General features: G+C 54.8%; 2 protein-coding genes and 1 long non-coding RNA gene across 5 annotated transcripts in view; 1 reads left to right on the top strand and 2 right to left on the bottom strand.

Annotated features, from left to right (window-relative positions):
* Positions 1-18,900: 18,900 nt before the first annotated feature.
* USP31 (ubiquitin specific peptidase 31) lies at positions 18,901-45,624 on the bottom strand. 2 transcript variants are annotated; one of them, XM_027468908.3, is made up of 16 exons: positions 44,845-45,624; positions 36,754-36,891; positions 36,208-36,296; positions 35,000-35,092; positions 33,752-33,887; positions 33,077-33,221; positions 32,110-32,293; positions 31,844-31,955; positions 31,293-31,387; positions 30,902-30,979; positions 30,338-30,467; positions 28,933-29,052; positions 28,549-28,774; positions 27,538-27,696; positions 26,656-26,808; positions 18,901-26,092 (listed from the first exon to the last, which is right to left on the bottom strand). In XM_027468908.3, exons 1-16 carry the CDS (start codon positions 45,442-45,444, stop codon positions 24,549-24,551), a joined length of 4,002 nt encoding a protein of 1,333 aa, XP_027324709.2. In that variant the 5' UTR covers positions 45,445-45,624; the 3' UTR covers positions 18,901-24,548. The 2 variants fall into 2 exon arrangements, with proteins under 2 accessions (XP_027324709.2, XP_071880234.1); XM_072024133.1 differs by lacking the exon at positions 44,845-45,624 and adding an exon at positions 38,826-39,266.
* Positions 45,625-45,892: 268 nt separating this feature from the next.
* On the top strand, positions 45,893-57,893 carry SCNN1G (sodium channel epithelial 1 subunit gamma). The gene is made up of 13 exons (XM_027468909.3): positions 45,893-46,050; positions 46,390-46,714; positions 47,595-47,889; positions 48,321-48,514; positions 49,522-49,625; positions 50,084-50,247; positions 52,844-52,942; positions 54,115-54,232; positions 54,670-54,748; positions 54,827-54,884; positions 55,149-55,207; positions 55,408-55,483; positions 55,835-57,893. Exons 1-13 carry the CDS (start codon positions 46,020-46,022, stop codon positions 56,219-56,221), a joined length of 1,989 nt encoding a protein of 662 aa, XP_027324710.2. The 5' UTR covers positions 45,893-46,019; the 3' UTR covers positions 56,222-57,893.
* Positions 57,894-65,682: 7,789 nt separating this feature from the next.
* Positions 65,683-69,235, bottom strand: part of LOC139998777 (uncharacterized) — an 8,977-nt gene continuing 5,424 nt past the window's right edge. Inside the window, exons 2-3 of one of the 2 annotated variants that reach the window (XR_011803698.1) lie at positions 68,465-69,235; positions 65,683-67,414 (exon numbers count right to left, since the gene is read on the bottom strand). The exon at positions 68,465-69,235 is cut by the window's right edge and continues 3,533 nt beyond it. This is a non-coding gene — a long non-coding RNA (uncharacterized lncRNA). The remainder of the gene's footprint in view (positions 67,415-68,464) is intronic. The other variant, XR_011803699.1, reaches the window with a different exon arrangement.

The following is a 69,235-nucleotide window of genomic DNA, read 5'->3' as shown; positions in this document are numbered from 1 at the left end:
TGTTGTGAGAGCAATACGGTCATTAAGCTCTAATTTCTAAAACAAAGATAAAATTACGTGATTAAGATCTAATTAAACTCTAACTACCAGCACTATGAATCACTTCAGCACACAGTTTAATGGATGTCTTTTGAAGCCATCATGCATTTTGTTTCCTTCTGTGGCCGATGATTTCCCTAAAGGGATTGGGTTTGCTCAGTCTGATGTTTGCTTTCGCTGTTCCTGCTTTATCTGGGGACCACTAAAAATGTTTACATGTGAGCAAGAAGCTCAAAAATCCATTTCTAACCAGACAGAAAATTTCACTTGACAAGCTCGTTCAAATGTGTATCTCTGTAGAAATAATCGGAGCACAGAGGGTTCTTAATGCCAGGGCCGTCCCCCAGCCCCCAGCCTGCTAATGTAATTTCGGAGCTGCCATGTACCGTGGTGTAATTAGCATGAGCTGCCTGCATGGCAGATAGCTCGGTGCTAGGTGCCTTGTGGCCAGAGCTGCGCTAAGTGGCATTAAAACGCCTTGTAAGAAAAAAAAATAAAAATAAAAATTAAAAAAAAAAAAAAGGAAGAAAACCTCCCTTACAGCTCTGGGCTGTTGACTAAGGAACAATGCTACAATTACTTTGATAGGGACTATTCTCATCTTCCTTTTCCCCAGCAAAATATCACCTTGCTGTCCCAGAGCTGCCTCTGCCAGAGCAGCAGGGGTGTTTCCAGGCCGTCACTGCAGTGCTGCAGCCCGTGTGGTGCCCGCGGTGCAGCCCGTGCCCACGCTGCCCGCAGCTCCCCGGCACATTCACATTAATAACGTGCCGCACACCTTGCTGCAGCCGGGGGCACGGCCGTGAAGCACTCAGTGGCTTGCATCCCTCCTGCTGAGCCCTGCAAAGCCCACGGCCAGGAGGTGACAGCTGTCACGGAGGCCAAGAGCCCAGCTCTCCGACAGCGTGATGGCCTCGCTCCTCTGCCCGGGCAGCGCTGCAGCAGCCGCTCCTCTCCCCTTCCACCGGCACGGCTCAGAGCCGAGCCGCGGCTGTGAAGGGGCAGGGGCAGGGGGCAGGGGCAGGGGGCAGGGTGCAGGCCCTCCCTCCTCCAGCACAGCAGTGGAGCCGCCCCAGCGGTTTGAGCCCTGGGTTCAAGCCGAGCTCAGGCCAAGCCCGGCACTGAGCGGTGAGCGGCTGCAGCGTGTCGGGGTGCAGACATTGCAGGGTCGGGGCCAGGCTTGTTGGGTATCACTGTGCCCTTTTCGTTTTGTAGGTGCTGGAAACAACCGCTGCAGAGACACCTACGGTACCCCAAAGCCAAGGCTGAGGCTGCCGTACGAGCTGCAGCGTTCACAGCACGGCCCAGACAACAGCGAGTGCCAAACGGGTTAATTGGCGGCAGGGGGATGTTTGAGGGGAAGGTAGCCTGGAACTGCCTTGGGGAGAGCACGCAGTGCAATGACTTCTTACCCGTTGCTCACACATTGGAATGGATGGAAAAGGGTGTTGGAGAGAAATAACACTGAGAAAAGTTATGGCCCCATTTAGGTTTGCTTTGTTGCCTTTTTTAGCAGAAGAATGCCTTGTTTTCCCTGAGACGACACATTAAGTGAACACACGTCCTCCTGGGGATAGCTGCAGCTGCAACAGGTACCTAACAAACTGCTAAATGGGAAAGAAAATTTCCATCATTAATCAGGCACTGTGAAATGAGGTAGTTCTCAAAATTGCCCCCCCATATAATTGTTAGTGGATCCAAACAACCAGCAGTAAGTCAGGGTAATGTTCCCCAGATGACTCAGACAGCCAGAAGAGATAAAGGAATCAGAGAGGAAATAAAGGAATTGAACATCGTGAGTGCTTGTGTTTTACATTGTCATAGGGACAGCCTTCCCTAAGATGCTCATTAGACCAGGAGCAGGGCTCACAACCAGCTCCTTCATTTCATGAACTGACAACAGCAACACAAAGCGCTGCCTGCCCCTGGCCAGGCGGGTGCCTCAAACACTCTGTGTCTCTGTGCAGTGCCCGGGGCTGCCCCTCGCCTCCTGCTGCAGGAGCCCGGGGCCAGGAGGCAGCGGCAGGGCACAGCCACGGGGAGGGAATCGTCCGTGCCACTTGGGAAAGCCCCGCACGATGCAGCCCCACAGCTGCGCCAACTGCAGCTGCCCAGAGCCTTCCTTGCTCCCTGCAGGCTTCCAGTCCCCTTCTGCAGCTTGCAGAGGACACAGAGATGAGCTGCGTGGGGCGATGCTGGCGGAGCATCCTGCAGGACGCTGCGTCCTGCAGCACCGGCAGAGCCCCGCGGGCTGCAGGTAGCGGCTGCAGCGCCTGGGGAAGCGCAGCCCATCGGGGGCTCCTTGCGGCTGGGTCGCTCTGGGGCCAGGCACCCAAGAGCATTTCCAGCCATCACAGCTCAGATGCTTAGAGAAACCGAGAGCAGAATGTCTCGCATGATAATTATTGTTATTTATAATGAGGCAGTGACAACAAGTGAGCAGAGTTCGGTTATTCCCCAGCCAGCTGGCACAGCGTGCCCATGTTTCAAGAGCCATTTAGCAGCTACGAGTTCTCAGCTTTGAGCACTTTCCAAGGGACCTCATTTCAGAGAGCTCTCTGCAGAGAGGCAGAGTTTAGGAAGCCCGAGCGGAGCCCCGAGGAGGCCGGGGCAGGCATCACCGGATGGTCTGGGCGAGCAGTGCAGGACAGGACCACACAGGTAGGGCCCCCCAGGGGCCTGAGGTGCTGGCAGAACAATACGGTTCTTTGCAAGGGCCCCGCAGCACCTGAGCGCTCTCTCTTGTGAGTAAACCAGGATGGAAGCAGTGGGAACACCCCTGCTCTGCCGCCTGCTGCTCAGCGCTGCCCCAGCCTCGCCACCGTCTGCAACCACTCGGCACCGAGCCACAACGGGCGCCTCGCAGCCGCTCATTCAGCAGAGTTAGTCCAACCAGCAGTTAGAGCAACATGAGCTGCACGCGGAGAAATAAGAGGGGACAGCTTGCCAATGCTCGCATCGCGCTACTGAGCCTGTGATTAAGGCATCTCACAGCTCCGCACCACACGGGTGCGTGCACAGCGCCCTGCAGCTGGGGCACAGAAGCACGAACAGTGCCGGTGCTGCTGCAGCTCTCGGTGCCTGCACACACCCAGCACACGCTGCAGGGCAGCCCCAGCCCATCGGGGAACAAGAGCTCCCCAGTGCACGGAAAAGAGAGAGGGGAGGACGCCCTGCCTGGAGCTGTGCCCACCTCTGCCGGCACCTTGGTCGGGATTTCCCTTCTGCACCTGGAGCCAGCCAGCAGCTGCCTCTGGGCAGGCTGGGGCTGATCCGTACCCAGATGCCTGCTTGTGAGCACGGCTTGGGAGACAGCCTTGGCAGCCTGATTTGAGCCAATATTGTCCCCTACCTGCACGGCCTCTTGCCCTGTCACAGGCAGAAATTAGATTGAAGTGATGCAGTTTGTTCCTGACAAATCCTTTTCTCATTTCTTTTTTTCCTTCAAGGTGCCCACGAGCCGGTCGGTTTGCTAAGTTATTAACCATTCCTGGAAAGCCACTGCAGCCAGCAGCAGGCCGCTCTGTCAGGCTGCAGCTCCTGCTCTCGCCACTTGTTAGCAGGGAGGGCTCCCCTGTCCCCCCCGCTGGGAAGCGAGGTCTCAGACACAGCCACTGACGAGCTCCAGGCGGCTCCAGCCGGGGCTCCCAGCAGTTTGTCCATGAAAACAGGCAGTTTTCAGCACAGCCGGCTCTGGCTGCAGGAGGCTGTGCTGGCAGGACAGGGAACACACGGGGATTTACACCTGGGTGAGCCGGGAGGAGCGGCACCCGCAGGGGATCGGGCAGAAGAAGGGGAGGGAAGGGACCCGACGGCACCCGGCGCTGAGGGGCAGCGAGGGACACGTGGCCCGGTGCAGCAGGACCAGGGCTGCCGGGAGCAGACTTCAAAAGGGGGAGAAAACGCTGCTCCTCCGAGTTAATATTCCCTTGCGGATCTTCTGCTCCTCATTATTCTGGTCGTTACTTAAGCAACAGCCGCTCGTCACTTGTGGCTCAGCAGCTAAGGAAGGGCTGAGTGCAATAGGCTAATTTATTTTCTTTTAGTGCTTCTCAGACATGGCAGCCCCTGGCTGCTCCTCACCGCTGGTAACCAACTGGAGGCATTTCAGATATTTCTAATGTATGAAAGCAACTGGGAAACAGAAATTACCCTCTCTGAAATAATTCCTGAGACAGATTTCTTTTGGCACTTTGCAATAGATACGCAGAGGAGGTGCATGCTGCAAGTACTAGCTTGCTTTTCCTGAGCAATTTATTAGCCCTGCCATCTGGTTAAGACTTCATTTCTTTCCCCCAGTTAAACGTACCTCATTGACAGAAACGGCATCTGCAGGAAACGTGAAAAAGTGGGAGAGAGACAGCCAGGGCCCAGCCTGGCCCCGCACGTGGCCCGGCTGATCCTCTGCAGGCGAAGCAGAGGCGCTGCACGGAGCCAGGGGAGATGTCTCACTGCTGGGGGCTTTGTGGGGTCCCCATCACACTGCCCTGTGCCACGGACATCATCCCTGTGCCACGGACATCATCCCTGTGCCGGGCCTCCACCGAGAGCCGGGCGGGTGACAAACGATCTGCTTGGGATGTGCCACCTCCGCCTCCGCCTCTCCTGCGCAGCCCAAATGAAATTAAAATATTGACAGAAGCAATTTCCAGGGGGAAATCAGAAGAGTTGGTGGCAGTGCTGGAGCCAGCAGGCTCCTGCCGGGCAGGCAGCCCCCAGCCCAGTGCCCACCACCTCCAAGGTTGGGCAGCCCCAGCTGGCACAGGCAGCGCAGGGCAGGAGGGCTCGCGGCTCCCTGAGCCCTGCCGAGCCGCTGGCAGAACAGGAGGTGCATTTCTGTGCGGCTGTGCCCACGCGTGCTGATGGGCACACGGACACCTTGTCCACCCGGCCAGGCTGCCAGGAGGGGAGGGCAGGATCCCAGGTTAAGGGGGGGCTGCACCCTGTGCAGCAGGCACTGCGCTGTGCCAGCAGCCCGCCCGTGTGCTGAGAGTGAATTCACTGCAAGCCTGATGCGGTGCTTCAGGAAAAGAGCCTGTCCTTAGTGGGGGGCACAGAAACAACGGGAAGGGAGAAAGTGACCTCATTACCAGGCCAAGTGAAGACAAAGGGAGAAAAATATCCCCTGTCCCTGCCGCCCCCAGCACCCAGCCCTGCCCAGCAGCAGCTCCCCAGCCCCGACGGATGGGGCTGGGTGCCCCAGGCAGCACCAGGCACTGCGGGGCTGGGGCAGCCCCTGCTTCAGTCAGGGCTGGGCCAGGAAGACTTCACGCCTCACTTAACCACCTCCTCTACATAGATAACGTTGGTACACTGCATTACATGTTCTTTATCTTCACATCTTAATACTGCCTGGATGGAGTTAGTAAAAGGCACACTCTGTGCTGCTTCATTGCACTTTATTTAAGCCATCCCAGGGAAAGAGCAATCGGGCCATTATTCACCGCATGCCTGAGCACCGCGCCGGGCTCCCTGCACCATCCTGTGCTGACATGGGAGCCCTGTGGGCATCACTGCCCCAGGCCACTGCACAGGACCTGACCACAGCCCCATGGCATGCATCGCCCCCCTGCCACGCTGCCCCGTGTGGCCCCAAGCCAGCAGAGAGCATCCTGCAGCAGCGTGCACACCGTCTGCTCTGCTCTGCTCAGCTGCAGCCTCCCAAAAGCACAGGAGCGATCACCGGGGGATCCGTTGTCTCCAGATGTAGGAGGCCAGGACAGTGCAAGGGAACTGAGTGTGCATCCGGCATCAAAAGACTGAAAAACAGAAAGAAACTGGGCTCAAACATCCCCACAAGTGAGGCAGAGAGCCTGTGCCCCACCACTCAGCAGCAGCTCAGTCTTGTGGCAGCTTGCGTGGGCTCCGGGTGGACTCCGACCTGCTCTGAAACAACAGGCCGGCAGGAGATCAAGTCAGCTGCAATAAAATTTTCATTACTTGTGTGTTTGAAAAGCTGTTGTACTATTTTAGAGAAGAAAGGTAATCTGTCATGGTTTATTAATGCGCTGTAATGGGGCTCTTTGCAGGCAAAGGACACGTGGGCTCTGTAACGTGTTCTGTGGGCAGAGCAGCACCCGGCAGTGGCACACGCAGGATGGGGCGGCAGCGATGCAGCTCTGCGCTCCCCTCCCAGCCCGTGCCCTAACACAGCAGCACCAGGCACAGCACCACAGGACGGCGGCTGTGGGAGCCCCCGACCGCACATGAGCCCCCCGGGTACCAGCCCGCAGAGGAGCAGCAAAGCCTGGGGCAGGACCTTGTACCCGCTGGATTCTCAGAGTGAGCCCCCCACGGGGAGCCCCCCCACGGGCAGCCCCCACGCTGTGCGCCCTGGTGAGCACATCCATGCTGGGGGGCGCAGGGAGGGGGCTCTGAGCGCAGCACACGCAGGTATCCCCACTGCTTCCGCGGGCTTGGCTGCTCCAGCTCCCCTCGGGAGCTTTAGTGCAGGATGTAATTTGTACCTGTCTACAATTACGGCTACAACGGCTGTGCAATTGTTGTATTTTAAGAAAAAAATAGTATTTAAAAGGCAGCAATAAAAGCCTTTAGCAGGTAGTCTGTTCTCACAGGCAGAGAGCTGCCAGGGCCATAGCGCCTGTTCAGGGGCTGCAGGGCAGGGGAGTGCCGTGCTGTGGCCACTTGCACAAATCCCATTAATTCCTGAAAGCTGCTGGGTGAAGAGCTGAGTCTGGAGATCAGAAGCCGTGAGTGGGGCAGGAGGGAGCTGCCTTCCCACTGCTCTGAGTGCAGGTGAGCCCCGCAGTGCCCGCTCCTTGGCACCACCAGCGGCTCAGGGCTCTGCAGCTGGGTGGGCGAGCTGCCCGTGCCCTGTGCGGGAAGGGGCTGTGGGCACGGGGCCGTGTCCGGGGCTGAGGGGTCTCATCTGCCTCAGCCGCCGTGCCCAGAGGATGCCCTGAGGGGAGCGGCACCCTGCACGTACGCCTGAGACAAAGGCAGTCGGGCAGGGCATGATTGGAGCTGGATGCTCAATTAACTGGGGACCTCTTCTTTCACCTTGAAATACGCACTGAAGTGTTGAGGAGGGATGAGACAAGAGCTGCATAAATCTGTCAATTGCTGGAACCCTGATAAAAGGGAATATCTTGGTTAATTAAATCCATTCATAATCAGATGGATTTTGGCCTTTCTTTGGGCACAGTTTCTGCTGCTTTAGCTACACTCAGAATCATCTTCACATAAAGGTTCAGGAAAATAAAGCAAACTTGACATTTTCAGAAAACGCACGTTTTCCCCGGAGAGCCTGTGCGTAATTTCATGGCAGGCAGCACGCAGGCACCGGAGAGAACCCGGCAATTTGCTTTCCAGGCGCAGCTCGAGGATCCCTCATTGCTCTCCCCGCTCACGCTGCTCTGCAAAGCGCTCCAGCCACCGGCAGCTCCTGGCCCCAGGCGCCTCCCTCCGCCCCTGCGCAGGGCCGGGGCCGTGCCGCAGCGCCCAGCTGCTGCCCCCAGCCCCTGGCCATCCCCGTGCCACCGAGCCCCCTGGCATGCGCCCCCTGCCCACATCTCTGCACCGTGCTGCACCGAGCTGCTGAACGAGAGCATCAGCGCCGGGCGAAACGCTGCCCAAAGCCTGTTATTTCTGTGCCACTGCCTTCACCAGCCAAACTTGTAATCGCATCGGAGAATGAAATCAGGTTTGTTTGACAAGACCTACTTCTTTTCAACCATGTTGACAGGCATGAATTTATATTCTCGGGCTCTAATTCTCCCATTAATTGACTCTTGCAGTAGTTTTTCCACTGATTTGCCCAGGACTGATGTCAAGCTAATTGGCTGTAGTCATCCCAGCCATTTCACTCACTTGTGTGTCTCAGCACAGCACCTTCTGCTCCCACCCAGCACCATTTCCCTGCTCTGACTCTAATTTAAGCCGTCCCATCCTCACAGACCCTGGGGCAGGGCTGAGGGCCAGGCTGCTGCAGGACCTGCCAGCACCGTGCTGTGTGCCTGCTCCCCACCGACCCCACCTCTGCTGCTCACCTGGGCCTCGGCACACCGGCTGGCCGATTCCCTTCCATTTGCATCATCTGATTTACAGGGTTTGAGCTTTTGGAGGCCTCATTTACCCATTTCTCTCTGCAATCACAAGGAATGAGGATTCTTGTCTTTTAATGAGAACGGGCATTTCCCTATTTTGTTCAGATTTGAGAAGGAGGAGGTGACGCTGCTTCCTGACCGAAGTCAGTCCCTGTTCCCCATTTCCGATAAGAGGCAGCGGCACCTGCTCGGCCCGGAGCTGCAGGAGGGCACCGATGACCATGAAGTGTCTGCCAGGCGCTCAGCTGCGGTGCTGGGCGCTCCCCGGAGCTGGGGCTGGCACTGGGAAGGAGCTGGGCTGTGCTGGGAGCAGTGTGGGCTGCGTGGTGCCCACAGCAGGGACCCCCCAGCGTGACCAGCAGGCAGGGGACAGCCCAGCCCACCACCCCGACACACCGCAGCCCCGGAGGCCTTGCAGAGCCAGTGCTGTGCTTGTGCCTTTTCCCCTCTTACAGTCTTTTTCTTGAGTGTTTAATAGGTAATTTGCATGTTGCAGGTTCGTTTTTAAAAACAGTTTTAATGAAGGTGTGGCTGTGTGCGTATCTGCGTGTGTCATCTGTCCAGGCTCACACCATATAAATCACCACTACTTTTGGGAAAGCTAATTAAAGGTAATCATGAAAACCTCATTAGTTCTCATTTACATAAGATACACAGAAAAATTTCCTAACCTTTAATCCTTGCAGTCACAATCCATTTAGATACCTCCTGTATGCTCAATTCAAAGGCAGAAGCACAAACCCCATTCCCTCGGCGCATGCTTCTCCCAGAGCCCCACTCTCAGCCACGGGGAGCCCAGAAGATGGTGCCAGCTGCTCCCTTGTCTCCTCAAACAATGCTGAAACAGGTCTGGGGCAGCACACGGCTGCCTGTGGGGTGAGGAAGGTGCAGCCACATCACGAGATCGTGAGCACATCCAGCACCACAGGTGAGCACAAGCACGTCCTGCACCCCAGGCCCTGCAGCACAGGGCTCTGCCCCTGCAGCAAGGCTCTCACCACGGAGCAGCAGGAGCAGCAACACCTGGGAGAGGTGGGGGTGGAATTAATCCCTGGGGGAAACAGAAAGTCCCAGTGTGCACAGATCTGCAATCTCCAGCAAGAAGCCTCGCCATCACTGTGATGATTGTTTCAGTATCGAGCATTCCCGGCAGCAGCAGGCTCTGCACAGCAGCTGGTGAAGGTGACGGTCACACAGCAGAGGTCCCTGCAGGCCACCAAGTGCCATGTCAGCATCTACCCCTCCCCGGGTGGTACGGAAATGGCCTCGTGCCTTCTGCCCTCCTGATACAGAAATGCAGCTCAATTAGAGCCCCTCGTGCTGTAAAAACATCGGAACATTAAATGTATTAGATAAAACTGCTTCTGCTATTAAAGCAGATCACGTCCTGGAAACCTACGCAGTAAGCTGTGCAATTTCACCCTGCGATATGACTGGATTAAGTAGTCCCCACAAAAGCCTCTTATTGTACGAAAAAGACCATTAGCAACCTATGCAATCAATAGCAAACACGGTCCTCTTGCTGTAAAACAACAGAATTAGCCACAGAGCCGGCAGTAGCAGCAGCGAGGCTCGGGCCCCGTTTCACAGACTCACAGGGGAAGGGCTCGGCTGACAGCAGAGGGGTTGCTGCAGCCCCTCCACTGCTTGCCGTGGGGCACAGGAACACGCCACAGCCCCACGGGGTCCACGTGCACCCACATCATGCCAGGGCAGGGCAGGGCAGGACGAGCAGGAGCCCCAGCAGCGATCCCTCATCGCCCCGCTCCCAGTAACAGCTCAGCTTTCTTTGCTGCAGGCTGGGCTGGGAGCTCTTGCACCCAACTGTGAGGTGATTGGGATTAAAATTATTGGTAATTGGGATTAAAAGACAAAGTAAGAAAAGAAATGGAACTGGAAATGGGCTTTCTGTAGCGAGGAGCGCTGCTCTTGCTGCTGTCCGAGGGCCGGCTGGGGCCTGGGGCTCTGATGCCCACACTCAGCTCCATCCCTGGCAGGGGGGTACAGGACGGGGAGAGCCCCAGCTGACTGTGTGCAGAGCCCCAGATGCTGTTAACAAGTATTTAAGTATTAAAAAACACCTTAAAGAAAACCTGAGGCCAAGAGCTGAATCGTCACAGAAAATAATGTGCTGTGAAGGGAATGAAAGGACAGCGGGGAGAGTCGCTCGTCACAGGAGCTGTGGCTGGGAGCAGTGATCGCAGAACTCCCATTCTCTAGAAAGCACAAACCCACTGGGCTCCACCAGTGTTTGCACAGCAGTAATTTAATAGAAATCAATCATGCAAAACAGACACAGTATGAGTTTGGAGATTCATTTCCATACATTACACTGTACTCCCGTCCTTACTCTGAATGTCAGGGCAGCTGCAGCCAGCGCGGGGCTGGCAGAGCCCTGGCAGGCAGGGGAGGTGCCACAGAGCCCAGAGCCTCAGAGGAGAGGGGAAAATCCCCCTGCAGCCACCCCGCATCCCCGGCCCTGCTGCCACATAAAGGCTGTGCGCCGGTTCACCCCGTCCTGGTTGCATTTACTTCCCCGTGTCCCTCTTGGCCCCTCTCAGCCCCCTCCTCTGGCAGCAGCCGCTCCCCCAGGGCCAGGCACAGCCAGGATCCGTGCCTGGTGCTGCACCGTGCGGCTGCAGAGGGCAGCCGGTGCCAGCACAGAGCACGCCGAGCTGTGCAAACCACCCGGCAGCTGGCTCCGGGTGTCCCTCACCCTGGTGTCAGGCCCGGGCAGTGGCACCTCGCCTTGCAGCGGGACCCTGCCGAACCCACACGCAGGGGACGGGCAGTTGGGCCACAAGCTGGCAGCTCCCGTCGCTCACAAAACGCTCAGCAGCCGACGGCAGCAGCAGGGAGGTTTTGTCACTTGCAAGCAGCCGGCGGCAGCCCCGCACAGCCTCTGGTGATTGCCCTTCATGCTCCCTAACAGCGGGCACCCCCGGCCCCATGGCACCCCCGGCCCCATGGCACCCCCAGCCCAGCCCTGGGGTGCCGCAGTCCCCAGAGCCCTGGCAGCTCCCCCTGCTCCCCTGCCTCTGCTCGCACAGTGCCTGAAAGCCGGGCAGAGCCTCGGCTGAGAATTTACGGCTCCTCCAGGGACCCCGTTATATTACAGAGACAGACGGTGCAGTTAGGGAGGCTTCTCCCAGGAGTGCCCTGCGCTTTATGGAAACATGATTCAAAAATACTATCACTTCAGGGAAAAGGGAGATATATCTGGAAGAAACTTTATGGGACAAATTTCTAACAGGTTTAACATTTACCCAGTTTCATATTTTCTTTAGCCCTATTGGGAGAGCTTAATTTCCTGTGAAATTCAGGTTGCAAATGAGTTTGGCTGTTCAGCCAACCAGGAAAGTGGCTCAAATAAGTGATTTCATTCCAATTGATCAAGAATGCCAGCCTGCTAGGAACATCAAGCACTGAGGCCCTGATGGTCTGGTAAATGCTTGGGTTAATTCTGATTAAAATATTAAAAGCCTTGCAGAGTACACAAGTATCCGCACAAAACCAGCGTGGAAAGGAAAACATTTACGAGCTGCTCAGGACAGGAGGTGTTTGCTTTGCTGACAGCTCCCCTGATTTAATTATCATCCTTTCAGCAAGTTCTTATCGCCATTCCCCAGGAGGTAAGCTTCTTTGGAAGATGTTTGTAGGGGCTCTGTTTTAGGTGCCTCCAATTTCATTCTGATTCGCTGCCACTTGAATGCAGGACGGGGGAGCTGCCCCGCTGGCTGGGAACACGAGCAGGGGTCAGCCCCTCGCGGCCACGTCTCCTCTGCGGTGCCAGGGCTGGGCTGCCAACCTCTGGGGGGCTGCCAACCCTTGGGGGGCTGCCAACCTGGGGGCAGACCCGCAGTGCTCGGGGCAGTGAGGGGCTCCAGGTAGGGCTGCAGGGGGATGCGCAGCACGGGGCTGCCGTGCAGTGACACAGCACAGCCCCACGCTGGGCTTGCCCCCATAGCCAGCACCCAGCGCTGGGGCAATGCCTGCGGGTGCCTCCTGCCCGCCCCGCGCTGCCTCTTGCAGGCCAGCTTGTGGCGCAGTGGGCAGGGCACTGCCTGCTAATTGCACCTGCCAACAGCAATTCACGGCCCCGCAGCAAACACATGCAAATTCATGAGCGAGAAGAAAAAGTCCCCTGGATTTTTAAAGCATTCGCTAACAGCAAGTGAGGGCAATACATTATTTAAAGGCTTCTAAGGAAGGAAAATAATTTCAGCTTAGTTAGCTTTTTAGGGCAGTGTGAGGAGGGAGCAGGGAGCAGAGCTGTGAGCAGCGGGGAGCTCACCCTGGGCACCGGGGGCTGCGGGGCGAGGGCAAGGCTCTGGGGCTGCTGTGGCCCCCGGGCAGCGCAGGGTGCCCAGCACAGGCTGCAGCCACTCTGGACACAGCCAGCAGAGGACGAGGGGACACGGCACAGGGCGCATGGCATCCCCGGGGCCGCCTCCCCCAGGAGTGCCGGGAGCGCTGCCACGTGGCTGTGCCGGGTGTAAGAGCCGCCGTGATGGACGATGCCGAGGCTTAATGGGCACTGCGGTACAGGAGTGCGCTGACAGATGAGGTGTCACCGGCTTTAATCCAGAGTCATTAGCCATGCTGAAGACTTGCATATCATTTGTTAAACTAATGGATTGCTGGAGGTCATTTAGTAATAAGAAAGGAAGAGAAGGGTTATTAGTTTCTATCAGACATTAATTGGCTAGAATCGATTAGTTATTTGGCATTTGCAGTGTATTAGGGGTGCTTCCCCCCCAGGAGCCCCGGCAGGCAGAGCAGGGCAGTCGGCACTGCCAGGACCAGCACCTGCACAGCAGCTCCCACAGCAGCTCTCCTGTCCCGGGCTGTGGGGCTGCCCTGTCCATGCTGCCGTGCCTCTGCAGGATCCGGGGAGCCCCCGGCACGGCAGGAGCCCACCAAGCCCAGTGGCCCAGCGGCCCAGCGAGGTGTCCTGGTTTCAGGGCATGAGGGCACCGCCGCCACGGGGAGCAGGCTGGCTGGGAGAGGCTGGGGGCTGCGGGTGCTGGCTGTCCCCCAGCGCAGAGCACGGCCCCAGGGCAGTGTGTGGCGCCTCTCCCCCATCCCCTGGCCGTGCTCCATCGGGCAGGGAATGGCAGAAATGCTTCTGGAGCGGCTCAGGTGATGCCACATTTATCTAACAAGCTTCCAAATGAAAACTAGCATTTGGACTTATTGCATTCTGGCTTAAAATTTGATTACATTTTTCTACAGCTGTAAATCTGCCTTCCTTTCTGCAACATTATTATTAAAGCCAGTATTGAATTGGTGGTGTGATACGTAAAATTTCAATCCTGGCTTTGACATTCCAGGAAGTTAAAAACCAATTACAGTGTGTGCTTTGCCTCGGGACAGAATGAATCATTGAACACAGCCACTTCACCAAGAGAAATTAAAGGTTGAGGCAGCAACACAGGGAAGGTATTAAGCTAAAAATCAAAGGTCAATTAAAGTAAAACTGAGACTATTTTATTTTTAATATTTTGCTTACATTTTCATTCCTTTCTGATGAACAAGGAGGCAAAATAAACCTGCACTTTTATTTATTTGCTGGGTGATAAATCTGCACCGAAGTCGGTCTCAGGAGCTAAGGGGAAGCACTCAGGGATAAAACTCCCAGCCAGTAACCAGCACTAAGCTCGCCCTAACAAAGCCCCAGAACAATGTGAGCCCCCATCCCACCCGTGTGAGTGTCGGCGCTGGGCTGCAAGGGCCCTGCCTGGGGACTCGGCACCGCTGCTCGGTGGGCAGGGGCTGCAGGGCGAGGGGCATGTTTGGGGCTGTGCAGCACGGGGACATCCCGCTGCCACCGTCACCCCGAGCCCACCAGGCCCCTCTCGCCTGGCCTGTCCCGGTGCTCAGAGCCCCCCCGGAGCAGCACCAGAGCCTTGGGACACGCTGTGCCTGCCACGGGAGGCCAGGCTGGGGGTGTCGCAGTTTCAGGAGTGTGGGAGAGAGCACAACATCCCGTGCCGGGCTGTGCAAAGAGCTGCGCGCCCTGCACCAGGCGTGCTGTGGAGCCGGGGGGGTGCAGCATGTCTGAGCAGAGCCAGGCAGCGCGGCACCGGCACCGTGGGCTGCTGCAGCTCTCAGGACCATGGGGACACCCACGGGCTGTGACAAGCTGCTGGGAGCCCAGCCTGGGTGTGGGGCCGATGTGCAACAGGAAGCATCAGCCGCTTGCTCTCAGCTCGGCTTTTAACTGGGCATCAAAAGTGAATTTCCAGCCCAGAAGCCCCTGCCCGCTGTTTTCCAAAGAGAGGCGGCAGCAACGCCAGCTCCTCAGCCATGGCCCTGCCAAGGGGTGCGAGCAGGGGGGACACGAGGTGCTGGGGGGGGACACGAGGTGCTGGGGGGTGGGACACGAGGTGCTGGGGGGGGGACACGAGGTGTTGGGGGGGGGACACGAGGTGCTGGGGGGGACACGAGGTGCTGGGGGGGGGGACACGAAGTGCTGGGGGGGGGACACGAGGTGTTGGGGGGGACACGAGGTGCTGCCAGCACTGCTGAGATGTGGAAACCACCGCTCGCCCACCAGCTCTTCGTGGGGCACAGTCAGTGGGCGGCAGCAGCAGCATGGGCCCCGTGCTGCCCTCGGGAGCAGGGTGCCTCAGCCTGGGGACCCCCAGCGCCTGCCCACCGCCACCCCCCGGCCAGGCATCCCCCCCCCAGGGCTTACTGGCACCCAGCCGCTCCGGCAGCCCCCGCAGCGCAAACAGCCCCGTTGTATGAATTGCTTCATAAATAAATAAGCAAGCAGACTTCTCCCAAACTACTTGGAGCACAAACAGCCCTGGAGAGATGATATCAGAGACCATAAACTAATCTAGCAGCAGCCAGTGAATCAGCACCGCCCTCAGCTCTTAACCAGGCACTAAATAAGCTCCGGCTCGATGTGCCGGTGCCTCCAAAGGCAGCACGAGGAGAAGGGGCAGGATCGGTGCCGGCCCGACACAATGCCCAAACACGGGAGATATTTACCGACGTCATTACAGGAGAGAATGAAAATGCAGGTTATCTCCTGAACTGTGGCAGAAGCTGTTGACCCCTCCCGTTAAACAACAGATAAGTTGTACTTTCCATTTTCTGTTAGCAATATGTCATCGGCAGATGCCTTTTACGTGTGGACTTTAATAGATAATCCATACCCTTGAAGTGGAGTATATCATCTGCTCATTACCAATGATAAATCAGTTGCAAAATATTAAAATGCTTAAAGACTGTCATATGGTCTTCATGAATTGCTTTGCAACACACACACTTCTGCCTATTAAAGGGGAAAATGTATTCATCGTGGATCCAGGCAGAGCTATCAAATTCTGCTTTATTTACAGTCTGGAGTACAAAGCTATCAGAGACTCACAGCAGTGGAGACAGAACCACCTTCCTGCCCTGCCATTACCAGCCTTTCTAGATAATCTGACCTCAGCTATGGAAACTCATTAAGGTCGTTAGGAAACACACCAGTTCTCCAGGGAGCCGGCTTCTTGTAGATTAAAAAAGGGAGCGAAAGAGCATGCGAGTGCTGCTAACTGTGCACTTTATTCACGTCTATACAAGTGTGCTAACCTCAGGGAAAGAGTAATCTAATATATTCTCAGACAATTTAGACTCATTTCAATAAAAAAAGAATTAGATTGAAGCAAATGGCAGGGAGAGCAGATGTTACGGTATTTGTGACACCCAGAAGAACAAGCTGATAGCGCTGTATTACACGGGGACGGCGCTTTCAGCCCGCAGACGTGGCTGGGAGGGAAGGAACGGGAAGGGCTGGGATGAGGGGACGTGGGTGGGATGAGGGGACGGGATGTGCTGGGCAGAGCTGGCCAGGAGCCGGGCGGGCAGCACAGAGGCATGAGCACACCGTGGGCAGTGGGACCGGGCTCCAGGCAGGGCACAGCAGGAACCTGGGTCCCATGGGGCTGGGGCTGGGACTGCCCCACCGGGGCCACCCATGGGAATGTGCACAGGAGACACGCACCAGGGGTTCCTGCAAACGCACCGGCTTGTTTGGTAAATACCAGTGTTGTTATAAATATTCTATAAGCCCAAGAACTGCAGTGCATTAAAAAATGATAAGGTCCCTGCTTCTCCAGCAGCCACTGCTCCATGCTGGTGCCCTGGAAGAGGTATTTAAAATAGGATGTCAGCTGGGGCTGACAGAGGCATTTGTCGTGGGGCTGATGAATAGTTTGAGAAATATTCAATACCTTTAGGAAGGATCAATTCATCACAGTTTGGCTCAGGCTGAGTGGAAACACACAGCCATCCACATTGCATTCGTTTATTAAGAAATTCATGTCATTATGTTAGACGTGCGGTTTCTTATTTATTTTTTTTTTCACTGGATGAATCTAACGTGGAAAAGGGACCGTGCGGTGAGGCGATAAATTGCTCCGGCAGCCAGCGACGTGTTCCAGGCCCATTTAAACGTCTCCAGGACATCGAGGCAGGGCCAGGTTCAGTGCGGCTGGGTGGGCTGCGGCAGCCTCCAGTTAGCACACACACCCCGATAACGATGGAAGGATTTGCCCCGTGGCAGCGCCCGTCGCCGCTCTCCAAAGCTCCCAGCCCAGAGCCGGCAGGCCCAAGACCCCTGCAGGCTGCGGGGCGCTGTGAGGAGACGCGGTGGGCGGCCTTGGGCTCCAGCAGCGTGGCTGTGCCCAGCATGGGGCAGGACGCCAGCAGCCGGTGGCTGTGGGGATGTGGCGCAGTTGGGACGAGTCCCCGGTCACTGGTGCCAGGCTCCCGGCCAGCCTCATGCCAAGGCTGCTGCAGGGCCCAGCAGCAGGGGCCTCATGCACAGGCAGCGGGACGGGGCCACCGCTCGGCTCCCAGAGGTGCAGCAGGGCCCGGAGCCACGGCCCGACACCGGCCAGGAGCACGGCACGGCCCCACACCGCGGGCACAGGCGAGCAGGAGGGCACTGCAGCTCCCGAACCTTATCGGTCCCATCTCTGCGTACGACAAAAACCTGCGTATGGACTTCTCCCTGGCAGAAGAAGGAATGATTTGGTCAGCAGCGCAGTTCTACGAGCCCTACGGGTGCCCCAGTTAACCATCAATAACAAGCCACGAGCATCCAGGAGCCAGCCAAGGTCTCAGCAGCTCTCTCGATGCTTCCTATCAGCCTCCCAGCTTTCAATTAGGTACATGTGTATTTATGAAATATTATGACAATTGAAAGCCTTTTAAGTGTTACAGTAAAAATCCCTATGTGCAAAACAGCCGGGGTATCAGCACGGCCTTAACTGCTAAATCCATGCGGTAATCAGGTTAGGCTGCCAGCGAGGGGCTGGTGTCAGCGGTTTTTATTAAAAGCTGTGTTTTTGCTGTAAGAGGCACCGGGTTTATGTTACCATAAATTGTCAACAGTTGGTCAGATCCCCACAGAGAAAGGATCGATACCCAGCAGAGGGGAAAAAGTGCTGAGAAAGGAAAAGCGATACTCCAATTAGAACAAAATTTAGGAGTCCAGAGGTACTGATGACAGTGCCTAATATGTTATAATTTATTGACGGCCTCCAAAGATCAGGTTTTGTTCTGGCCCTCAGCGGCAGCTGGGTGTTAACAAACACGGCAAACCCCAGGCCCCCATCCCACAGCAGGGGCAGCCGCCTGCCCACCCTGCGCCGTGCCCCAGTGCCCCACAGCCGAGGCACAGCCCAGCACGGCACGGCCATCAGGGGCTCCGCACCCAGTGAGTGTTTTTCGGCCCCTGTGGTTTGCACAGGGACAGCAGGGAGGGCTGCAGGCAGAGCTGAGAGCTTTGTGGGATGGGCACCAAGCCCCGGGCACCCCCGGGCACAGCCGTAACCCCAGCCGAGGAGCCGAACATCTGGGGGCCCGCGCCCCGCACCAGGACTGAGCCTCCCCTGCTGACCTGGATTTAATAACCGCCCGAGTCCTAACCTGCCCTCGCTTCATCTCAGTGCACAAAGCACCTGCCATCGGATGCCTCATAAACAAGGAGGCAATAAAATTTAATCATTCGAAGATCAAAGTTCTCAAGTGTTTTCCAATTGTCCTCTCACCACCCTCCCAGCTAGATTAAGGGAACCGCAGTGGGCTCGCTATTTAATAAGTGGCCATAAAAACCCATCTGGATTGGAGAAATATTGGCAAATATAATAAACAAAAATATATTAACTCTAATTCTGCAGAGCCTTTGGCTATATTAATCTCTCTTTAATGTAATCACCTATAAATAAGTGATGACCCTATGATTTAATATGACATCTGTCATCCCCATTTCCATACGAGATACGAAGCAATTATGCTCTCCAATAAGTAATAAAAGCCCAGGTCTCCTCGTGCCCTGTGACTGCCCAGCGTAAGGCGAGGATCCTCCACGCGACACCTGCAGGGGCCACAGGGCTGCAGCCGGCTCGTGGTGACGGTTCTGTGATCAGGGCTGGGACCCTGCTGGGGCACAAGGGAGAGCTCAGGGGTGACCCACGCCAGCCGAGGCTGCAGCCGGAGCACGTTTCACCCACCTACAGCAAAGACGCCAGTGACAGCACCCTGCCCGCCGTCCCCTCCTGCTGCCCATGGGGGGCTGGTGGCACCCCGGGACCCCACAGCCCCAGGACCCCCCGGACAGGGCCCTGCGGCTGGCTCTAGCTATAGGAACCCCGCAACCACTGGCAGCAGCTCTGCAGTGTGGGCAGCCCGGTGCAGGCAGGAGGAAGGCAGAGGAGGCCCTCGCACCCATCTGTCACTGCAGGGAGCTGGGCGGCGATGCTGACCTGAAAGAAGGCTCACGCAGCCGGGATGCCTAGTAATAAATTTATTGTATTTTATTACATATTCCCCTTTTTCCACTGAATCCCAATTCCTCATATTCAAACTCTTCTTTCTGAAAGAAAATGATTTTTAACATAAAAATATAAATTCTGCGTATTAAAAGTGCATACACCTTGAATAATAAAACATACAAATAAATAATAAAAGGCATTGACACAGTCTCATGCACTTGTCCTCAAATAATTTAAAATTTATGGTACAATGTTCAACCCCAAGTAAAGACAGCCTGCTCTCCAGATTACTGTACAGTTCAAAAACATTAAAATACAGAAGAGAATATCAAAGGTGTGGGCAAGCCCCACGTCCCAGTATCGGCGTACAGTGATGTGACATGCAGTTTTCAGAACTGTAGATATTCCAGTGTAAAATCTGACATTGTGTCCAGAAGAGAAACTACATTTGTAACAGGACTTAAAATTCAATTTTAACCAATGGTGAGGCACAGTTGGTGAGCAAATCTGTACAAATTAATACTTGGAAGGCCACAAGAAAATAATGTAGCCACTTGTAGCCTGTATTCCCTTGTGTCACCCTACCCAAGGCAATGTAGCACCTAAAAATGTTTTCTTATTGCACTGCACAAATGCCATACAAACCTAACGCTAACTTTCTTGCAGCGCGTTTGTGCTGCAGGGCCTAGAGCAAAACAATTTGTGTTTACACTTAGTTTTAATCTGTGTCTTTTAAAAAACACTATTTGCAGATAAATTGAGTGCTATCGCCTTTAAAAAAAATAGAAGACTTCCTAAACCTTTAAACCTAATATAGATAACATACAAGTCTTCACATACCCTTATTTTTACAAAATAAAGCTCCTAATAGGAAATGCTTCATGGTGCTTTTATTAAGGAAACCGCATAGAACTTTCATCTCACCACAGATTAAAACTAAATTTCAGTTCCCTCCACAGATAACATCAGATGCCGCCAAATTATTTTGGATCAGAAGGCAATGACGAAGATAGAAAGAAAGATGACAGCAAAACCACCCGGAATGTCGCTCCCCACCCTCCCCAGGCAGCGGAGCCCCGGGCACGGCTCAGGGCAGCCCCCAGCCGTGGCACTGGGACTGGCCCGGGGGGCGGCTGCTGGGGGCTGTCCCCCGAGCACCACCACGGGCACAGCCTCTTCCCACAGCGCAGAGTGTGTCAGTACAGGTACACAAAGTGGCAGGCTACATACGAACACTGATCGGGTTTTTCCTGTTTTTTTAAAAACGAAAAAAAGAGAGAAAACAATACAATACAGAAAACCAGTTTGTTCTCATTTCAACATTTCAAATTCCTTTGACGTTATGCTACACTCCAGCCTTGTCAGTAATCCCAAATTCTGCAAAGAAAAGAATCAAAGATGTGCAAATAAAGCAGGAAACCAGGTACATGCTCCTGTGTGCTGACACATAGCTGCACCAAGAAACAGAAGTACAGAGTCAAAGCAGTGCTCCGGCACCGAGGGAGCAGCTCTGGATACTGAAAGCACGGTCTATGGTTTGTATTAGATGCTTGCATAGTTAATAAGTGCATGCATTTGAGTACAGCAAGAGAACTGCCATGCAAAACTGCCTTTATTACGTAGAAAAAATGGTTGATCATGCTCAAGTTTCAGCTTTGGAAAGCAAACAACTCTGCAGCTAAGAAGGATGAGGGCACTTGCAGTAAGTGTACTGTAATTAAGCTGCTAATTTTCTATCCTAAGCGTTTTTATTTTTTATTTTTTTTTAGCCATATCTGGTAAGTTGGAGAGGGTTACAATTTATACATCCAAAGTGAGACACGAGTTACTGAGAACTGCAGGCACCAGATCTTCTATCAAATGTGATTAATACAAATAAGAGGTGCCTCTTGAATACACATCGTTGAAAATGTGCTTATAAGTTGTACACTACTAAACACTATCCAAAAGACAAAGCCCAAAAAGGGTAAAAATAATTTCTGTAGGTGACCCCAGCAGGAACCTGGCACTGCAATGAGGGCGCTGCTCTCCCGGGCCCTGAGGGCTGGCCCCCGGCACAAGCCTCAGACCAGGGGCGTGATGAGGGGCACGGGCAGACCCCAGCAGGTGAATTCCAGGTGAATTCCATCCGACCTCGGCTAGAAGCACATCACAAAGCCTTCCAGGGCCCGAACTTTCAGGAAAGGGGTGGCCGGGCACTAGCGGCTGCCGTGGAGCAGGCACAAGCCCCCCGCCATCCTACAGCCCCCAGCCTGTGCTGGGAAGGTCCCTCCCTGGAGCACCCCTCGAGCTGGGCCACAACCACATCGGGACAGCGTGGTGCACACAGACCGGGATTCCTCTGCAGGAAAGGGCTAAGAAACAAGTCTGCTTAAAGCGAGGAGCCTGATGGTTTTCCTCAAGTCACTTTAAATAAGGCCTGCAGGAGCCCACCATCAGTTTTAGAAAGATTTACTCTACAGCACTGGTGAAGCCAGGGTTTTAGCGGTGATCAGACCTGGATTTATACCCATCACGGACACTGCTGATCCTGGGCCTGCATCCTTTAGCCCTCTCCTACGCAAAGAAATCCACAGACTGCTGGAAATCTGAGACCAGAGAGCAGAGGACGCAGAGAGGCAGCAGGCAGCTACTTTCCAAACCGCTTTGTTACAGAATCGACACAGCCACGGGAGCAGGGACCGCACTCTGCAGGTCCCTACAGCCCTGCCTTCCACATTTTGCCCGACGTGTCTTACACTCAACAACAACAGGGCACCCTTGCGAGTCGAAGCGTTTTGCTTGAGGACACCCGAAGTCAAACCCTCCTGAGCCAGAAGACGCCACGTGCTGGCAGCCCCCCGGAGAAGAGCAGCAGCTCTCAGTCACTCTGCGACACCAGCTCAATGGGAAGAACGGGGCGCTGGCAGGGCCAGCTCCTCAGCCCACCCCACACATCCATGGGGCGAGGCGTCTGAGCACCAGAGCTGCTGTTGTTCAGAGGGCCGGGTAGAAAACCAAATTGGCAGCGTACACAGAGCGGACAGTGCTGGAGCTGGCAGCAGTTTCCATCAGAAATTACAGAAAGCACAAAAGGAAGGGCTACGTAACTTATCTTGGGAATGCAGAGCTTTGACTGCTTTTAACCTCAGCTACGGGAACGCTTGGCACCAAGACCTCTCGTTCCCATTGTATCCTAACGGCAGCTCTAATGACCACTCTCCTGCCCCAAATACAAACATTCTGAACTGGCATTCGGCTGAAATGCCAGCTTGGACATGGCTTCAAGTTTCCTTCAGCACAGACATGCAATACATTAGCAAAAAACACCTCAGAAACCATACACCATCTTCCAGTTGGAACTTTTCCAGTGAATGATGGATGACATGAAAAGAAAGTGTCATTTGATAAAAATAGCCTTTCACAAACGTCCCGTGGTGAAACGCAGAGAACTAGGTTCTGTCTATTAAAAGGATGTCAAACCAAGTTAGCAACAGCTACCTGAATTACATTCTTGCTAGAAGAGTTGTTACAAGAGAAGAGCCAACACGTTGCAAGATCTTAATGCAGATCAAATCTTAAACAAGTACTTCAGTATTGGCATTTCAGGGAGAAATTTAAGTACCAAAATGTGAAGCAAGTCTCCTCTGCTCTGCTGGGTATAACAAAAAATAACCTGAGAATAACCCAAGTTACACATTTAAGAAGCAAGCGATACCACCTTTGCTCCTTGTTGCTGCATTAAACGAGAAGGTGACAACGCATGGGAGAAGGAACGGATCAGGAAGATGGTCATGTTCAGGCTTAAAAATATAGTCCAGGGCACAGCACAGAGTCCAACAGACCGTAAAAACATGCAGGCCACTGGCATTGCCTCTGGGATGCAGGAGGCAGGTCCTAAGGGCTCAGCCAGGACAGGCCGAGGGCTGTGCTGCAGCCACAGAGCCCTGCGGCTCCCCGGCTCAGCTCCGCAGCCCAGCTTTGCAGCAGGCGGCAGCTGCCCCGAGGCACGCTTCTCTCCAAAGCTGTAAGTGGTGAGCTGAGAACAAACCCAAGGAGCAGCAACGCGCCCGAGCAGCCTGGGGCAAGGCTTCTTGCAGGGTCACCAGCACGGCAGCTAGGAGCAGAGCTGGGACAGGCCAGCAGCAAGCAACTGCTCGACTGAGGGCACTGCCGCGGTGACGGGAGAGACGAGCGAGCAGGGGTCTGCAGGCTGAGCCCGGGAGCTTCACTGAATGAGACTGGGCAGCAGGCAAAGACCTCACCAAAAGACAAGCGTGCACAGCACACTGCCAGCTGCTGCATGCCATGAGCCACACGACAGGCTGCTGCCGTACAGAAAGGATATGCAGAGCAGTAATAAAACCTCATGAAATTAAAAAAAATGACACCATGAGTATACAAAAGGGCTTGAGGAATCCACCTTCAGAGAGGAATCCTAAAGAGCTTGAGGAATCTCCCCTTGGAGAAGGGCACGTAAACAAGGATGTCGCTAGATGTAGTGCTTCAGCCCTGACAGACCAACACCCAGAGGGGGACAGGACCGCGGCCCTAAGAGACACGCAGGGGGCAGACCGTGGGGAACACGAGGAGTGCACCAGGGAGGAGCAGGGCAGCAACCCCAGCACGGCTCCGGGGCACGGCCCCTCCAACCCTCGCTCAGAGAAGGCAGAGAAGACAGGACGACACTTGCCTTGGCCAAGTACCACAGCTGGACGTAACGGGTGCTCACTCCGCACCACGCCAGGGAAGTGTCTGAGCACATCAGGAAACGCCGCTGCTCAGGAGTTTGGGCGGGGGTCCCAGCAGCACTGCCCGCCGGGCGCACGGGGACAGCCACCTCCCGGGGCACCGCACCAACAAGCCGCTCTCACAGGAACGGGCTGGAGCCAGCTGCTGCTCAGTGACTCCTGTTGCTGAGTATAGTGCTTCAGAAGAGAGAAAGCAATTAAAGAGAACAGGCTAGAGGTCGCCTCAGGTGTGGACAGTAAAACTCTTCACAGACAGAGCAACAAAAAACGCAGATAACATTTTATGGAAAAATCTTTCCGCTGTCGGAATGCAAATGTGAGATCTATTACAAAGACACGCGTACGCACAGACACACGGGTACCTTTCTGTCCATCCACTAATGCTAGTCCCTCCTATACTGGCTGAGTATATACCTGAGAAACAACATTAGTGTTGAGATATTGCCCTTAAGAAAGCTAGAAAATGGAAGGGAGTAGGGAGAGCGGGTCGAGAGAGCGCGTAAGCAGCGGGAGGCTCTCCTGTCCGGCTTCCTTCGCATCCTCCACAGCGCAGAACAAGGCCAGTGCAGACACAGCCTGCTCAGAAAAAGACCAAAGGAACACCAGCTCACAGCTCTACGAAGCACACCAGTGTCAGTACAACTGGGTTTCCCATTTCAGACCTTGAGTCTGAAGGAAGTTGTTGCATTTTCTACGAAGAGACTCCTGCACAAGTGCTATGGGACAGCTGCGTTCGGGTTCAACAATGACTCCAGATAGACTACTTGCATCGGTGCTGCCTGCCTGTGGCTATTTGGTTTGATGGCAGAATCAAAAGGCGCTTTAACAACTCGCAGTTAACTTCTCCTCAAAACATACATTAGGCACATGAACAAAAAACAAGAGCTCAGAATAAATTAGCTTCTCAGCAGAAAAGACACCTGGATTGCAGCATTTCACTGAGGTTCCAGAGAAGGCCGTATGGACACCTGCATGCTGGAAGGTAACTTCTTCAGTGGCTTGTCAGCGGACTGCTTGCCACTGGAAGGAGGAGACTGGGCTCCGGGATCTAGCTGGGAAGACTTGGACTTGCGACTGGAGAGCAGCGAGTGTTTGTTGGGTGCGGCATCTTTTGGGACGAGCTTTTCTTTTGCAGTAACGTTGGCATTGGTTTGAGAGGCTGGTGGGACACCACCTTTCTCAGACTTGTCCTCCAGCACGTTTTTGCTGACTGACTTGGAACTGCCACCCGCTGCCTTTTTGGAGAGCATTGTGGTCTTTCCCAGGTCTGCTGACCTCCGGGTCTCCTTCTGCCGTAAGGCCGACTTGAAGAAGGACAACCCCTTCTCCTCTGACTTGCTGTCCCTCTTCAGCCCAGAGCGCATACCGACATTGGGAGACCGCAGGTTGGCCATGGAGGAGCTCCTCACGTGCTTGCTGTCCACTGCCCTGCTGTCACTCCTGGAGTGGCTTATCCGCGGGGAGCTCGTTCTTGAGCTGCTGGTAACGCTCGTTTTGTCCGAGCCCAGGCTTATCTTAGAGCCCTCCCTGCTGAGGCTTCGGTCTGAAGTCCGGCTCTTCCCAGCAGAAGAGCCCTTAGTCAATGAGCCTGATGTGGCTTTCTTGGCAGCTGTGGAAGAGGGAGAAGAACCTGACTTTTGCTTCTGCTGAGCTGCTGGGACAGCCACCTCAAGGGGCTTGGTGCTGTGGTCCTTCCTAGCCTGAGTGGGAGCAGGAGACCCATGTCGCCCACTGGCCCTGGAGGAGTCAGTCTTACTCCTAGAGCGGGAAACCTTCTGGGAACCCTTTTGGGGAGGAGGAGAAGAGCGAGAGACTTTGGTCTCGTGGGTAGATAAGACTGTCCTTCCCTTCCTCAAGCTTTTGTCTGTTTCAGAAGCTCCCTTGGAGCTGTGAGCCTTCTTAGGGGTTCCCTCTGCCTTCTCTGGAGCCAGTCCCGTCCCACTGGGGGCTTTCACCTCCTTGACCGGAGAGCTATCCACAGAATCACTCTGATCAACAAAGGCAATTTGATTGTTGTTATCAAAAGGGTCCAAAGCAGGGTGATTCTTGTCTGGCTGCACAGAGCTTTTGCCAAGCCCATCTGAAAGGTCTGAGCTAGATGTCCTTACAACAGACTCTTCCCTGAACGCCCCTTCCATGACAGCCAGGGGGGCTCTGCGAGCCGTCCTGTGCTCTCGGCGGCTGCCATCGCAGGGTTCCAAGTAGCTGCTAGAAAGGTTCCTCAAGCTGCCAAAGCAAGAGGTGGAGACTTTATCATCAGCAGCCTCCCCGATCTTCTCCAGGGTGGAAGCAGAGGTGTGTACTGGGGAATCTCCAGAGAAGCGTGACGGGGAGTTGGAGCGAAACTGCAGCTTTGCAGAGAGCGACCACGAGGGCCTGACGCCGTTCTCACTCACTGCCAGTGGGCTGGTGACAGAGGATCGAGACGACAAGCTCTGACGCTGGACACTTCTCACAAAGGGCCGAGTTGAAAATCCTCCTAGAGAGGAAGCAACATCATCAGTATGAGAGCCAAGCCCACAGTTTATCCCACCCATCCACAGATGCCCTTCCCCTACAAGTCAGACAGTTCACCTGCACCACAGGCACCGTTCCTTGCATAACAGCTGAACAAGGAATTCAACAAAAAGTTTGCCTGTCTTGTCAACCCCATGGTGGGAGTCACATGGGAAGAGATACAGCAGGGCAGCAGACAATTAGTGCCTGTACCAAGCAGCAGGAGTGTGTCAGCCTCCCTGCAAAGGTGCTGCAGCGAAACCCAAAGAAAATAAAAACACAAAATACTTGATTGAGAGGTTTAGTTGACAATATTTTCTTTCTTTGAAAGGCTCCTTAAGGTTCCTGCCCATCATTTCACACCAGAGAAAAGCCCACCTGTGCTCCTGCTGACACCGTGCCTGCCTCCCCCAGCTGCTAGAGAAACCGTCCATCCTAACCACTTCACCTGCAGCTGTCCTGGTAGGGATCTTGTAGCTGACAAGTTAGTGCCTGAGAAAATATTTTTGACCCAGTTCCCCCAAGCGCTGCATCGTTAATACACACCATCATCTTCACTCCTCTCCCCGGTCAGCTCCACCGATTCAGAGAGCGAAGCCAGAGACGTGCGCCGTGACGATGCTGCTGAAGCGATGCTGGGCTGCTTGCTACCAGGAAGGCGGCTGACCCAGTGCTCGCAGAGCGAGGAGCTCGTGGAGCCTGCAAGGCATCAGGCAGAGACATCAGACCAACAGCACAGAGCTGCACAACACGTGAAACCTCTGGGAAGGCCACAGAGCCAGGGCAGTACTGCACCAGCTTCAACAGACACTGAGTCTGGGGCTGTCTCACATGGCCACAGCATCCAGACCATGCAGAAATAAACCTCCACTCATATGCAGTTAGTGTCAGAAGCAACAGAGACCATCACACTTGTCCCAGTATGAATCAAAAGAATCTGTGCCTCCGTGCAACAGCACAGAGGTGGAGGACAGTCCTCGAGCTGCCACAAATGCACCCTGCAAACCCTTTTATTTACAAAGACAAGTCATCAAGCCTGTACCTGCCCACAGCTCAGCCCAGATCCACAACCAACATATCCAGCTGCTGGCCGCTTACCTGAGATCTACTGCACTGGCAGGGGGAATGAACCAGCCACACGGCTACGTCCTGGCTCAGCAAGGGCAGCTCTGAACATGTGGCACTGGAGGGGGCTCCCCCATCTCCACAGCCTCTTTGCCATAACTAGCATGGGGTACATAAGGCTGGGCAGCAGAACAGGTGGGAAGTTTCCCACAATCTCCTCGGTGTAGCAGAGGACTCTGAGACAAGCTCACTGTGAGTTCTGGGACAGAGAGCTGGGGTGTAAGCAGAGGCGGGCAGAAAATTCCTCAGTTCCATGCAGGACAAGAACTACATCCACTCCCTGACAAAGGTAACAGGGCTTACCTGCCACAGAGCTGTTAGCAGACCACGATGGGATTGCTGTGCGTCTCTGGTAGAAAAGAATATATGCTGTCTGCTTGCAGACTTCATTTTCAGAAAGCTGCTGAACATCGCTGTCATCAAAGCAGTACCACTGGCCATCAACCGAGTTTTTGCAATATGCTGAGAGAAACATTACCATTAGACTTTCCTCACCCCTACTATCAGGATTCCCGTATGATAACTTGAACATGACTTTATCTGCTATGATAAACTCAGAGGAGAATGAAAGATTTATTCACGCAACACATCCTCTTCCAGTCTGACTAGTGAGAAGGAAGCCTGAGACAACCAGAATAAAATGAACAGCTCACAGCTCAGGATTGTCTTTGTTCAGCATTGCTGCTCAGAACAGAACACTATTTGGGGTGGCCCCATTCACTCCACGTTGTTATTCATGGAGAGTCTGCCCCACTAGTGACTCTCCTCCTGATGGAGTCCCAGAAGGGAGGCTACAGGAGGATGAAGCCCAGAGGTGTGCAGCAGAGTACAAAGCCAGATGCACGTTTTTTGGGCTGAGTAAAAATGAACAGATACTAAGAACCACCAAACAACTTAGCCTACCTCTGGCTGCTCTGGGAGCTGCCAAAACATGCAAAGAGGAATTCAAAACCTGCACTGTACACACAGGCAATGTGCAAATATTTCTCATATATAAAAGACTCTGGCAACTACAGTGGTGGGAAAGAGCATTTTTGAGACATAAAAGGCTGGTGACATTACACACAAGGTAAAAAAAAAAAAAAAAAAAAAAAAAAGGAGAAAGGAACATACAGTAGGACATTTGGGGGTCAACAGGCATTGTTTCATTTCCCAGGGTCATAAAAGTTCCCCATCCAATATCACATAGCCAGCCCCTCTGAACTGGGTTAGGTCCTTTTGTCAAGAGAGAGGAAAAAAATACGGACAGGATAGAGAACAGAACTGTTCTCTTTCTGAAAGGATCTAAAGGACATAACATTGCAGAGCACTTGCCTGTATAGTGTCCCCCTTGCATGGTGCCATGATGATTGCAGACTGCGTACAGGTCGTAGATGTAGTCCTCAGGATCCCTTCCAAGGCCGTAAGGTCTCCTCCAGGGTGACCAGTGAGACGGCAGGCTCCAGCTGCTCTGACTGCGCTTTACAACGTGAGGAGTCATGTCCAAGCCACTCAGGGGGAATTTCACCATGTTTTGGAGTTTCATCCTTCGGTCTCCTTCCTGTGTAAGTGGAGGACAGCACGAGCTGCAGCGGCAGGGAGGCCACCGCACTTGGCAGAACTAACAAAACCCTGAAGAGATGTGTCAGACAGAGCAGCTGCTGCTGAGATGCTCTCATCAGGTCGCTCCCCATCCAGCACCCCCGCAGGCACTCTTACCTGCCTAAACCTTTTGAGATGTATGATGAGAACATCAGGTAAGGTCCAGAGGCTCAGTGTGATGCTGCCCTGCTGCAGCTGCTTGCAGTGTGGGCATCGCCACGCATCATCTGGGGCAAGCTACAAGAGGCAGGAGCAGGTATTAGTTTCCTGGTTCCATGGCAGCTCTTCACCACTGCCCCGCTGCCCAAGGCGCAGTGCTGGCACTGACACACGCACCTCAGCTACCTCCAGCATTCATCAAGCTCATCAGAAACACAGGGCTCCCACTGATACCTTTCAAAACAGCAAATGAGGCAAGAGAGGGGTGCCTCGCGGCACAGGCACCTCCCACTGCAAGACAGAATTCAGCTGGTGCTGCTGTGCAGAGAAACTATTTCCATCCTTCAAATCCCCCGTCCCTTAGAAATTAAGAAAAAAAAGGAAAAAGCCAGCAGGCTTGGCAGCCTGAGTAGCAGTATCCTTACAGGAACACCAGCAGCAAAGAAGGAACCTGAACAGAAGGATTACAGATATACTCCAAGTTTCTTCTCTGACACCTGTCAGAACCCTCTCCATGTCTCCCCATGTCCCAGTAGCACAAAGTTACAGACGGAGCTTTTCACTCTCCACCAAGGAGATGGTATCTTTTAAAAGCCACAAGCACGACAAGTACTTCCATCCAGAGCCCCATGCTCAGGAAACTGAGAAGCCAGAGCTGTAAGCTGTCAGACAACTTTTCTCTCACTTCTGAAAGAAGCGACAAGAGAGGCTCCAAAATTATTAAAGCTCAATCGCAGGTCCACAGTCCACATCTGGGACCATCCCTTTTTACAGGGGATTAGAGACTGCTGGCAAAGAGGCACAGATCACTCGTGTGATGTTCCAGGTGAGGGCCAGACCAGACCCAGCTCTAGCCTGCGCTGGGGCACATCATCGCTCCTGCCCCTTCCACCTCCTCTCACCGAGAACCGAGCTGGAGAAGTGCAGCCACACTTCTGGAGCCCCTTGTCCCTGTGTGACTGCCCAGCAGGTCCCCACTCAGCTTGGGAGCTGCCCAGCTCAGGCCTGGGAGCACCCGACTGCTCCACGACAGCAGCACATTCCCACAGAGTGCCACACTGATCTGATCCTTATCCTGAACGCCAGAGAAGGCACTGCTGTTTCACAGGGGGAAGCACAGGAACTTGCTCCTGTGATCTGCAGTCTGAACATCGGGGACTGGAGGGGGAGCAGTACTGCCCTCAGCTTTCTTCCTACCACAGAAAAGCTCTGCTAGCAGGACTGGTGACTAGTGCTGTGTTAACAAATTTATTCTCCTGCCTCAACACATCAGTGTCTGCAGAACGCAGCTGAGCATGGGATTCAAGCAGCACACAGACCTACCAGGCCTTGAGTCAGGGCTGCTATACAGGCATGCCCCTACCTGTTCCTCTTTGGTGTACAGTTGGAAACACTGAGATAAAGTGCAGGTCTGAGGTTGGTGATGAAGCTCTCTCTGCTGGCGGACGCTTTCAGAGTCTGGAATATACTCATCCTCCGTGTTCACGAACAAGCTGCACCAGAGACACAACACATTTACCAGCACAGCCACCTGCTCCCCACGCTGCTGCTGAGCCAACACAAGGATAGCAGCAGAACCAGCAGCTCCTTCCTGCATTTGTCTCATTATCCATGAGCGAGAGCTGCCTGGCAGGACCCCACCAAAGCAACACAACAGAACACAGACGTGAGCAGCTTCAGCAGCATCTCGGCAGCAGCTCACTGCCCACAGGATGTCTCACATGAATATAGTTGGTGAGGGAAGCAGCTACAGGTGAGACACCTGCTCTGTAACGCAGAATGCCAGCTGCAGGGCAAAGGGCTCCGGGTCAGAGCACGTTCAGTGTGCACGGCCCCCACCGGGTCCCAAAGACAGCACAGTGCCAAACTGGCTGCAAGCAAGGCTGTCAAGGTAAATTCACTTTAAGGCTTCCTACTGCATACTTACTAATCTTTAGTTTCTTTGTCCCATTCTACGACTAACTTCACATGAGCAGTTCCCCCCTGTCCACACGACTTCAATGCCCTGGAGAAAGGAGCAGACAGAAATTAGCCCATCTTGGAATCTGAGGCCTATGTTGTCTTTCATATGCATGGAACTTATTTTCTTTAGCCCTTCACCTTCCCCCACTGCCTCCCAGATCAAGTTTGGACAGTTAAAAAAAAAGTAGGTTCCAGACAGCACGACACACCACGGAGGAATCCTGACAGCTTCTTGAGGACTCTCAGTCATTCCCAGCTCCCAGGCCCAGGAAGCCCACCGCATGCAGCTGTGCCAGGACTGCCCCTCTCCCTGCGGCCGCATCCCCAGCCCCAGGTGGCCGGTCCCTGCCGCCTACCTTTCCACTGTTGGGTGGCAGAGGGGCCGCTCCTCCTGAGGTAGCAGGTACGTTATGCCCACAACACTGACCACTCGCAAGCTGAACGGGCAAACCTGCAGAAAGACAACAGAAGCCATCTGAATGACTCAAACACATATCACCTCACAGCACAGGCAAATAGTTTATCCTAGAATGTGTTTTACAAAAGACAAAACCTCCTCTGCAGCGACCAGACAAGGTGCTGCTCAGAGGGAACTCCCATCAGACACACGCTCATCAGTCACCAGGCAAACTTCAGCCTCCCTTAAGGCAAGCACCACTTCCAGTGCACACAGCAGCACTGACTTCTCGAGTAGCTTTCGGGGGTAAGGAAGGAAGAGAAGCATGTCATTCCTTCACCTGATCAGTCTACTCTTACCTGCAACATTCAGCAAACAGCAGACAAAAGCACATCAGACTTGGACACTACTGCACTAAGAAATATGGGAAGGCACCAGCGCAGCACATCCACTGCTCCCAGTAACCTCCCTTCCCACTTAGTCTCAAAGCAGCCACATTGTTTGGCTCACCTGCAAGCAGGCTGCAGGCCGCAGGAAATACTGCATCTTCTCCAGAATTTCCTTCTGCAGAATATCCCAAGCAATTGTTTTTTCCAGGTGCAACACAAAGGGCAAGCCAAACCTAGAGAAAGGAGTAACATTTGAGGAAGAGATCAGAAGAGCGTGCACACAAGCCGTCCCTCCCGCACCTTGCATTTGCCCCACACGGTGAGTAAAACCCAGGCCACCAAGGAAGCAGCCAGAGCCGTAAGCCTGGCCGGGAAGCTGCCAGTCACCTTTTGCTCTGCTGTCCAGTGCACGCTCTGTTACACACCAGCAAGACAATCTTGTCGTTTGCTGTTTGTCTAGTAGAAGGCTGTTCCAGTTTTCCAGACTTCACTGTTCCTTGAGAGTAGGATATTGTTCGGGAGTGCTCAGTGCCATATTTCAAGTTATTCAGGTTATTGTTCACATGTAATCCTGAAAAATTAGGAGAACGGGATACTTTGTACCATTATTTACAATATACATCCCCCTCGGGAAGCCTTCCTTGGGCCTCAAGGAGCAGGCCGGCGTGGAAGTGAGACTGACCATTTTTATTAGCCTCGCACAAAGACTTCAGTGAGCAATTACTTTCCATGGTGCCTACTTCTTTACAGAAATAAGTGTTATGTAATGCTCAACTAACTGATTTTTCACAGTAATTTGTGCAAATACTCATATCTCGTCTGACTGCATGAGAAGCTGAAGTGGCAGACACCCTCCTTGTTACTTCCAATAATGAAATTTGCCTCTGATTACCCTCTGTCTACCCAGGATGCAATTACTCCCTTCCTCTGAGAGGGAGGCACAGAAAAGCTGAATTTCTTGAGCTTTAACAGAGAAAATGTTTTCTCATTCCTCAGACTGTTTGTTCATCACTGGCAATCTGATTTTAAATAACACAATTTCGGTGGCTTGGTCTGGCCCCTATCAGGCCTTTAAAGCAAGCCTAACAACAGATCTCAGAAGAAGCCAGCCTGGCCTGAAGAATGAGAGCCAGGAAGAGGAAGAAAGCCACGTACATCACTTCTTGACAGCCTCCCAGCTGAGGGAGCGAGGGAATTGAGTCTGCTGGAATGAGTCTGGACAAAGTCAGAGCTGAAATCAATACACCAGGGCATCGTCTACTTGTGGCGCTTTCATTATCAAGTACATCTGCTTACAAAACCAAGCCCTCCTCATCTAATCACCCGGGTGGGCACCACGCAGTTATCCACTTACCTCTCTGACTAAGGATACCCTCGGGCCTAAATATCTCCGGGGTCTCAAAGGCAAAAATGCAGTCACTTTCGTGAATTGTGTCCAGATCGTCAGTATCGCAGAAGGAGCGATGAAACCCGTCGTAGTACATCTCCGTCAGCACGATCTAGAGCCAGCAGAAGCAAAGCAGAGCCCCTGATGCCACCAGTCCTGGCCCTGCTGAGCTGCCCCGTGCCTCGACTGGGGCTACCCGCCACGGGTGGCATCCCTCAAAGCACCCTGCTGCCAGCCAGCACGAGGAGCCGGGAAAAGGACGGCCGTGACACTGGAGCTGGGGTGACAGCAGCACGAGAGGGGGTGCTGGTGGATCTGACAGCTTCCTTGGAACTCCTCCTGCAGAGGAATTGCTGTGCGTGCTCCATAGCTGCCCCACAGTTCTCTCGCTGCCCACGCGTGGGAATCGCAGGGCATGGGGCAGGACAGCACAGACAGCACAGGCGGCTGCCCTCGCACCGCGAGCGGTCACGGGGTCAAGGCACAGGGAAAAGAGTGACTCAGGTCACCACCACCCTGCTCCCCCATCCAGACAGGGACAGCCAACTGCAGCTCCTACCCGGCCAGCACCGCTCCCACGGGCTGGAAGCCTCAGCACTGCCCTCCTTCTGCACGAGGGGTCCCGGCAAGGCGAGCCCTTACCTGCTCCGTGGGGATCTTGGTCTCCGACGACACCGCCTCGCGCAGCCTGGCCACGGTCCCGGCGATGGGCACGGCCACGCCGATGCGCATGCAGTGGGAGCACTTGCCCTGGTACACCACGGTGATGTAGAGCGGCCTGCGGGGAGCAGAGGCACTGCCTGGGGAGAGCTCCCCCCTCTGCAGGGGCACCCACCCCAACCCAGGCTGCTGCGAGCTACGGGGCCCTGCTGACGACCCAGAGCTGTGCTCAACTCAGCCAGACACACGTGTGGGATTTCTAAAGACTTTTCTTACTACATGGGCTGCTGTTGCTTGTTCCTACAAGCAAATAGTGTTCTTGGAAAAAAATCCCAGAGTTAAAAATAAAACTCTCCACTGCAAGACAATCTGATTTCCCAGCCAGCGCGCTGTGATGTGCGTCAGCCCAAAGCAGTAGCTTGGAATATTCAAAGAGAGCTGCTGTGACCACCAGGACAGATCTCCGGGCTGTCTCTCTAAATGAGGTCCTGTCTCCCCCAGCAGTAACAGCAATGCCTTCAGAGGAGCACAGCGGGGCAGCTCTCCCTGGAAAGCCCCCTCAGCCTCCACTTAGCGGTGCAGCAGGAGCTTCGAACCAAACCTGACACCTTCACATTGAGTACTGTCATTACTTCGTTCCTTTGCTTCTTGAACCCACACAAAGTTTCTGCACACACAGCATCAGGTGAAGGAGCTGCACAGCCCTACTACCCACTACATAAATAAGCATCTCGTGATGTTTGCTCTGAACTTTTTACCTAGACATTTTTTCCCTTTTTCTTTATTGGCAACAGCTGTATTTCAAAAGCAAAACATTCTGCAGGAGAGCTTTTAACTTCGCTTTTTAAAATTAAAGTGATCAGAGACTTTTCCCATGAAAAAATAAAAAAAAAGTTTCATCCTTCTCCCATTTTTAATTTCAACATGCTATAAATAAAGCAAAATATTTTGGTTCCCTGAATCAAAGATAACTTCTCTCCACAAAGTAATTCTCTTGGAAGTTTTTGGAAGGGTAGGGGTGAAGAAACAAGTAAAAGGTTTCTTTCTCTGAAACAAGTAAAAGGCTCAATTATCCAATTTACCTGCAAATTGAAGATTTAAATACCATATAGGTCCTTGTACTTTTTTAAGAGACTTTTAAAACAGAGATTTTGCCATCATCTCTTTTGCTTCTATACCAAATTGCACAACTCTGACTACACTGAAAACAACCAACAGATAACCACATACCGTGTGTGAGGCAAGGGAATTGGCAGAGAGATGCAGAGAAAAGGGTCAAAGGTGTTGCTCTGCTTCTGGCAATGAGGGCACGTCAGAGAGGACCTGTTACAACACCAATAAGAGGACAGTTACACATCATCTCATCAGGAATGGATAAATGATCACATCACAAATTACTGCCTCTGCGTGTCAGCTCGGCTGTCCTCACACTCTTCTTCCTCCCTACAAAGTGGCTCTGCACAGAGGTGCACCAGGCACAGCCGTGGTGAGCAAGGGGCTCTGGATGTCTGAATCCTTTCAGAGTAATTAGTCTCAAGTTCATTACACGGCATGCCAGGAAAAGACTTTGCTTGAGACTCTGAATTTGGCTTTTAATAAGCATCACTGCAAGATTAATAATTCACCAATCGCAGCTCCGATGTGAAAGACCTGAAAGGGTTTTCTCTTTGAAGAGAGGGGAAGAGACGGGGACAGTGAGCACTGCAGGAACACAGATCCCTTATTCAGGAGGGAAAAACCCCAAACAACACGTCTCTCATTCAGATTCACCTTCACCTTATGCTGGCTTTGCACCAGGGCTTAAGGTGTCTCCTTTGCCAAGGAAAACCTGGCAAACATTGGGGGGAACACCCAGTATTTGAAGTGCCCATAGCAGCACAGATACAAGCTATCGGGGAACTCAAAATGAGGTTGTTTTCCTGCAGTAGTTCTGAAGTTAGAAAGCTCACTTCCCAGAAGTCTGAGAAACTCACAGGAAATACCCTGAAGGGACGAGGAAGGATTCGACTCTGGGTTCCCAAGCACCAGATAACGAGAACTCTGCAAGAAGCCTGGGACCTGCAGCTCCCCAGCTGCCTCCAGGCACCTCCAGGTCTTGCTACAGGCTCCTGCCCCTGAGCAGGCAGGGCAAGCCCCGCAGCACCGAGCTGCCCTGGGCCTTTGCTCCCTTAAGCATTGGCTCGCTTTCAGGAAGGGTCAGGGCAGTTGAAGAGGTGGCACATTCTGTAGATTTTCAAACAATATACCGAATCTGAGGCAGTCAAACTCTCTCTCTCTCCTCTGGTGAGAGATCTTAGTTTAAAAATTATTCAGAACAATTCAGAAGTAGCAGTTAACATGACACCAGCCTCAACTGTACGGTGAGCTAGGGTCAGGGCAGAGTACACTGGGGTCACCAGTACATGCAGTAACGCCTCAAAAGGTACAACACATCATACCTGTACTGGGCTTGAAAGAGTTCCTGCACGAAAGTACTACTGATGGGAAAGGCTGGTCCCTCAAGCAGCACATCATCCTCCAGCGGTGGCTAAAAGAAAAGAATAAAGCCCAGAAGCATAGCCAAGCGTGTAGGTGGGCACCAGACGGCTCCAGTACTCCTAGCCGAATTTGTGTGCTCCTTGACCAGGAACAGCAGGACAGCACCACACAGTTTTTAAGCAACGAGTGCTCCCCAGCATGCAGGTGGTTACGCAGGAACGCGGCACAGCCGAGGACGGGCAGGGATCTCGCCCCAGATGAGGCTCCTGGCAGCTCCCCTGCCAGGCTTCCCAACCTTCACAAAGGGCTGCAGCAGGGAGCCCGTGCCAGGGCCTCACGAAACATCTGGTTACGTTCACAGGCCAGAAACAAACGATTCTAACCCAAGCTTTTGTTCCGTTTGCATACCGGAGTTAAGGAGCCAATAGGCAGATTTATTTTAAAAAGAAAGATTGTACGCAAAGCGATAGCTGCTGCCCCAGGCTGGCGCACAGCAGACTCCTCACCTTGAGGGGCGGCACGCCACCGTACTTCACCGCGTTGTTCAGATCTTCGTGGACTCTGTCGAGCAGCCAGAGCAGGAACTCCTGCGCATCGTGCTGGGCGTTCCCACGGTACTGCATGGCGTTCTTGGACACGATGTTCTGCGGAGACACAGAGAGGCACGTGGTAAAGGCAACTCGTACTGCTCTGGGTATGCTTGAAGAGCCTGGGGAATGCGTGTAATTTACACTTGAATTTCTGGAAAAGCCATCTCAGGAGGACACCAGCACACCCAAGGGATTTGATCCAACCTGTTTTTCTTCTGGACACGAATGGGAGGGTCTTGAAGTTCACCAGCAACACAGACCTGCACCTCCACAGGCTTCCCTTGCCCTGCAGCTCTGGGGACACCTGCACCGAGCCCCCAGCTGGGCCACACGTGCCACCCTCCTCAGGACGGCGCCTGCCGCATTTTTCCCCAGGAGCGACCAACACCAGGAGCTGTTTGGTGTCTCTGCCCCAGCCCCCTGATCTCGCTTCCAGCCTTCCCACGGCGCTGGGGCAGCCAGCTCTGCACAGCCCTGCAGGATGGGAACCAGGCACCGATGCCTGGCACAAATGCTCTCTGAGTAATGCCACACAGCACATGGTGGGCTGGTCCTGGTGTGTTCCCAGCCAAGCAGCAACCTACTGCCATGGTGTCAGGCAGCGCTGCCACAGGCACAGCCCGGCTGAGCAAGGCAGAGCCTCAGAGGGACGGGGCCGCAGAGAGGGGCAGCAGCAGGGCGAGGGGGCAGCCGCAGACCTGAGCCCCGCAGCTCCGGGCGCGCTGCATGCCCGCGGTGCCAAACCTCCACTGCTTCTCCAGTCTGACTCGGCAACAGATCGCAGAAACGAGGCCGGGCTGCTGGCCTTATCCCTGCAAAAATGGGGTCACCAGAAGGGAGGGGCAATGGGAAAGACGGGAAAGGACCGATAGACACACGTTGTCCTCTAATCTGCCCACCTGCCTCGAGGCAGCAAAATAACAGAAAACAGAAATAATCTGCTCGCATTACAGATGTGCGAGCCTTCTGGCAGCAGATTTTCCACCCTCGCAGGCACAGGGACCAGCACCCTCCAGCTAAACCATGCAAACACAGCCTGAGACAAGCAAGCTGTGCACGCTGAGTGCCCACCTCTGCCACACAGAGCCGCAGCTCAGCACCCTGCTCGGCGCTCGACCAACAGGAGCTCGGGTGCTGCCGCGAGCCAGTCCCGAGGGAGAAAGGAGTCTGCAGGGACTCAGAGGTTAAAGGACAGCAAAGCCTTCCCCACCCCAAGTTCCAATCAAGCAAAACAAGATCTATGGGGGGAGGACAAAACATAATCTAAAAGAAAGGACCTTAATCCTCTTCATGGGCTGGCCTTATTTATACCTCTCACTGTCCATCAGCGGAAAGCTTGGTGATTTGTTTGTGTTGCACCAGTTTATAACATTAAACACTAAACCATGAAAATACAGTTAACGTCCCTGCAGATCCTGGTCCGATGCCTGAACACCCGACATTCACCCACCAAAAAACACCAGGACAGGATTCAGTGACCTAGAGGAACCTACATGTAGCTCAGCTGCAGGAGTGGTACCTAGTTACCACCGTACTGAAGTGACACCGCAGATGCAGCCTCGTGGCCCTGCTGGCCACCAGCCCGTCCCGTGGGTGCTCTCGGCACCTACAATGTCCAAGATCCGCTTTGCAAGGAAGGCAAGCTGATCAGTTCACAGCACCCAAGGGCACAGGGAAGAATTCAGGACAACTGCACAAAGTTCCTTGTCAAGCATCATCCTTGTTCAATGTAAAACTTCTGAAAATTGAATTTACCTTTGAAACCCCGCGTAAGGTTCTGAACCAAAAGTCAGCCAATCAGCCAAAATCTGCCAAGCCCCATGTTGGGCTCCATGGATCACGCTCCCCAGGGTGAGGTGAGCGCAGGGGGATGAGGAAGAGGTGCAGGAGCACAGCAGCCAGCACAGCTGCTGCTCTTGCCCCTTCCAGAGCGCCACCAGGCCGGAGGGGAGGCCCCCACCTGACGTGCCAGGAGCCGGCTGCCGTACCTGGGCTGGTTTGTTTGAGGGAAGCCAGCTACCGGGTGCTCCCACTGCGCCCTCGTCTAGACAGAGCTGAAGATAAAAGGGTCCTCGGCGTTGCCAGGAGGAAGCGAATCTGGTATTTCAAGTCCAAAGGGAGGCGTGCAGGGGCTTTCTCTGTGGAAGCAGGCGTAACCATGGAGCTCGGGAATCCCGGCTCGATTTCTTGTCACTCTCCTCCCGGTGCCACCAGCACACCACCCGCCCAGACCCCGCGGGGTGCTGCTGATGCCCGGTCCCACAGCGAGCGCGGGGCTGGGGCTGTGCTGGCACCGCTCCCGTCCCAGCAGCACCGGGTCTGCTCCTCGCAGCCTGCGTGTGCCAGGGACACGGAGCTGCCCGTGGAGACGGACGGCACGGCGCTGGAAGCGATTCAGGAAGCACTACAAGGTATCAGATGCCATTTCCTCACAAGAGGCTGTGCTGCAAAAACACTCCGGCAACAGCAGCGTTACGCACGCTTCCTGCCATCACCGTGACAAGTGGCCTGGTATTATTGTCATTATTGTTATTATTGTCATTGCTGTCATTGTCACCACTGCTGTGGAGCGCTCCGCGCCTCCCTCCCAGCGCACCGCACGGCGCTGCGGCAGCAAAGCCGGCAGAGAGAGCACGGTGCAGACACAGCAGAGCGGAGAACAGCGGTGCCACAGAACGCATGGGGGCTGGGAGGAAGGAGCCCACCCAAACTGAACAGTTTGAGCAAGCCACCAGCCAGTCCCCAGCGAGCCGGGGGCTGCGTGCAGCCCGCTCTGCCCCACACCCCGGGGGCTGCAGGACACCAGGAGCACACGGTGCCGGGGCTCCCTGCCCACCGGGCACACCTCAGCACAGCCCCAGGGCAGGGGAGGGGACGAGGCCTTCCTTTCCCTTCCCTTCCCTTCCCTTCCCTTCCCTTCCCTCCCCTCCCCTCCCCACAGGCACACCAGCACAGACATCCTGAATGGACACACTGCTGGAAGAGATAAGTGGGGGAAAAAATCATAATTTCCTATTGAACGCACGCACGTACCTGACCCCTAATGCAAGCACCCTACAACCAACCCAGTCCCTGTCCATCCATACAGCAGATTTATGGCAAAGATGCATTATCATTTTTATCAGCCCACTGAAAGTTTAATCATCTATTGCTCTAAATAGATGCAATAAATAAAGCCAAACATAGCTGAACTCCTGGCCTCCCCTTTGCTGCTGTTGTTCTCCCAGCTAACACAGACAACCACAGGAAAGATGTCAGCCTGCTGCTTGCCAGCGTGCTCCTGGTAGGAAGCAGCTGTGGAAAGGTTTTTGTGCATGAACGGATGGAACCAGCTCGTTACAGCCCTGAAACAATAACACACGTGAGCAGGAAAGAGAGCCTGTTATTTACCTTCCATTGAACATCGTAAAGTCAGGCTCGGGCAGAGATTTGGTGGTGTTTTTCTGTTTAATCCCACAGTCAGTTTTGTGCTTGGGCAGCTTCTACAGCAGACACCTCATGAAGTGTTCACCTGAGTCCCTGAGTTCTCACACGGTGACTTCCCCTCTCCAAGGCGAGATGAGACACCCGCTCTGGGGGCAGCAAACCCAGCAGACAGCACAGCCCAGGGCTCGCGTCCATCCCAGCCCCAGGGACGGGGCTGAGCCAGCAGCACCCCGCAGCCAGCAGCACCCCGCAGCACAGGGGGAGAAACCCGGGGACACGGCAATGGGCACGGAGCAGGAGCAAGGGGGCCGTGGGTGGAGGAACCGATGGGCGATGCCTGCAGAACAGGGCACAGCCAGGAGAGAGGAAAGGGGAGGAAACACCAGGAGGAAGAGCAATAAAAACACAATGGAAAACAAAAGGCAAGAGCACCGCAGCACGTGCAGTTAGCGCCCTGCTAACTGGCACAGCACCGGGCCTTTGTGCTCAGTTCCCTGTGAGCTGTACTAAAAGCTGTGCTGAGCCCGACGGGACGAGGCAAACAACCGAGAGGAGACGATTTGCCAGGACGGCCAAGTGCACGCAGGTCAAGCCTCAGGAAACGCTCCGACAGCGAGCTCTCAGAGCTGGGTGTCAGACCCGTCTGGCTTTTCCTGATACAGAGAAGAGCAGCACATTCGGGAAGGCCACTGCCTCCTTCAAATACCTCAGCTGGATGAGGCCAAAGCGTGGAGAACACAGCAAGCCCAGCGAGCCAGCTCTGCACCCACCTGCAGCCCCCCTGCAGCTCCCAGCCAGGCACACCGGGCACCCCGGTGCTTCACAATTCAGGAGTTTGTTGGGTGTTGTTTGTTTAATTAATTCACAAAGAAGCGATCACCGCAGCTGATGGCTGCTTGTCCCAACTTCAGCCTTTACACCAAGAGCTCTTCTGAAACACGAGCACTGCGAAACTCAGCTGCACGCGGCTGGGGAATACACCGAGACACTCCGGTGTGCAGCCAGCCTAGCGCCCTGCTTTCAGCTAGGACAGAGTTAATTTTCCTCCCAGCAGCTGGCAGGGTGCTGTGTTCTGGCTCAGGATGAGCAGAGCACTGATAACCCCCCGAGGTTTCACTTGGTGCAGAGCAGTGCTCACACCAAGCCAAGGACGTCTCAGCTCCTCGCTGTCCTGCCAGCGGGCAGGCTGCGGGTGCAGCACGGGCTGGGAGGGGACAGACCCGGGACAGCTGACCCCAACTGCCCAAAGGGGTGTTCCATACCTTATGGGTGTTCCATACCTTATGGGGCCATGCTGAGCTGTATATAGGGTGACTGGCTGGGATGGGGGGCGGCTGCTCAGGGTTAGGCTGGGCATCGGTCAGCGGGTGCTGAGCAATTGCATTGTGCATCACTTGTGTGTACACATCATTAGTAGTAGTACTATTAGCATCATTATTGTCATTATTATTATTGTTCTTATTATTTTCCTGTCTTTATCTCAACTCACGGGCTTCACTTTCCCGTTTCTCTCCCCCATCCCATAGAGGGAGGCAGGAGGGTGACTGCATGGCCCTGTGGTGTTCAGCTGCCAGCCGGGTGAGACCACAACACCAAGCTAAGAAGAAAGCCTCCAAACAAAAAATAACTTCACTGTCCACAGATCGGAACTCCGAGAAGGACAAAGGGAGAGGATTTGGGTAAGTGTACAGGATTTTTAAAACCCAAGTAGTTTAAATGAAACTCCTCCCCAGTGAAGACCCCACCAGCACCTCCGAGCGCTGCAGGCTGGCTCCCAGCACAAAGGGCGCTCTGTCCGCACAGCTGAGCTCCCAGCAACTTTGTGGGGACACAGGGACAGCTCCTGCAAAAAAACAAGCCCGAAGCACAGCTCCTGCTGACACAATGGATGTTTGCTGCTATTGTCACCCCATCACAAAGGGGAGAGAGGAAGCACGAGCTGCAATATTGGCACTAGTTATGAAAGCAGCAGCTCTGCTTAGGCAGGAAAATAAAAAGGACGGAGCTGTCAGGGGAAGGATTGCTAACAAACTGCACGAGAGCAGGGGGCAATCGGGGAGCCAAAGCAGTGCCCGGCTCTGCTGTGCCACCCAAGGGGAGGTGCGTGGTGCCCCTGCACTGCCAGCACCCGCACCCACCGGCTCCTTCCCTGTCCTGCCTCCACCCCGCAGCCCTCAGACCCTCTGCCCCCTCCCAGGACCTGCTGGGGACGAGGAGAGCCCCCGGGGCAGCCCCGATGCCCCACAGCAGGAGCACGGGGAGGTCGCTTCCAGGGGCTCCCTCCCTGCCCCGTAGGGCACAGCCCTGCAGATCACCCGCAGAGCGACCCCTTGGCCCCGCAGCTACACAACCACTTGTTTCAATCGCACTGTGCTCGTTTCTAGCAGCAGGACTTTGTGATTCATGAGTCCGTAGGATGGATATTTTCTCAAAGACCAACCTAAACAAGGAGAAATGCTTTGAATACTACCAAGAAAAAAACAGCTAAGGGTAGAGAGCATCAAGAGACTCACCCCCTCCAAGGGCCCTGTCCACAAGGACACTGAGAGGCCTTCTCTTGGAAAAGTGTCCCAAGAAAAATGCCTACAGATGTAAGAATGAGCTAGATAAGTGTTATCCTGCACCCCAAAATATGCTTAGCACCTGCAGGTAAGGATTTAGGAATCAAGGACTGCCTTTACCCGATTATACATGGCACCAAAAGAGGAAAACAGAAAAGAAAAAAAAAAGAAACCCCACAAACAGAAACACTTCTTAGCACATTGGATAAAGAGCTGCTCAAGTACCAAATAAATGTTACTGTCAGTAACTGCTACTATTGGAGTGAAAGCACGAAACAACTGTCCTGAAAACACTTTTCGCCCTTTAAAAACAAACAAACAAACAAACAAGAGTTTCCAGAGTGAAAACACCAATCTTCACCCGTCTCAAATACAAGCCTCTTGTTTATACATTTAAATTAACCGTGCAAGTCTGCTGCTGAAGAAATTTTTAATTAAGAACACGGCATTTAATAGCAGGTTCAGGCTACCTGACTGTCTTCAGAGGCATTAATGTACTAGTGAAAGTAATTGACCCCTGTGCAGAAACAGCCGAGCACTTGACACGACAACAAAGTCCCCTGGAGTAGGACCCAGGCCTGTTGATACCGCATGGCTCTGAGCAGGACCTGCTTGCACAAGATCCCCCCCAGCAAGAGGCTTTTTAAAGCCTCCCAGGGCCTGGCAGGTAGCAGATTGATGTGCTCCAGCTACAGCACCAAGGAGCAGAGCAGCACTCACTTACCGTTAGTGATGGTGGCCAACAGACACAGAAAGTTCCACTAGGAAAAAAACAAAGCCTGGAACATGGCCTTAATTTAATCCACGTATCTGTTTCCCTTCCTCTTTCTGCCTCTCTTATCTGAGCACCTCTACCTTGGGCTTGCACAAAGAGCACTCCTTGGCCTAAGAGCTGCTCTGCTTTCCCCTTTATCAGCTGTGCTGCCAAAAGATAGCTTCGCCTTCAAGCTTTTTGATTCTTATTACTCAGGAGGAGCCCACGATTTCTGCTGCTGTCAGGAAGGCTCCGGGGCAGGGAGATCACAGCAGGGCAGGCCCCCGGCAGCCTGGGGGCTGGCAGCCGCTCTCCAGCTGCCCCGTGAGCGAGCGGTGCCGGCTGCCAGGGTCTGCACGTGGCCCTTGCCCCTGTGCCTGCTCTTCCCTGCAGCCAACGGCCGTGCCAGGCAGCCCTCACGGCAAAGCTCAACAACCCTGAGCGGCTTCCAGAAGCACGGCAGGCCCGGAGTGTTTTCACAGCAGTTGGGTCTCGTTTCTCCCAAAGGCGCTCCAGGGTGCGGTTACACCACAGGCACATGGACCCTGCTGCAGGCCGGGAGGAGGGGACCCCGCTCTGCCCATGCCGGGCACCGCGTGGTTCTGGTGTGCAGGGCAAGAGGGGGGAGTGCTGGGGTCAGGGCCTCGGCCCCGCCGGCAGCACCAGCTCCTGCAGCAGCCGCCCTGCTCCGCACTGCCGGTGCTCCCGGCCCTGCCACAAGTTCACTGCAACTTCTAGCGTGGCACAAGGGAGGTATGAAACAGCAAAACGGGCACCTCCGCCAGGCAATTAGCAGCAGAGCTGTCAGCTGGCTTCCAGTGCTGTCAGCAGTGAGTGCGCTGGCACCTGCCCGGGGCTCCCGCTGGGGACGAGGAGCTGAGCAGCGGCCGCCCCGAGCAGCTGTGGGGACACACGGTGCTGCCACTTACCTGGCACCCGCACATGGGTCCGGGCTGTCTGCTGCTCCTCAAGGTGCCCACACACACCCCACGCCCAGGTGGGCTGCAGCACCCCGAGCAGTGCGGGGGAAACGTCCCACGGCACCGACACGGGGGGACAGCAACCTGCTGACCGCAGGAAAGGCCCATGGGGACATGAACGCGGTGATGGAGCGGGACCCGGCCAGGCTGCCCGGCAGCGAGGGGCACGGTGCGGGCAGGGCACCGAGAGGCGCCACCTTCACACCCCGCAGCCACGCGGTGCCGCCCGGCAAGGCCCCAGGGGCAGCTCACGGGGCCAGGAGCACGCGGGAGGCGCGGGGCTCACCTTGAAGTCGCGGCTGTGCTGCGGGGTGTACTCCAGCGTCCAGAGCGCCCGCACCAGCTGCGCCAGCTGCTCCGTCACCTCGCCGGGCTCGGCGGGGCCGCGGAACTGCTCGAGCGCCAGGAACTCTGCGAACAGCTCGGTGTTGCTGAGGCACTGCAGCACGGCGTTCATGAAGCAGGTGTTGCCGTGGTTGCGCAGCCCCGCCACGCCGGGCACCGCCTCGGGGCCGGCGGCGGGCGGCGGGGGCGGCTCGGGGCTGCGGGGGGGCCCCGGCGGGAGGCAGCTGCCCAGGCCGCCGGCCGCCCGCGGCGGGGCCGGGCGCGGGGCCTGCGGGCCGCGGGGCTCGGGCTCGCCGCCGTAGTGCGACAGCGTGGAGAGGGTCTTCAGCACCCGGCTCATGAAGCCGCCCAGCGAGCGCCCCGGGGCCGCGGCCGGGGCGGCGGAGGCGGGCGCCGCGGCCGGGGACGGGGCCGGGGCAGGGGCCGCGGCCGGGGCCGCGCCGCCGCCGCCCGCCGCCGCCCGGCCGCGGAACAGCCGCTTGCTGAAGGAGCGCTTCTCCTTGGCGCTGCCCGCCGGCCCGGGGCCGCCCACCCGCTGCATGGCGGCGCGGCGCAGCGCGCATCCCCCCGCCGCGCTCAGCCCCGGGCCGCAGCCGCCTCACGGCGCCGCCATGCCGCGGGCGGGGCGGGCCGCGCCCCACGTGACCGCGCCGCCATGGCCGCGCCGGGCAGAAGCCGGCCCCGCCGCCATCTTGGCTGAGGGCACGGCCGCCCCCCGACGGGCGGCCCCCCCCCAAACTCCCCCAGCCCCCCCCGTCACACCGCCACTGCCGGCGGGGGAAGCAAGGACACCACGGGGACCCCCCACGGGGACACGGGGCGGGTGGCCGGGGTCGGCCTCATCCCGGGGGCCGTGCAAGCCGCCCCCCGCCGCCCCCGGGCCGCAGCCCCCCGACGGCCGCCCGGTGCTGTACCCGCCCGCCCCGGCCCGTCCCGTCCCGCCCCGTCCCTGCCGGCTGGCGGCGCTGTGTGCCCGCACAGGGCGCGGCGGGGCGGGCAGGGCAGGGCCGGGCCGGGCCGGGGCGGGCCCCGCGGGGGCGGGCGGGGGGTAGGTGCCGGGCCGGGCGGCCGCAGAGCCATCAGCGGCGGCGCCGGGGCCGGGACAGCAGCGGCAGCATGGCCCCGACGGGCCCGGACGGCGGCCGAGGTGAGGGGGGCGCGGGGGGTGCGAGGGGTCCGGGTCCGAGTCCGAGTCCGAGTTCGGGTCCGGGTCCGGGTCCGGGTCCGGCCGCCCCCTCGGGTCTGCCGCGGGCGGTGCGGAGCCCCGGGACAGCACAGCCGGGCGGGGGGAACGCGGCTGCCCCGACCCGTCCCGTCCCGTCCCGTCCCTTCCGAGGGCACGAACCGGCACAAGCGGCGCGGGCGGGGGCGAGGAGCGGGCCCCGGCCCCCTCCCAGCCCCTGCGGGCGGCAGCGGGGCTCCGGGGCTCCGGGGCACGTCCCGGGCACGTCGGCCCCGGACTCAGCCCCGCGGTGCCCCCTTGCAGGCAGCGCCATGGCCCCCGGGAAGAAGATCACGGCCAGGATCAAGAGGACGCTGCCGGTGCGGGGCCCGCAGGCGCCCACGCTGAGCGAGCTGATGCGCTGGTACTGCCTCAACACCAACACGCACGGCTGCCGCCGCATCGTCGTGTCCCGGGGCCGGCTGCGCAGGTTCATCTGGATCCTGCTCACGCTGAGCGCCGTGGGGCTCATCCTCTGGCAGTGCGCGGAGCTGCTCTTGAACTACTACAGCGCCTCGGTGTCCGTCACGGTCCAGTTCCAGAAGCTGCCCTTCCCTGCCGTCACCATCTGCAACATCAACCCCTACAAGTAAGGCTGTGCTGGCCGCCGGGCTGGAAGTGCCGGCTGCGGGCACTTTGGGCAGAACGGCCCTGCTGCTCCTCAGCCCCCCTTCCCTTCCCTTCCCTTCCCTTCCCTTCCCTTCCCTTCCCTTCCCTTCCCTTCCCTTCCCTTCCCTTCCCTTCCCTTCCCTTCCCTTCCCTTCCCTTCCCTTCCCTTCCCTTCCCTTCCCTTCCCTTCCATCAGCTCCATGCTCTTGCTCTCAGACACCTGTGGATCACAATCTCTCTCCGCTTACTGCCTGCCGAGCCGCAGCTCTTGGTTTAGCTTTCTGCTGGAGACGGCCCCTGGCGGGTCTGTGGCACTCTTCAAATTTCCTTCTCCCTATGACGGCCGTTCCAGGATTACAAACAGTGACATCTCCCGAAGAGGGGAGAGGGAGCAGCTGTCACTCCTCCGTTACCTTTATTTTCCTAGGGGATGTCTTGACTTTTGCTATCAATAATGTCTTTTTCCTGCCAAATTACACTTTATGCTGAGGTCTGTTCTGCTGCCAGCTATCCGCCCCAGTCCCTCCCTGCTGTCCAGCTCTCCGGCTGCCTCCTGGCACAGCTGCAGAAGTCACATTTCCACACACGCTGCCTCCTCGGGCATGCTGGCAAAACCTCCCAGGAGCTTGGGAATCGTCTCAGTCTGCTCTGCTTACAATGCTCCCTTCCCTGGTCCCTTCCCTGAGCCCTCTCGGCCTCTCCCCATGCCGATTTAAACAAATGGGGTCAGAAGCGATGGCCGCGGGTCTGTGACAAAGAACCCACTGAGCACTGAGACGCGCAGCGCAGCGGGCAGCGTGCTGCAGTCAGGTGGGGAGTGCAGTGAACGACACGATGTTCTCCTGTTTTCTCTAACACAGGTACAGTTCGATGAAAGACTACTTGTCAGAACTGGACAAAGAGACAAAAAAAGCACTGGAGACTTTCTATGGGTTCTCAGAGGGCAAGTCCAAGGTGCGCCGTTCGGCGGGTGACTGGAACGAGACAGAGAGCCACTTCTTCAATCAGATCCCTCTGCTGAAGTTCGAGGACTTCTCCAGGACGGCCACTGACCTCCGCAGCGGGAGGAAGAGGAAAATTGAGGGCAGTGTCTTTCACAAGGACTCCTCCATCGTGAACTCCGGGGATTCAAACGATATCATCGGCTTCCAGCTGGTGAGTGGCACCCTTCCTTGGGCAGCAACCTCCTGCTGGGGGCATTGAGGGGGTGTTTGGGGGGGGTATCCCACTGCTGGTTTTATTGCTCACTTAGTGGCACGATAGTGAATAAAGCTCTGCCCACCCCTCTGCCCGGTCTGCCTCCGCTGCTGCCTGCAGATCCATCTCCCGCTCTCTGGAGGAGAAACGCCTTCCTGAAGTCTGGCCAAAACAGACTTAGTGCCATCCGTGACCTTTCTTTTTGGCCTGAAGCATTTGACTGTATCGTTTAGCCCTGAATGAAAGGTTTTTGGTGCCCCTTTGTCCTCTTGCTGCCACTAGAACTTCAAATGTGATTATTACAGTGGGAAAGAAATGATACACACAGACTTTATAGGACACATCGTTTCTTTCCATCTGAAATGCTTTTTCTCCTTTGTAATTATCAGTGCGATGCAAACAACAGCAGTGAGTGTGCGCTTTATACATTCAGTTCTGGTGTTAATGCTATCCAAGAGTGGTACAAACTGCATTACATGAACATCATGGCTCAAATTCCCTTGGAGACTAAAGAAGAATTGAGTTATTCTGCTGACGACCTTCTATTGACATGTTTCTTTGATGGCCTATCTTGTGACAAAAGGTCAGTGCACAGAAAATACCTGCCAGCTTACCGGTTTATTTCCAAGTATGTCATACGTAGGAATTTAATATTTGGAGTTTGCTGAATTCCAGCAAGAACCAGCTCTATTTTTAAATGAAAGCAAACATTCATGTCTTAATGAACTTCAATTATGGTCTTTAATTTCATTTGTCTCAGTGTTCTGCTCTCCACATTTCAGATAAACTCATGTTTTTTGTCAGAATTGGGTCTACCTGCTTATGATTGCTGCAGTGCAATTCCTGTGTGTCTTGGTAGTGGGAGAGTCATCCCTTAATGCCGGGATAACAGCAGAGCTCCCAGGTGCAGCCCTTGGGATGAAGTTGCACTTGTACATGGCTTTAGCAATTTTCCCACTGCCACGTACAAAGTGAGCTGCATCGTAACTCTCACCTTAGCAGGTAGAGCTGAAGTTTTTCTGGAAGCATTTTGTTTGTGTCTGTAATCATAAAATATTTTATTGGAATTAGGAGAGATTTGCTTGACTGGGAGGGGAGGTTCTCAGGAAAAGACATGAACGTGCTTGAACTGCAAGGGTGTTTGCTCAGCCTCTCCTACATGGCCGTGGCTGTGACATCTTTTCTGAAAAATGAAGATTCATGTTCCTTTGGACACTTGACTGTTGAATGAGAAAGGACTCTGCCCACTCCACTGCCACCTTCCTGCTAGTTCAGAAATCTGCCCCCCCACTCTCTCAGCCCCGACTCCCGCACTAAAACCTCTGAAATCTCATTTCCTGGTGCTGTTAAAACATCATATTTCCATGTAGTTTCAAGATATTAAGGGAATAAAAGAAAAAGAAAAAAAAAAAAAGAAAAAAAATCGGGAAAATAAAGTGCTTGCACAAAAAAAAAAAAAAAGAAAAATCCAAATCCAGTCCTGCTATGTTACTGGCCAAAAAAAAAAAAAAAAAGTCCAAACCTGCTGAGTTTCTGCCAGAGGCAGTTAAAACTGCAGAGGGCAATGCAACAATATTTGGTTTCTTTCAGGCATTTCACCCGTTTCCATCATCCCCTGCACGGCAACTGCTATACTTTCAACAGTGGAGAAAATGGGACGATCCTGAGCACCTCCACCGGAGGCAGCGAGTACGGTAAGGAAACTTTGCTTGTGGAGGAACTATTAGATAACGAGCGGTTCAGTGAACTGGATCCTGCTGGAGAGTGATTGATGTGTTGGCTCTAGATGTGCAGTCTGATTGGGGAAGTGCCTGTTTGAACTAGTGCAAACTGTTGCCAGAGAATACAAAGATAATATCATTGCATCACTAATGTTTTCCATCTGAAATTACTGCTTCCCAGTTATATAACTTCTTAAAGTAAGTTTCAGCTGCCTTCTAAGGAGTCATCGTTTGTTTGTTGTACTTGGGGCTGCAGAGGGACACCACTTGCTCAAAGTGTCTCAGTCTAGCATGGCAGAGGCATCGCCTGACTGTTATAATTCCACTTAAGGCCAGGTAGCCTTGAGTAAATTCTGGTGCCCTCCCTGATGAGAAAAAATTGGCTCTGGCTTCTGGTTTAACACTGCTCCTACCCCGTCTCTGTTCTTCAGGATTGCAGGTTGTTCTGTACATCGACGAAGCAGACTACAACCCTTTCCTGGTGACATCAACAGGAGCCAAGATCATTGTCCATGACCAAGACGAGTATCCCTTTATTGAGGACATTGGCACAGAAATCGAAACTGCGGCGGCCACCTCCATAGGGATGCACTTTGTGAGTGACAGCAATCTTGTGTGCAGGTGCACGGCATCATTTCTATGAACCAGGTGTAAATGTGAGCCAGTGCAGTGTTTGAACACAGCCAGCTGGGAGGGCAGCTAATTCCTCATTTGTACAGCTGAAGTGCCCCTAGGAAAACCCTGTGAGAGCACTATTCTGAACAGTTTTCTTTTCTGAGGATGGAAAAATCTGTTCTTTAGAAACCAAGCAGCTACTGGGGACCTTGTTTGTTCTCCCTTTTCTCCAGCCCCTTGGCTTTACAGGATCTGTGCTGTTTTCACAGCAAAATCCACAGCCACAGAGATGGGCTATCAAATGCGTGGCCATCAAATGGCTATCAAATTTCCCCAATTAGTGTAGTGCAAACCAGGCGTTTGACCCAAGGGGCTTCTTTCTGTGGTGGAGAAGTGAAAGCAGTGCCATCAGGCAAGCCAGGCTTTCCTTTCATCTGGATGGGCTGTTAAGTGAGCGCTTTAGTTCTGCCTTTTCTTCACTGATGGCTGGTTCAAATGCACCAGGGATCCTGCTTATCTGGGTGTGCCAGATCTAGATAGTCCATGCATTAGAAAAGACATTAAATACAAGGCTGACTGCTTTAAAATGTGCAAATAGCTAACTATCTTCCAGCTGTCTGGAAAGCTGGGGCACCAACTGCTTGGTCTAACCAGCAGGGATAAATGCTGCCTAAAAAACAAATAGAAGGCATCAGAATGAGAATGGTGGGAAGGAGGCAGACGCTCACAAAGCTGTATTTCTTCTGTAACTCTTACACCATGCAGGAGAAAGCCACCGCAGAAGGAATATCAATATTTAATGCAAGAGTTCCTTGGCACAGTAGATTTGAACTGTTGCGTGTAGTATAAAAACAAGAGTGAATACATCCTGGTGGCTGTGTTTAAAAGATTTGGCATGAGGAAGTGTTCTGATTGCATCCTAATGTATCAGCTGAAACAGAAGCTCAACACAGTTTCTGGACCCAAAGCAAATGCCTGTATCTGGTGATCGCTGTACTGCCAGTGAAGCGAGACTGCAGAGAGCCTGCTGAGGGGGTTGTGGTTATCGGGACAGGGCTGCGCAGCTGAGGGGATGGATCAGTCCCTGTACCTGCATCCAAACACGGGAAGGACGCAGGGATGTGCTGCACACAACCACTCTGCTCTGTAGGCCTGAGCGGGCCGAGTGACGTTTTCCAAATGCAAATGTCAGCGTCTAGGTTCCCAATCACTCATGTACTTCTGCTGTATACCAGGACTTCCCACACACCCCCACCCCCAAAAAATATTCCAAGATGTTTGGAATGCAAACAAGGCATTGTTTGGTAGCAGTTTCAGTACTTCAGTTAAATATTTAGTTTGGAAATTATTTCAGTACCTAAATGAACAAGTTTGCTTTCATAGGGGCATAAGCTGTGACAAAAAATAATAATCTATAAAAAGCATTGATCATCTGCCAGGGAGTATGCTCTCCAAGGCAGGTATCCTGGCATCAGATTGTCTACAGAAGTTAAAAGAATAACTGCCAAAAGCTGGTTTCATTTGTTTTTTTCAGAAGTTGCCCACCTGTAATACTGAAATCCCATATTTCCATGTTTCCCCAAAGAGAGGTTTGAGCATATTTCTAAAAGAGCCAATGTGTCATACCTTTCATTGTCAAATTCATGATTGGAGACTTGGCGTTTCTGTAGTGCAGACAGAAAGGTGATGCTTGCTGTCAGGCCTGATCTCAGTAACCTGTTGCTCCACAGTCAGTACCTTACAGCTGGGCAGGCATTTATCAGCCTTTGAAGGACCGGCCGCTAATGTAAACTCTGTACAAAGATGAGTGAACAGATTCTTAAATAAGTGACATTTCTTGTCTCATTTGGGCCACCTTCTTTGCTATAAGTAGATAATTATATCAAAAAGATAGCGAGTTTGGGGCTGAGGGAGGTACAGCTGCAGGAGGCAGACAGCCTGAGGCAGGTCTCGTGAATCTGAGGGCTCCCAGCTCCACGTGCAGGCACAGCACTTGGCATTTCACAGCTCCTCTCTCGGCATAGATTGCAGAACAGGAAAAGCTGTTAGCATTCAGAGTGGAAGGGTCAAAGCAGTTTGTGGAAACAGTCCTGAAGGAGATACAAACATTTGGAGTGATTTTGGAGAGGTGCTGTTGAGCACTAGTGGAGCCCACACTGCTGTTTTACCCACAGAGCAGGAGCAGCCAGCACAGCAGCAGCTCGGGGCAGCGCAGCTCTCCCCAGGTGCTTTCTCTGCAGGATAAGTGGTACATGGTCACTAAGACTCTGCAGTGAGAAAAATTACACTGATGAAAGACTCTGCTATGGAAGATCCTCACTGTTACAATTATACCTCAGTATTCCTGCAGAGGTGGCATACGGAGGCACTAGATGAAGCTAGAACAGCACTTTGGGAAATGAACTGCACAAACCAGAAAACCTTCATTTTGACAAATCATTTGAGGTGGCAGAAGGTAAACGTGCTGTTCAAACCACCCCATCACTGAAAGTTTTACAACCACAAATGAGCTGCCAGGAGATTCTTTGGTTTCTCTGATGTTCCCAAACCAAAATTTGCTCTTTTCTGGTTCTCAGACTCGGTCCCGCAAGCTGAGCAAGCCCTACAGTGACTGTACAGAGACTGGTGCTGACATACCAGTAGAAAATCTCTATAACAAGAGCTACTCCCTCCAGGTAAATCACCGTTGCATTTGTTTTTATCAATTGCTTGAAAACTACCTTCATGAAAAGCTCTACAATATTCTGTAGTTCAGGATCTGAGATTGTTAACAGCCCAGGCATAGGGTCACTGCTTTTAATCACTGATGCAAGATACCACAGCACTTTTTAGAATCCGAGTTTTATTCCTAAGTGGTTGATGTTTGAAGTTCCCTTAGGCACCCTGTTAGATAAAGAAGGAACATTAGCTCATTAGGCAATTTTCAAGCAATGTGAGACTGGAAAATATTGGCCAAGTAAATGTTGCAGCTTAGTAACCCTTGAAGCCAGAAATTGTGACCTTTAGGACTCCAAGAATAACAGATACCATCTAATCAGTGTCCAGATAGCAGGATGTTTGTTTACAGAGTAAGTTTCCACTAATTTTCCTTGGTTTCTGTAATTGGGTCCTCTTGGAGAGTGTCAGTTGTTCTGATACTCTCCACTTGAAGAATCACAATTACATTATTAGCTGCTGGTTTCTGCAAATCCTTTTCCTCGGCTGGATTTTTATTTTATGGGTATTAAACCCGAAGTCTGCTGTGATGTATTGCCCAGCAGGATCACACAGACATTATCTGAGGCTTTAATAACAGTACTTCAAGAAAACTCAGGGCTCAGGAAGGCTGGGATTGGGAACAAAAAGATGACTAGGAATTGTGAAAGAAAAGCTCAGTTCCTGCTTGCTCCAACTGATTCAGCATTTTAGTAGAAAATACTGACTACTGCCCTTTTAATCCTTACAATTTCCAATCTCCAGACATGAACCAACACAAAACAGTCAGAGCTGTGAACATTTTCAGTAGCAAGTCACTTCCCCCACCTTGTTGAATCGTGGACCAGGTGGCATTGCAGACCAAAAGCCTCTGTGGAGGTTTTGATGGAAAAAGCAACAGAGCTGTGAGGAAAGGGGGAGCATGCACACAGTCCTCCCCGTCATAAAGGATTATATTCCTATTCCTTGCACTATCACCTAAACGCTCCGCAGCACTTTCTGCCCATCTTTGCGTTCATTGGGGTTCCCATTTTGTTGCTGCTGCCATGAGCAGGGGAGGTTTTGGGGAGCCAGGGGCAAGTGCTGCACAAGCACGGGGCAGAAGGCAGCAGCCTGCATTTCTGAGTCACCAGGTCTTGGTTTCTCTCCCCAGATTTGCCTGCACTCCTGCTTCCAGAAGGCCATGGTGGAGTCCTGTGGCTGTGCCCAGTACACGCAGCCGTTACCCGCCGGGGCAGAGTACTGCAACTACAAGAAGAACCCCAACTGGAGTGAGTGCTGGGACACCCCCACCCCATGCCAGACACAAAGCCCTCAGCACAGCACGGCCCTGCCTGTGCCTGGTACCCACACAGTGGGTGGGAAGGGGGATCTGTAGCCCACACAGCGCTCACACCGCAGAGCACGGGAGCTGCCTCTCGTTTGGATTGTGTCTGACAGTTTTCCTTATTGCTTGTCACTCACACACACCACAGGAGTGCCGAGTGGAGGACTTGACTGTGTGAGGCAATCATGCATGCTTATAGCAAGTGACAACTACTACTCAGTATTTTGCAATATTTGTAGGGGAAATCTTGCTATTCCCATCATAGAGGCGATGGCCCCAGGGGCCACCTACACCCCCTTCGCCTCACTCCAGCATAGGCAGCAAAAGGTCACTGCTTTTCTCTCCAGCTTCTCAAACAGCTCCTGTGTTCCCTTCTTGCAGTGTACTGCTACTACAGACTACACGAGAAGTTCGTGAAGGAGCAGCTGGGCTGCCAGCAAATCTGCAAAGACGCCTGCAGGTAAGCCCTGCCCCAGGGCAGCGGTAGGGCTGCGCGGGGGTGTTGGGCTCACAGCTAACAACCTGCCCTTCCCCGCAGCTTCAAGGAGTGGGCGCTCACCACCAGCATCGCCCAGTGGCCGTCCATCGTGTCAGAGGTCAGTTCCCAGTTCTGCTTAGCCATGACTGCAGAAGTCATGGAAACAAACCCCAAAGTTAAATGTAGCGGCAGAGGGGCCAGGGGATACATGTTAGACATGACACTAAGTTTGGGTTGTGTCCTCCTGGGGACAGCTGGCCTGTCACACATTTGGTCTGGGAGCCCAAGCTGGTCCCAGGAGCTGCGGAGCGTGAGCTCCCTTTCCAGGGTATTTCTATACAAGCACACACAGCTATAGTATTATTTTCTATAATTTTTCCAGGATTGGATGCTTCGAGTTCTCTCTTGGGACAAAGGGCAAAAAATCAACAAGTTGAACAAGTAAGTTTCCATTTATATGTTTCTAGCTTGCACCTCAAGCTCAGATACAATCTTAGCAGCCCTAATGATGGCAATTGGGGAAAAAGCTCCCTTAGAGCGGCCCAGCCCTACTGGTCCAACTGGTTATTTGCATAGTTTTTCAGTATGTTTCATGTTATTGTTTTACTAAACCCTCAGCCACCTTCTGTTTCTCCTCTTAGGACGGACCTCGCAAACCTCATGGTGTTTTACAAAGACCTGAATGAGAGATTCATTTCGGAGAATCCCACGAACACGGTGAGCACACACCAGGAAGACAGCTTGTCCTCCTGCCAGGCCGGAGGCTTTCATCTGGCCACGGGAGGGTCCCGTCCAGGCAGAGGCAGGAAACCCGGTGCAGCCTGGGGCGCCCAGTCCTGCTCTTTCACAGCCCTTCTGCCCGGCACCTTTTCAAGACACCCGAATCCCATGGGCTACCCCGAACACGTGCAGAGCTCACCAGCCTCCCACCACAGCAGAGTGGGCAGGAGGGGACCACATAGGCAGCAGGGGAAGGGCTCACGGCACTCTGTGCCAAACCCTGGGCACAGCATCCCTGCGGGCACGCACCCACAGGAGCTGCTGACCTCATGCTCTCTTCTCTTCCAGATCGTCATTCTTCTCTCCAACTTCGGTGGCCAGCTGGGCCTTTGGATGAGCTGCTCGGTCGTCTGCGTCATTGAGATCGTCGAGGTCTTCTTCATCGACTCGCTTTCCATCGTAATGCGGCGCCAGTGGCAAAAGGCAAAGAAGTGGTGGAACGACCGGAAAAGGGAAGGGTCGGGGAAGCATCAGGTCGGCGATGTGGAGCGGCAGGGCCATGACAACCCCGTCTGCATCGATGAGGACCTGCCCACCTTCAACACCGCCCTCCGCCTGCCGCTGCCCCAGGAGAGCCACCTGCCCAGGACTCCCCCCCCAAACTACAGCACTTTGCGGCTAGAGACCGCCTTCACGGAGCAGCTGCCCGACACACTGGAGGCTGGGCAACACTGACACTTATTTATCCACTCATCCAGGTGCCAAAGTCAGAGGTGGGTGCTGGACCCACGTGCCTGGGGTGAAAGGCACGCACCCAAGCGAGCACTGAAGGGCTCTTGGGTCAGACCCTTATTCAAGGATTGAACTTGCAGTCTAAGATTCTCTGAGCAAAGCTCAGACGCAAAAGCCAAGGGCTCAGAAACATTAGGAACTTCAAACAACATCAATTCCCAAGGTAATTATTGCAGGAGATGGCTGGAGCAGGATGTAGCGCTGAGCTGGGATGTCTTGCCAAACAGAGGCGTGTGTTTGCAACCAGCTACCTGCACCCCATTATTTGTGGGCAGGAATTACTCCACAGCAGAAGATTGATGCCACATTGACTATCAACACTAATTGCTCTCTGCTGTGTGGCTTGACTTGTGGGAAAAACCCGGGGCTTTCAGGAATGCAGCATGACATTTTCAGGAAGGGTAAGGACAGAGGCTTGGGAAGAAAAGAAAATGGATACAAGGAAAGCTCTCAAGCTGAGTTTTGATTAGGAGCCTGATTCCAAAAGTGGTTTGAAGAGCTTGTTATTCTGGAGTGAAGAGTTAGTATAGTCACCGATGTGCTTGTAAAGCAAGTTATTCACAGCTTGAGTTGGAGAACCTAAGTCATCCCAAAATAGTCATCGGAAAGGGCACGAAGCCTAATTCAGCTTAGAGTAATGAACCACGTACTCTGCAAGCTTGTTTCATTTAATGCTGCTTGAGCTGCCTTTAAACGTAGCCTTGGAGTAGCTCGTTAAGCTCAGCCACTGATTACTTCCCAGCAGCCTCAAAGGGAGCCGGCTTCTCTTCCTGCCCAACCCCAGGCAAGGACTTTTTCTTCCTGCAGCTGCCGGTTCAGTGCCCCAACGCTGCCCGCGGTGGTGCTGCCCAGGGAGGGGACACAGCAGGGCTGCTGCTGCCCAGGCTCCGCGCATCGCCCCAACAGGAGGGGGGCACAGGGTGCCTCTGCCCCTCTGCTGTGTCCCCAGCCCCACACCCTGCCTCCCGTACACCAGACCCTCCCTGCACTGCCACCGTGCTGGGCAGAGCCAGCGCCAGGCTTTGTCTGCGCTGTTTGTTCAAGGCTGCTGCCCCTGCCCGTCCTGCAGGCAAGACCTCCTCAACAGAGGTCCCCGCCTTACCTCCGCAAGCAGGAGCACCTGGCAGCCAGGCGACAGCAACGCTGGCTTTGTCTGAGCACGACGCAGAGCTGTGGCTTTCCTTCCCGAGCCTGTAGCTGTCTTGCAGCAGGCTCACGCCCTGCAGCTTGTTGCCCAAACACTGGCAGAGCTGGCTCAGGGCCCCGCAGGGGCCATCCAGGGATACCCAGCAGCAACAGCATCCTTCCCACTGCCCCAGATCCTGCACCTCGCCCTGCCTACTGCAGCCTCTCCATAGCCGACCAGAGCACACTGTGTAGATGTTGAGCAGCAGATCCTGCACTGGGTTGGCTGCTTGGGGATTTCATAGTGAACATACACATGCGCGTGTGTCAATGTGCAAAGTCCCTCTCCTGCTTTCTCTCTCTAGATGAATTTATTTTATATAGGAAAGTGAGAATCCAGAAAGGTTCTTTAATGTGCAATAAAATATATTTTAATCGGATTATTTAAATAGCTGATAAACTGAAAAAATAAAGATATATTTTTGAGTAAGTGCTTGTTCCTATTTTTTCACCTCACCTATTAAAGCAGCAATGTGCGAGCACCAAGAGATGCCAGCACTTTCCCATGCCTGCCCCAGGGCTGCTGTGCAGCAAACTCCCCAGAAGTACGTGGCCTAAAAGAGAGTCGTGTTTCTCTAAATCTAAGTGCTCCCTTGGCAGCACAACCTGAGGAAAGGCCAGGCCGAAGTGCCTGGTGCCACCTGTGGTTTCAGTACTCGTCTGCAGCCCACAAGGCAGAGAGGAGCTGTGGGTTTGACCCGCAGGCACACGCATCGTGCCTGGTGCTTCCCTTCAGACAAGCTGTTGGGCAGCCCTGGGAGGCCATCAGGGAGAAGAGAATGGATTTCACCCTACCCCAAAGCCCCTTCTCTAACAGGTGAGAATGAGGCACTCAGAGCAGCCAGCGGCTTGCCCCAGCCACCCTTACAGCTCGCTGGGTCCCCCCAGCAGTAGTGCTCCTTACCCCCACACTGGCTGTTTGGGATAGCAGGGAACAGACAGGGGGAAAGCTGGGACAGCCTGCAGGGACCAAACACACACCATGTCTGTAACGCGAGGGGAAACGGCACTGAGCTGCTGCAACTACAGCAGCAAGGAAGGCAGAGCAGGTCTAAGCCAGACAGCATCTTACAGAAAGCCTCCTTCCAGGCTGATTCTCCTTTATGTGGGAGCCAGTTTGGCTCGGGAGCACCTGAGACAACTTCTTATATATGCAAAGTGCTCCTAGAAGCAGCGTTAACTTAGTTCTTACAGGCTGTCACCTCATGAAGATTGAAAGTTGAGAAAAAGCAAAAACAACACAAAGTCTACCTGAGAAAAGTTTTAGAGCAGGACACACCACAGTTCTTTTGTTTCCTCATCAGAACGTGCACGCACAGCAGGCAGCAGCTCCCTGCCCAGCGCACACCAACACAGCAGCAACGAGCAGGGGAGGTGACAGCACAGCTCTGCCCAGAGCCCACTCACACAGAGACTCCTGCCCCCAGACCACCCAAACCACCACCCCCAGCTGAGCCCCCGAGCTCAATTAAATCAGCTGGCACTGATGAAGCAATCTGCTGCCCCAAGGAACCCCCCTGCACCTGCTGCCCCTTGCACCACCCTGCGCCATCCTGCTGGCATCTTGGGACCTGGGGATGGGACAGGGCAGCAGGGGCTGCAGCCATGGGGCACAATGTGTCGTACATGTCCCAGTCAGGAGCAAGGGCATCATCACTTGGTGTTGAGGCATTTATCAAGGATGGCCAGGACCTGTTCTCAGGCTGCTGGCACTACGCAGCCAAAAGAGCCCAGCCCTGCCTGACTCCCAGTGAAGGCCCCAGTGAAGGCCGCAGCCCAGCCCAGCAGGGAGCCACCACGTCCCGCTCCATAGCTGGGGGGTCCCTGCAGCCCACCTCCCTCCGTGGGGCCGGCCCAGCACCTGTGACCCTGCGGGACACAGCAGGGCCATGGCCATATGTCTGCTCCCTCAGCACCTGCATGCAATGGCCACGGCCGTGCCCCCGCCACACCACGGCTGCTGCCCCCACGGGTGGGCCACGAGGCGCGGCTGGGGGGACGCGGCCTGGGGCAGGAGCCGTGCCCTTGGTGCGGCTCCACAGGCACCCTTCACATCGCTGGCAGTCAGGCATCACGTGCTGCTTCCACGTGCTGCCACGAACCGGTTCCCACATCTTTCTCACATCTACTTGGGAATTCATAAGAAAAAATATATAAATAAAGCCCTGCAGTGCCGTGAAGTACTTGTTATAGCAGAACCCAACAGATGGCACTTCCACCAGTGACACCTCTAGAAAGTTTTTTAAGCAAAAGCCTTCTAAAACAGGGTGGCACCAATCCTACAAGAAATCAGGTGTAGGAAGGGGGTGAACGGCACACCTGGTAACTACAGTACTCGTGGGGGAAAACACCCGGCCAGGAGCAAAGCTGCTGAGGGGTCACCTCCCCCCTGACCCTGCCGTGAGCCCCGGGGGCAGCTGGAGGCTGAGCTGCCCCCAGGGGCTGCAGAACCAGAGGTTGTCTGCGGATGACTTCAGCACTTGCTCCTCGAGGCAGGAGCAGCGCTCTGTCCTTCATAGGAAGAGCCCTCAGGGGGCAGGCAGCCTTCGCAGCAGCTCCAGAAATGGATTACTTCATCATGAATTAAATATTGAACTTTATTGAACTCCTGAGTCATCTGAAACACCAGAAAGGTCTGTGGAATGACAGGAGAATTGGGTCTGACACCTGCTGAACATCATAAATTCAAAGCTATTGAGCAGCTTGGCTCGAACTCCATGGGAACAGCGTGCAGTGAGGTTGGCGGCTCAATCTCCCCGCACGAGGGGACCTGGGGGTGCCTGGCCAGTGTGGGATGGGCATGGAGGGTGCCAGCCCCACGCAGCCCCACACACCCCTGCCGGGGGAGGACGAGGGTCCTGGCTCCCCAAGCCCACGGCCTCAGAGCTGTGAGGCAGCGGGGAGCCGCCGGCAGCAGGCCAACAGGCGACCACGTCCCCACACCCCGGCACGGCGGGCGGCAGGGCGCAGGCCCGGCAAGGTGCAGGCCCGGTGAGGTGCGGGCCCCGGTGAGGCGCCCCAACAGGCCCACAGCCAGCCAGGAGCAGCCGTGAGTCACTGGGAACAGCTCCGCAGGCCCGGACCGGCTGCTCCTGGGGAGCTGCAGCAGGCGAGGAGGCTCCCCGAGGCTCCCCAAGGCTCCCTGAGCTCCTGCACTGCGGGGAGCAGCGCTCGTGTGGTAGAGGGGAAAGCTGTGGGCAGGAGAGGAGCTGCCGGAGTGGGAGGAGGAGGCCGAGGAGGCAAGCGGTGCTGTGCGGAGCTCTGCTGGGCCAGGAGTGCACGGCAACTGTCCCGGTGAGCTCATGCCACTCACGGCCAGACCAGGCACTGCTGGGTGCCACCTGCTGCAGCCAGCTCGGGGGTCCCAATGTCCCCACCACGCCAGGGGACCTCTGCCCAAAGCTGCTCCCAACGGGAGCACCGACAGGGTTAAGGTTGCCCGTGCCTCCCCTGCCATGCGGTGACCTTTCAGTGGTCCACAAACAGGTTTGGAAGCTGAATGCCTCATTAATGTCAATGGGGCTGGGCTGGGGAAAGGCATCTCCAGCACATGCCTATGGAAAACCCTTTCAGGCTCCAGCCTCCACTGGTGCCTTGGGATAAAGAGGAGTCCTGGGGAGGCTGGGACACGTTGCAGGAGCCGTGGTGTGTGCGACTTTACCCCTTCATTGCAGAGAGCAGAGAGCCAGCCCCGTGACTGCCAGTGCTGGGGCCGTCCTCCGGGCACCTGCAAAGGGGCTGGCGGGGCTCTGAGATTGTGCTCCAGGGAGCACCGGGCAGGCCACGGGCTCTGAGCACGCAGAGCCGCTGTTCTGCTGCGGGGGCTGTGGTGCCCCTGTGCCCAGCGGGGCCGCGCCAGCAGCCACTGGGCCCACAAGGCAGGGCCCAGGCTTCACAACCCCACAGCCGCAGGGCAAACTTCTGGCTCCCGCCCCTCGGCTCTCACAGCCAAGCTGCCACTGCAGGAAAATGCCCTTCTCTTGCATTTCTAGCACAAAGAACTGGGCTTTCAAGAGTACTTTTCCTTCGTGCCCTGAAGCCAGGTTGCAATCAAAGCCCCTGGCTGTAAGAAAATCAGTTCTGCCTCACCAGCCCCAACAGCAGCTGCCACTACTTCCCAGGAAGCCTGCATTGAAGCAAGAGATGCTTTAGACACACAGAAATGACTCCCCTCTGCTTGTGGACATGGTCTGGGGCTCCCTGGCCTCAGCTGCATGCAGGCTTAAACTGCTTGGATGCTGCGAGAGGCCAGGGCATGCAACACGGAGACGTGGGGCAAGCAGGTGCTGAGCTGTATGAGGTCATTGCTGCAGCACCAAGGTGTCAGTGCCCGTTGCAGCAGACACCACAATGAATGCAATGGGGGCTGCAGGCAATGCCCCGTGACTCCCAGCCCTGCCGAACACCAGCTTTCTCCATCAGCCAGACGTGTTCGGGGCAGGAGTGCTTTCAGGTTGAGCTCCAGCATCCCAGCGATGAGCTGGAGCATCCCAAGCAAGCAGCCCCAAGCGGTGACAGCGTGTGAGCGGTGCCAGGCAGGTGTGAGTAAGACGTTACGCAGCGACTGCAGCAGCTGCCTCCGGAGTGAGACGCTCTGAGGGCAGCTCTGGCACTAATCCTGACGCCGGCATCTCCCCGCGAACAGGACGGACCGGGCAGGCGTGCGGGCACGGACGTGTCCTCCCTCCTCCGCCAGCCTCACCAGGCAAAGCTGCTGCCAGCACCAAGGCAGAGAGCGCTGATCACTGACAGGCACTGGGGAAGAGTGAGAGTTTGTCAGAGTGTAACTGGTGCCTGGGGGGGGGGCGGAGCGACACCCCAGCCCCACGAGCTGGGCTTCACCCACGTGCAGAGGCAGCCCCGGAGTGGAGATTGTAGGCATGTTGGTAAGGACCCATTAAAGCGCAAGACTTGGAGAGGTTTGTGAGGAAATGCAGAATTTCTGAAGAGCTGCCTAGCAATTAGGACAGGCAGCAGCCTGCCCCGTTTAAGGGCCACCTCATTATCAGGGTTGTGTCCCTTTCCCTGGCGTGGGGAGCTCCATGAACTGCTGTGTGTTAGCAAAGCAAGCCTCCAGCCCGTCAGTTCTCATGGCTCCCTTGGTTTCTGGCTATAAAAGCATCTCATCTCCCTTTTTATGTCTTACTGCTTTTTTAGTTCAGTGAGTACAAAGAAAACACAAAAGAGACCACAGCAACATGGGACCTAATTTTACGGGCGCTTTTCCTCCACACTTCTAAGTGAAATCACCAGGCAGGCACTCGGCACAGTGAGAAACCAGACCCACAGGATTTAAGAGAGAACACAAAGTCATGAATGAAAAAAAGAGGGAGAAAGAGAAATTCAGGATGAATCAGGAGTTTCTCTCTCCTGCCGGTACCTGCTGTGGCACAGCTCCCTAATTCCCTTTCCCATGCAGAACACGTCCTTCACACAGCAGTAAGATCTGCATTTTTTCAGTATGTGCATTACTCATCCTGACCATGAAAAGTGCAACTAAATGGTGCCAGAGTAGATAACAGCCACCACACACTGCTTGGAACCATAAAGGGCACGGCCTCGTTAACCCACTCTCCCCACGGCAGCCCACAGCTGAGCCCCCAGAAAGCTCCTTGGTGAAGACCAGGGACTCTGGCTAACAGAGCGCTGAGCACAGAGGCAGGGCAGCGCGCCTGGGCGCACCAGGCCCATGCTAATGCAGCACCCAGCTGGGCTGGGGACATGGGACACGGGACATGGGACACGGGACGTGGGACACAGGGCACGTCCATGCCCCCTGCCATGGCAGAGCAGGGCTGGCTGTCCCGCCTGGCACTCAGGGCACCCGCGGTGCGGGCGCGTGGGCGGCGTGGGCACGGTTTGCTGTCCGGCACCGTGCCGTGCGCGGCGCACCGCGGAATGCAGCGCGGCGAGTTCCTCGCAGCAGGCCGCAGTGCAGGCTGTCATGCTGCTAATGCGGCGCTTCCCCTGCCTCACGCTGAGATCACGCTTTGGGCTCCGGGGCTGACCTGGGAGTCGCTCCTGCTCCCTGGCCCGGTTGCAACACAGCCCGATCTATAAACACAAAAACACATCCAGCTCCAGGACCACAGACAATATGTTCCTGGTGTTTTTTTCTCTCCTGTATCACCACCCGTGCTTTGGCACATTCTTGTCAGATTCCCATACCCACTCTGGCTCTCAACATCCCTCCTGAAGCAACCAGGGGGCTCAGGTCCCTCAGCAGGGCTGACTCCCCAGTGGTTTTGGGGCGCTGCCCTACACTGCCCAGGACCCCGCTCCCACTCTGCCAAGGCTGCTGCAGGCAGCGCTTCCAAAGCAGCGGCAGTGCTGGGCGCAGAAGGACGCAGCTCACGAGCGAGGCCCCTGCCAGAGTTGGCTGACGCAGAGCTGAGGAGGCGCGAGGCTGTGTCACTGCTGGCCTTCCTTCCTCCTGCTCACCCGAAATCAGAACTCCAGGATTTCCAAACAGCTGAATGAGACTGGCCCTATGCAGCACGATGATACGTGATCATTTCTCTGGCTCTTTCTACTCTTTTTTTGTCTCAGATATGCTTCTAGAGATGGAAAAGCATATGCATTTCATGCATTTATATGTTTATATATGTATTTATTCACTTGAAATTAAAAACGCTGCGTTTCCCGAAGAAGATGCGATTGTCGTGAAGCATGGCTAAATCTAGTTGCTAGTCAGAGTCACCATGAATCACGGTGTTTTCATAATGCTATATTGCTACAGTTCCTCCTCTGTTACATTTTAAGACCTTCTCACTCAAGTTTACATAATCAATCCTGAAAGGTACAACATGTTCCTTGAGATAAACACGACTAGTAATCATCCCTTAGTCTTGTTCTTGTTATAAAAGTTCATTGGTCACAGAATATTTTACATTTCTCCCCCAGAGCATGGGAAAGAGCCCATAAAGCAGCAGCCGGGGACCTCTGCAGAGCTTCCTCCTCTGCACCAGCTCCGCCGATGCTTTATCAGCTGCGCCCCAGCAGCGCTGCGCTCCCAGGACCCAGCACGCCGAAGGCACCCTGGGCTATTGCCTACCCCATGAAGCTGGAGCAAAGGCAGGGTGGTCATTTTTCCCACTAAACTTTATGGCAGAAAAAGCAAATTAATGCAATTATTTCCCCGTCACGTCACTGAACACAGAGTGTATCTGGGAGTAACTTCACCTGTGGCAAATCCCTGCCTGAGCACCGAGCCCTTGTGCTGTGCATCCTGCTAGTTTTAAGGCCACAGAGGTGTGCAGCCATGGGGTTAAATCATCAGTCATTAATAGATGGGCTAAAGTAAGTTGGGCCTGAAATAGGTTTTGTCCTCTCTTTCCTGTTCTGAACCAAACAGGGCAGTTGGAGCTCCCTGAATTGGAGGGAGTGCATGGAGCCCATACTCCGGCAGTGCATGTCCCTGCAGGAACCCCACCACCCCACTACCCTGCCGCCCATTGCCCCACCACCCCACCACCCCATCACCCCCCCGCTCCCAGCCCCTCGGCGCCAGGCAGCGGCCGCCAGCGCAGCGCAGTGGCTGTGGGAACGACCCGTGGGGACAGCTTCCCTCCTGCCTCCCGCTGTAAAACACACCGGTCTTCACTTTACTGCCTGATCTTTGTAACGCAAACAGAGATTAGTTAAAAGGTTTTATACGTGGTGATTACCCGTGTAACTCGGCTGGTTAGATGTTCAGTATCCTTTGACTGTGACTTCACCGGTTAAAACTAAATTACTCAGTATATTATTTTGTTTAGTAATGGCGTGTTTCTGATAAACCAAGCAATTAAAGTGCTGAATTAGCCTGGTTGCACCCTAGTTAGGAACAGGTGATGCCATTTCACTGGACAGTGCAGAACAGCAGTGTTCCTGCTGCCCGGGCTGCAGCTCCTCACCACAAGCAGCGGGTGAATCCAGGTGACGTGGAGCCGTGCGCTGCTCCCGCTCCTGTGAGCAGGGGGGCTGCCTGCATACACCAGTTGTCCAACTGGAAGCCTCGCTGCAGAAATGACTGGTATTGAGCACGTACATCTCGCAGTTAAATGGCATCCTAATTAGGTCCTGAGCAGTGCACACGTTGAGCCCTGGGTAGGACTGCGGCCAGAGCCGCGCTGCCTCCTCGGGCCAGGACAGCTCCGGAGGGGGGCAGCGTGGTGCGGGGCTCCAGCAGAGCCTGGGTAGATAAACACAAAATAAATAATAATAATAATAAAAGCACTTCTCCCTCTCTATTTCTGTGTCTCAGAGAGCTTTTCCACTCACCAAATGCTGCCGCAGAAGGGCAGCTCCCTGAGCCGTGTGATGGCCCCGGCGGCAGCGGTGGCACCACGGCACCAGGGCTGGACACCCCGGATGGCACCCACCCCCCTGCTGAGGGGCATCATTGGGCCAGAAGAAATGTGGGTTTACATAAATGAAGGAACCAGTTATGAAAAGCTGTATGGGTTGTCCAGTGACCTGAGTGTAACTGCTGCGTGACTTCTTCCCTGTGGAACTGTCCCAGGATCTCTGAGTTGGGCTCTGGCACAAACACCTCCACTTATTTATCTTATTTTTTAAATCTTTATTTACATCTTCACTTACAGCTATCCCAGAAGCCTTTTCAACCTTCTTTGTATCAACTTCAGTCACCATTAAAATATTTAATTTTACCAGGTAAGTTTAGGACCAGCTGATGTTTTAGACACATTACAGATTAGATCGATGGTGCCATTTTCTGTGCCAGTTTGTCCCGTGTACCTAATTTCTCAGCTGTATTTAACCGCTGTCAGTAGTGCATCACGCTAACATAACACACAATGCCCTGGGTGTAGAGGAGATCATCGCAGTGTTTTTCAGCTGTATTTTTAGCAGGAGGTTTTTGCTTATGAAATAAACTTTCTCATGAAGCAAGTAGAGAGACAACGCAAAGTCAAGCAAAATCCAAGGTCATTTGGCTTCGTTGGCTTCACAGCTGATTTTTCAACCTACTGAGCAAATGGAGCCTGCTCTATTTTCAGCATTAGAGCTGCCAGTGTTGTTAATGGACATTGTTCTCCAGGGAAATAAGTAGCAATAGAAGGGCAATTATTTTGACAGGACAGAGGTTAGAAACTGGGTAAGTCCCGGTATTCACCGTGAAACCTGTTCATTCTAGCTTCACTTGAAAATACTGTTTAAACACAATCCCACATTCCAGTTTTGACATAATGGTAGGAGGTACTCTGGTGCAATTTAAAAGTAAAAATCCCTTTTGTTCCCAAACAACAAAACACAGGGACATTTGGGAAAGTCTGACCAAGTCTTGATTGAACAAGAATCTGTGGTTACTTTTCCTAGCAATCGTTACGTTTTACAATGCTGAGCCACTGTGCAGCAATTTATGGTTCCAAGGAGTTTTATACACGTTTACTGTTCTGCTGGCAGGAGTTAACAACTCCCACAGTCACTCAAGATGTTCAGGGTTTTACCTCTAAACCGTGTTTGTGAGGGACTGTTGGGTTCAGGGGTTGCACCTCGCTGGCACAGCGTGTACTGGCCCTGGTGTGGGAAAACACAGAAAACACACGTATCTGGGGCTACATGTGTAACACCCCCAAAGGACTAATTGTGTGATCAGCAGGAACCGGCGTGTAACAGACGTGAGGATGAGATTAAGACATAAAATGCAAATGCGCAGCTGAAGTCTGAGAAGGGCTGACAACCCAGCCATGGGTGCGCGGCCTCATCCCAGCACTCATGTTCCACCTCAAATAAACCAAAGAGCTTTTTACCCATCTGCTGATTTTTATTCTGGCTTTGCGAGATGTCCTTCGGTTTTCTTGTCATGTTGTGGAAGCAGAGATCATTTATCCTAGCAAGAGATCACCACCTTTCGGGAGCATCCTGCCGGGGCCGGGGCAGCCTTCCTGCTCTGTTTAAGCATCAACACGGTGCAGCCTGTGCTTGAAAGACAGGCGGTGTACAAAACACCTGCAGGGAAACGTGCCCAGCAGCGGTCTTGATAGTAAACACAGCTGCTAACGGGGAGTTTGGGACGTCAGGACGGGGCTGGGAGCTCCCTTCGGAGCATGAGCCCGGCCAAACGCCGCTGCAGCCGCCTGCGCTTAGGGGCCAAGAGCAGCGGCGCCCCCCGGCTGCTGCACGGCCCCGGGGGGGCGCGGGGAAGGCGGCCCCGGAGCGAGGCACCCCCGGGGCGGGCAGAGCCGGAGCCGCCCCGCGCGGGGCCGGGGACAGGGGGGGCTGCCCCGGGCCGGGCCGGCGGGGGGACGGGGACGGGGACGGGGACGGAGCAGGGCCCGAGGCGGCCGGGGGGGGCCGCGGGGCCCCGGAGGGCTCCGACGGGGCGGGCGGGGCCGGGGCGGGGCACGGCGGCGGCGGAAGGGCCCGGCCCGGGCCGGCCTCAGGGCGCAGCGCCCGCGGACCGCGCGGGCACCGGCAGCTACGGGCAGGTACGGGCAGGGCTCGGGGGCTGGGGGCTGGGGGCTGGGGGCTGCCGCTGCCCAGCGTGGACGCGGCGCCCCGGCCCGACGGCTGCCGGTGGCGGTGCCACGCCGGGCGCTGTCGCGGGGAGGCGACGCCGCCGTCGGGGCGCGGGGCCCGGGCAGGACGCGGGGGCAGCGCGGGGGCAGCGCGGGGGCAGCGAGGCGCCGGGTCCGGGGGCGCCCCGGGACGGCCCAGCCCGACGGCACCGCGCGGGGCGGGGGCGCTCGGTGCCCGGCAGCACCGGGACGTGCCCCGGGTGGGGGCCGTGGGTCGCCGTCCCGGCGGGCGCAGCACCGCGCGCAGAGGGACAGAGCTCGGGGCGGTTCTTTGGCGGCGTTTTTGGGGGATGCGGAGCTTCCATGGCCGTGGTGCCCGCAGTGAGGAACCCGCTGGGACCGCCCCGAAGCCGCCCGACCTTTTCTGGCTTTGGCAGCATCCGTGCGGGTTACCGTGCCAGCCGGGTGTCCTGGACGCGCCTACTGTGCAGTCAGGTGTAGTTGTTCTTATTTAACCTCTGTTTACACAGGGCCTTCATACCTTAGTCTCCCTGATAAGAGGTATGGAAGCAGACCGCAGCTTTCTGAACGTTTCACTGTCCATTTCCTTTGTTCTGGGAAAGGTGCCACCCGCCCCGCGCTGCTGCGTCCCGGGGCGCCGGCAGAGGATGCTCCCTGGCCGGGCTCTGCCTGTTGCAGAACCGCAGCGCTGCGTTTGGGGAGGAGCCACCGAGGGGTTTTGCTCCTCCGCGCTCAGGGATCCGTGCTGAGCGTTGCACAAGCAGCAGGTGTAACTCAGCAACGTCACCTGAGTGGCGAGCGGGGGGTAAGGCTTCTCACTGCCCTGGGAGGCAGCAACATCATGGGAAATCCAGGCTTCACGGCAGGGAGAGAAGGGATGGAGCATCTGATGTACAGTGCAGAAAGGCAGGCAGATGCTTTCTGAGCTCCCAGTGCTGTGTGTGCCTGGCAAGGACCAGGCAGCACCGGCAGGCGTTTGAGCCGGCGGCTGCGTGTGGCATCACACAGAGCCAGCAAAGCAAAGCGCCCGCTGGGCACTCTGTGCCCCCTGCCTTGGGGGGCTTTCATCGCACAGTGACACCTCGCTGCTCCGCTGTTCCTTTCATCTGCCATCCTGTAAACTCGTGGTATGATAAAAAACTTCCCTCTAAGCTGCAAAAGTACCATTAGCTAACATAACCATCTTCTCTAGGAAAACAAGGCTGGTTGTTTTACTGCAGTCTTTTCATCAGGCTCTAGAGGAGATGGCATACGAGCAGCTGATGATCAAAGAGCTATGACTATTGTGTGT

The sequence above is a fragment of the Anas platyrhynchos genome, chromosome 15 (assembly GCF_047663525.1).
Source record: "Anas platyrhynchos isolate ZD024472 breed Pekin duck chromosome 15, IASCAAS_PekinDuck_T2T, whole genome shotgun sequence".
Lineage (NCBI taxonomy): Eukaryota > Metazoa > Chordata > Aves > Anseriformes > Anatidae > Anas > Anas platyrhynchos.
The sequence above is the reverse complement of the archived record's forward strand: the minus strand, read 5'-3'. Positions and strand labels throughout refer to the sequence as shown.

Bases quoted from the DNA above. Each gene is read 5' to 3' on its own strand.
- USP31 (XM_027468908.3), bottom strand. From the start codon at position 45,444: ATGCAGCGGGTGGGCGGCCCCGGGCCGGCGGGCAGCGCCAAGGAGAAG. The intron at 35,093-36,207 runs GTATGATGTGTT...GTGTTGTAACAG, and splicing joins CTCTTTCAAGCCCAGTACAG to GTCCTCTCTGACGTGCCCTC. The intron at 32,294-33,076 runs GTAAGTGGATAA...CTAATTTTTCAG, and splicing joins GGGTATCCTTAGTCAGAGAG to GATTACATGTGAACAATAAC.
- SCNN1G (XM_027468909.3), top strand. From the start codon at position 46,020: ATGGCCCCGACGGGCCCGGACGGCGGCCGAG. The intron at 49,626-50,083 runs GTAAGGAAACTT...TCTGTTCTTCAG, and splicing joins CACCGGAGGCAGCGAGTACG to GATTGCAGGTTGTTCTGTAC. The intron at 50,248-52,843 runs GTGAGTGACAGC...TCTGGTTCTCAG, and splicing joins CCTCCATAGGGATGCACTTT to ACTCGGTCCCGCAAGCTGAG.